Source organism: Salmo salar, chromosome 15 (assembly GCF_965601325.2).
Source record: "Salmo salar chromosome 15, fSalSal1, whole genome shotgun sequence".
In the NCBI taxonomy this organism is placed as follows: Eukaryota; Metazoa; Chordata; class Actinopteri; order Salmoniformes; family Salmonidae; genus Salmo; species Salmo salar.
In genome coordinates this window covers 60,641,489-60,713,577 of record NC_138305.1, presented here as the reverse complement: position 1 = coordinate 60,713,577, position 72,089 = coordinate 60,641,489, and the positions used below count along the sequence as shown (strand labels likewise).

At 41.3% G+C, this 72,089-nt stretch overlaps 1 protein-coding gene across 1 annotated transcript; it reads right to left on the bottom strand.

The window, feature by feature from the left end:
• Positions 1–21,573: 21,573 nt before the first annotated feature.
• On the bottom strand, positions 21,574–64,701 carry LOC106571759 (prospero homeobox 1a). Its single transcript, XM_014145186.3, has 5 exons — positions 64,389–64,701; positions 58,986–61,016; positions 48,336–48,443; positions 37,279–37,473; positions 21,574–22,806 (listed from the first exon to the last, which is right to left on the bottom strand). Exons 2-5 carry the CDS (start codon positions 60,948–60,950, stop codon positions 22,621–22,623), a joined length of 2,454 nt encoding a protein of 817 aa, XP_014000661.1. The 5' UTR covers positions 60,951–61,016; positions 64,389–64,701; the 3' UTR covers positions 21,574–22,620.
• Between the last annotated feature and the right edge of the window lie 7,388 nt (positions 64,702–72,089).

The window sequence follows — 72,089 nt, the reverse complement described above, 5'->3', positions numbered from 1 at the left end:
GTAACAGTAAAATCTTTGAAATTGTTACATGTCGTGTTTTTATTTTTGTTCAGTACATATGAAACATATCAAATCAAATCAAATTGTATTCGTCATTTGTTTATTTTGTCACGAAATGCATGCCTTATATCATACAATAGGCTAAATATCGGTACCAACTATCATTGAGAAATTATGACATAAAACAAAATGTGCTCTCCGGCACCTACAAAAAGAACACTACACCGATGGTGCTTACGCAGCCACTGACCTCACCACACGTCACTGACATGTTGCCAGTCCAGCAGTGTATTTAGTTAAAATGATGTCCTGACTCGCTGAATGCACCACAAATTCTCACCACTAGATGTCCCCATATCTAAAGGCCTTCCCTTAACGAGACATGTATCTGTCTTTTCTGCAATCTATTTATCCCACAGCTATCTGTCTATAGACTTGACCAATCTATCTATCTATCTATCTATCTATCTATCTATCTATCTATCTATCTATCTATCTATCTATCTATCTATCTATCTATCTATCTATCTATCTATCTATCTATCTATCTATCTATCTATCTATCTATCTATCTATCTATCTATCTATCTTGACCAATCTATATATATATATATATATATATATATATATATATATATATATATATATTTAAATTAAATTAATACAACATAACATTTTCAGAAGGTTGACATTACAGTATATCATCAAAAGGGACAGTTTGCATTGGTTGAAAAGCAAATGTTATTGAGTGAAAACTCTAATTCAATGTTATTGCATGAACTGTGAACTTGAGTGCAAAACAAGCTAACCTTGAGGAAGAGGGACATGGAGGACCTTGGTGTTTGTGTAAAAGTGTTGTGTGCAGAAGCAGAGGTAGCATTCTGTCAACATTGGGAAACGTTTGCTGCTCTGAGATAGTGGGCCATTGATTTAAGGCTGGGAGTAAGGCTGTAGGTGAAGTCCACTATCTCTTCTGCTGGGAAGAGCAGAGACGGGAGCCAATGTTTGCGTGACACAGAGACACACAGGCCCCAGAACAGACATGGATACCCAACGACAATGACCTCTGAACTCACTGTGGGGACTTATTGAAAATAGAAGCTACTAATGTGACCCAACCAACTTCCTCATCAGGCCAGGGGCAGAGGGAATCTTGATAGTAAGTACACACATACACACATACAAAGATAACCAGAGAGTGAAAGCATATATGTGCGTGTGCATGTGCGCGTGTGTGCTTGTGCATGAGTCTTCAGATGCAGAGACAGATGGTATTTGATTACATAGCAGACGGTTCGTGTTGTACAAATATGCTGCCTCAGTCCTACCTAAGGAGCCGTAGTTAAGACTAGCAAAAAGAGAGAGAGAGGGCTCGATTTTGGTCTGGCTCTAATGAGGTGCAAGTGTCAAACGCACGTTTGTTTGCAATTTCGTCATGTAAAAACTGGTGCACTGGAATTTTTATCCTGATCATTAACCAAGTAGCCTATGAATAAAGCAGTAATAAATTGTCTAATGTGAGTTCTTTGACATATTTTGGAGGTTTCAGCCCTGATGCGTTTTCATTATTCACAGTTCACGTACCTGTTAATTTTTCTTGTTCAAGTAAGCAATCTCTCCCCATCGTCCAATTACCAAAGACACGCAATATCAATGGCAGATTTTGGAGAATTTGCCTTGCAAATAGGCAACGATACAAATAGATGTGCAAATGTTATGCGTGAAGACATTTAGGCCTACGTGTGCACACAGTGCCATGGAACAAGAGAAGCGATTTATGATATCATGTTTCTGACCCCATCCTATTTAGAAATGTTGTTTTTGTTTTAGAAAACAGATTGCTTGATTTCCATTTCATATCAAGCCCTCCACTACCCTTACCCTAGGCCTATGCTACTAAGGCTTGTTCAACTGAGGAACTACCCCCGCTGATTTTGCCTTGTTTTTTGGCTTGCTCCGCAAGAAATACTGGCGGCCATGACAAAGCCAAACGTGAGTTGGCTTGGGGGTGTGGTTCGATTTTTGTGTTTCTTGGATGTGTCCTTGCCATTACCAAGACAAACCCATCCGTCAGAACCTTGCACACATTTGTTGCCCCCACTCAATCGCAACAAACAAACCTCCTGCAGGTTGAGTTCAATAACAACAGGCAGATGTATGGTGAGATGCTGAAGGAGGCTTTGAATAGGTCAGTAGTCTACAGAGTAATATGAGAAGACTGCAATTGCTAAATTGATATAGATTTTCTACACTAAGTATTTTGATAACTTTCAAATGTAGTTACAGGTCCCTGTAGAAAAAACAACCCTTTACATAATACCATATATGCAGTGTCCTGCTAATATAACAATGTGCACCTTCCATCTTTTATTCTCATTCCCATCCAATACAGATACAGTGCCGACGAACATTTTGTCTAGTGGTAATGGCAAAGATATCAGAGTGGGCATGCCTTCCTGTGTGGTGTCCCATATATAATAGGAGTTCCTTGATCCTGGTGCAGAATACACAGTTCTACATCGCCATAGTGAATGATACCATTCAGTTCAGTAATAAAAAAGATGATACAAGTAAAAGTTGTGTCTAGTAAAATGTTTATGATTGCCAGGTCTCTTTTCATTCAGAGACATCAGTATCAAGCCCCTCTGTCAGTCTGGACTTCATCACATCATCTTGCAAGTCTCCATGTGCTGTGTCTCCATACATGTTTCTGTGAACTCATACAGTGCATTCGGAAAGTATTCAGACCCCTTGACTTTTTCCACATTTTGTTACATTACAGCCTTATTCTAAATTGATTAAATAAAATGTTTTTATCATCAATCTACACACAATACCCCATAATGACAAAGCAAAAACTGCTTTTTAGAAATTGTTGTAAATGTATTACAAATTAAAAACAGAAATACCTTATTTACATAAGTATTCATAAGTATGAGTCTCGACATTGAGCTCAGGTGCATCCTGTTTCCATTGATCACCCTTGAGATGTTTCAACAACTTGACTGGAGTCCACCTGTGGTAAATTCTATTAACTGGACATGATTTGGAAAGGCACACACCTGTCTATATAAGGTCCCACAGTTGACAGTGCATGTCAGAGCAAAAACCAAGCCATAAGGTTGAAGGAATTGCCAGTAGAGCTCTGAGTGAAATGCTTGTGCTTCTAGCTCCGACAGTTCAGTTATATCTAACAAGTAATACAGTGGCTTCCGAAAGTATTCACCCCCTTGGCATGTTTCCTATTTTGTTGCCTTTACAACCTGGAATTAAAATATTTTTTGGGGGGGGTTGTATCATTTGATTTACACAACATGCCTACCACTTTGAAGATGCAAAATATTTTTTCTTGTGAAACAAACAAGAAATAAGACAACAAAACAGAAAACTTGAGCGTGCATAACTATTCACCCCCCCCAAAAAAGTCAATACTGTCACGTCCTGGCCAGTATATAAGGTTAATTGTTTTGTAGTTTGGTCAGGGCGTGGCAGGGGGTATTTGTTTTATGTGGTTCGGGGTGGTGTGTTTGTGTAAAGGGTGTTTGATTTAGTATTTCCGGGTTTTGGTTTATGTTTAGTTAATTCTAGGGTTAGTCTAGTGTGTGTGTTTCTATGTTTGGTTGATTGGGGTTGGGACTCTCAGTTGAAGGCAGGTGTTGTCTATCTGCCTTTGATTGAGAGTCCCATATATTAGGGTGTGTTTGTATGTGTTATTTGTGGGTGATTATTCTGTGTATAGCCTTGTGCCTTACCAGACTGTTTATTTGTCGAGTGTTCGTTTTTTGTGTTTTGTATGTTCATTGTTGAGATTAATTAAAAATCAAGATGAGCATTCACGTACCTGCTGCGTATTGGTCCTCATTCACCGACAACAGCCGTGACAAATACTTTGTAGAGCCACCTTTTGCAGCAATTACAGCTGCGAGTCTCTTGAGGTATGTCTCTATAAGCTTGGCACATCTAGCCAATGTGATTGTTGCCCATTCTTCAAGGCAAAACTACTCCAGCTCCTTCAAGTTGGATGGGATCCACTGGTGTACAGCAATCTGAAACTTTTTAGGGCTAGGCCCCTTTTTTCTCAATTTCCGCATGAATGATGTGCCGAAAGTAAAATGCCTGTTGCTCAGACCCTGAAGCCAGGATCTGCATATAATTGGTACCATTGGAAAGTAAAAACGTTGAAGTTTGTAGAAATGTTAAAATAATGTAGAAGAATATAACACAATATATATGGTAGGAGAAAATCCAAAGAAAAACCAACCAGTTGTTATTTTTTTGGAGAGACCATCATCTTAGAAAGGCAAGTAAAAGGTCATATTGAAAAGCTCCCTGGATGCAATTCCTATGGCTTACAAAGGGTGTCAGCAGTCTATGTTCAAGGTTTCAGGCTTGTAACTCCAAAAACAAATAAGAAATATCAGTTTTAGTACAGGGACACAGTCTTGGAAATTCATGTTTGCGCGCGCCATGAAAACAGGACGCACCTGCTAAAATTGGTTTCCTATTGAACATACTTCTTTCCGTAAGAAATATTATAGTTTGATTACATTTTAGGGTATCTGAGGAGTAAATAGAAACGTATTTTGATTTGTTGAAACAAAGTTTAGGGCTTGATTTTCGGATTCCTATCTCTGCATGTTGAACAAGTGGATTACTCAAATAGATGGCGCCAACTAAACTGACTTTTTGGGATATAAAACGGATTTTATCTAACAAAACGACACTACATGTTATAGCTGTGACACTTTGGATGACAAATCAGAGGAAGATTTTCAAAAAATAAATGAATATTTAATCGTTATTTGTGAATGTATGAAACCTGTGCGATGGAAAAATATTTTGATGTGGTGCGCTGTCCTCAGACAATCGCATGGCCTGTTTTCGTTGTAATAGGTACTGTAAATCGTACATTGCAGATAGATTAACACAAATTTAAGCTTTCAGAAGATATAAGACACATATGTACCTAAATGTTCAATATCCATCATTTTTATGATTATTTATTTGAATTGCGTGCCCTCCAGTTTCACCAGAAGTTGTCCAGCTAGAGGGATGCCTATCCTAAACAGGTTTTAAGTCATACCACAGATTCTCAATTGGATTGAGGTCTGGGCTTTGACTAGGCCATTCCAAGACATTTAAATGTTTTCCCTTAAACCACTCGAGTATTGCTTATGCTGTATGCTTAGGGTCATTGTCCTCGGGGTGATGAGAGGTGTTGTGTTTGCGCCAGGCGTTTTCCTTGATGGCCAAAAAGTTCAATTTTAGTCTCATCTGACCAGAGTACCATCTTCCATATGTTTAGGGAGTCTCCCACCAAACGTATTTGCTTATTTTTTTTCTTTAAGCAATGGCTTTTTTTATGGCCATTCTTCTGTAAAGTCCAGTTCTGTAGAGTTTATGGCTTAAAGTGGTCCCATGGACAGATACTCCAATCTCCGCTGTGGAGCTTTGCAGCTCCTTCAGGGTTATCTTTGGACTCTTTGTTGCCTCTCTGATTAATGTCCTTCTTGCCTGGTCCGTGAGATTTTGGAGGGCGGCCCTCTCTTGGCAGGTTTGTTGTGGTGCTTTATTCTTTCCATTTAAAAAAAAATGTATTTAATGGTGCTCTGTGGGAAGTTCAAAGTTTCAGATTTTTTTTTTATAACTCAACCCTGATCTGTACTTCACTGACCTGTTTGGAGAGCTCCTTGGTCTTCATGGTGCAGCTTGCTTGGTGGTGCTCCTTGCTTCGTGGTGTTGCAGACTCTGGGACCTTTCAGAACAGGTGTATATGTACTGAGATCATATGACACTTAGATTGCACACAGGTGGACTTTATTTAACCTGTTGGGGATAGGGGGCAGTATTGACACGGCTGGATAAAAAACGTACCCGATTTAATCTGGTTACTACTCCTGCCCAGTAACTAGAATATGCATATCATTATTGGCTTTGGATAGAAAACACCCTAAAGTTTCTAAAACTGTTTGAATGGTGTCTGTGAGTATAACAGAACTCCTATGGCAGGCCAAAATCTGAGAAGATTTCAAGCAGGAAGTGGCCTGTCTGAGAAGTAGTGTTTCATATTGGCTCTTTTTATTGAAGACTCAGGATCTGTGCAATAACGTGACACTTCCTACGTCTTCCATAGGGTCTCAGAGCCCAGGAAAACGTTGAACGATATCGAGGCAGGTTCTGGCTGAAACACTTTATCGCTTTTGGCAAGTGGCCACTCAGAGTACAATGGGCTTAGGCGCGTGCCCGCTTCGACCGAATGCTTTGTTTTCCTTTGTCTGTTTATCTAAACGCAGATTCCCGGTCGGAATATTATCGCTTTTTTATGAGAAAAATGGCATAAAAATTGATTTTAAACAGCGGTTGACATGCTTCGAAGTACGGTAATGTAATATTTAGAATTCTTTTGTCACGAATTGCGCCATGCTCGTCACCCTTATTTAGCCTTTAGGATAGTGTCTAGAACGCACGAACAAAACGCCGCTGTTTGGATATAACGATGGATTATTTTGGTCCAAACCAACATTTGTTATTGAAGTAGAAGTCCTGGGAGTGCATTCTGACGAAGACAACAAGGTAAGAACATTTTTCTTATAGTAAATCTGACTTCGATGAGTGCTAAACCTGCTGGGTGTCTAAATAGCTAGCCCTGTGATGCCGGGCTATCTACTGAGAATATTGCAAAATGTGCTTTCACCGAAAAGCTATTTTAAAATCGGACATATCGAGTGCATAGAGGAGTTCTGTATGCTTTTTGTGAACGTTTATCGTGAGTAATTTAGTAAATTCACCGGCAGTGTTCGGTGGGAATGCTAGTCACATGCTAGTCACATGCTAATGTAAAAAGCTGGTTGTTGATATAAATATGAACTTGATTGAACAAAACATGCATGTATTGTATAACATAATATCCTAGGGTTGTCATCTGATGAAGATCATCAAAGGTTAGTGCTACATTTAGCTGTGGTTTGGGTTTATGTGACATTATATGCTAGCTTGAAAAATGGGTGTCTGATTATTTCTGGCTCGGTACTCTGCTGACATAATCTAATGTTTTGCTTTCGTTGTAAAGCCTTTTTGAAATCGGACAGTGTGGTTAGATTAACGAGAGTCTTATCTTTAAAATGGTGTAAAATAGTCACACCTAGCCCATAGAGGTTAACAAATTCTGTGTCTTCTGAAGGTAAGTGGTTGCACCAGATCTTGTTTAGGGGCTTCGTAGCAAAGGGGGTGAATACATATGCACATGCCACTTTACAGTTTTTAATATTTTAGAATTTTTTTAAACTAGTTATTTTCTTCATTTCAATTCACCAATTTGGAATATTTTGTGTATTTCCATTACATGAAATCCAAATAAAAATACATTTAAATTACAGGTTGTAATGCAACAAAATAGGAAAAACACCAAGGTAGATGAATACTTTTGCAAGGCACTGTATATTACAAATTACACAACATATATCCAATAAACACAAATCTAAGTAGGAATGAAATAAGACTATATGCAGTTGAAGTCAGAAGTTTACATACACTTAGGTTGGAGTCATTAAAACTCTTTTTTCAACCACTTCACAAATTTCTTGTTAACAAACTATAGTTTTGGAAAGTCAGTTAGGACATCTACTTTGTGCATGTCACAAGTACTTTTTCCAACAATTGTTTACAGACAGATTATTTCATCACAATTCCAGTGGGTCAGAAGTTTACATACACTAAGTTGACTGTGCCTTTAAACAGCTTGGAAAATGCCAGAAAATTATGTCATGGCTTTAGAAGCTTATGATAGGCCAATTGACATCATTTGAGTAAATTGGAGGTGTACCTGTGGATGTATTTCAAGGCTTCAAACTCAGTGCCTCTTTTTTTGACATCATGGAAAAATCAAAAGAAATCAGCCAAGACCTCCGAAAATAAATTGTAGACCTGCACAAGTCTGGTTCATCCTTGGGAGCAATTTCTAAACCCCTGAAGGTACCACGTTAATCTGTACAAACAATAGTACACAAGTATAAACACCATTGGACCACGCAGCTGTCATACCGCTCCGGAAGGAGACGCATTCTGTCTCTTAGAGATTAACGTACAATGGTGTGAAAAGTGCAAATCAATCCCAGAACAACAGCAAAGGACCTTGTGAAGATGCTGGAGGAAACAGGTACAAAGGTATCTATATCCACAGTAAGACGAGTCCTATATCGCCATAACCTGAAAGTCCGCTCAGCAAGGAAGAAGCCACTGCTCCAAAACCACCATTAAAAAAAGCCAGACCACAGTTTGCAACTGCACATGGGGAAAAATATCGTACTTTTTGGAGAAATGTCCTCTGGTCTGATGAAACAAACATTGAACTGTTATGTTTGGAGGAAAAAGGGGGAGGCTTGCACGCCGAAGAACACTATCCCAACAGTGAAGCACGGGGTGGCAGCATCATGTCTGCTTTGCTGCAGGAGGGACTGGTGCACTTCACAAAATAGATGGCATCATGAGGAAATGGGTCTTCCAAATGGACAATGACCCCAAGCATACTTCCAAAGTTATGGCAAAATGGCTTAAGGACAACAAAGTCAAGGTATTGGAGTGGCCATCACAAAGCCCTGACCTCAGTCACATAGAAAATGTGTGGGCAGAACTGAAAAAGCGTGTGCAAGCTAGGAAGCCTACAAACCTGTCTCATTTACACCAGCTCTGTCAGGAGGAATGGGCCAAAATTCACCCAATTTATTGTGGGAATCTTGTGGAAGGCTACCCGAAATGTTTGACCCATGTAAAACCATTTAAAGGCAATGCTACCAAATACTAATTGAGTGTATGTAAACTTCTGACCCACTGGGAATGTGATGAAATAAATCATTCTCTCTACTATTATTCTGACATTTCACATTCTTAAAATAAAGTGGTGATCCTAACTGACCTAAGACAGGAAATTTTCACTAGGATTAAATGTCAGGAATTGTGAAAAACGGAGTTTAAATGTATTTGGCTAAGGTGTATGTAAACTTCCGAGAGCGGAACTGACTAACATGCAGTAGAATAGTATAGAATACAGTATATACATATGAGATGAGTAATGCAAGATATGTAAACATTATTAAGTGAGCGAGATACCGTAGAAAAGTATAGAAAACAGTATATTCAGTAACTCTTTTTCCACAATATAGCAGGGGGTGTAAAGCCAAAACACACATGTTTTTCCAGCAGCAGACTGTGATCTATAATGTCAAAATAATTAAAGTAGTTTGCAATATCAGTTGGTTTTGTGATGAATGAGCCATCTGATTAAATAAATGGTCGAGCTGAGTTTGCCTTTTTTCCCCAAATTACATTTAAGGTTCTCCAAAGTTTTTTACTATCAATCTTTATGCCATTTATCTTTGTTTCATAGTCTAGTTTCTTCTTCTTTTTATTCAGTTTAGTCACATGATTTCTCAATTTGCAATACGTTTGCCAATCGGTTGTGCAGCCAGACTTATTTGCAACTATTTTTGCCTCATACCTCTCAACCATATAATTTTTTTCAATTCCTCATCAATCCACAGAGATTTAACAATTTGTACAGTAATTTTCTTAATGGCTACATGCTTATTAGTAACTGAAATAAGCAATTTCATAAATGTGTCAGGTGCAGCGTCTGCTTGCTCTTTATTACACACCATGGACCAACAAATATTCTTTACATCAACAACATAGGAATCATTACAAAACTTATTGTATGACCTCTTATACAGTATATTAGGCCCAGCCTTTGGAACTTTGGCCTTCCTAGATATGGCTACTATATTGTGATCACTAGATCTGATGGATTTGGATTCTGCAGCATTAGTAAAGATGTGATCAATACATGTTGATGATTTCATTACTGTGCTGTTTGTAACTACCCTGGTAGGTTGACTGATAACCTGAACCAGGTTGCAGGCACTAGTTACAGTTACTTTTTCTTGAGTGTGTAGCTTGATGAATACCAGTCAATATTTAAATCACCCAGAAAATACACCTCTCTGTTATATCACATACATTATCAAGCATTTCACACGTTATCCAGATACTGACTTAGCACTTGGTTGTCTATAGCAGCTTCCCACCAGAATGGGCTTTAGGTGAGGCAAATGAACCTGTAGCCATATTACTTTAACAGTATTTAACATGAGATCCTCTAATCTTTACAGGAAGGTGGTTCTGAATTTAAACACCAACACCTCCACCATTGGCATTTCTATATGTTCTATAAATGTTATAACATTGTATTGCTACCAATGTATCATCAAAGGTATTATCTAAGTGAGTTTCAGAGATTGTCAGAATATGAACGCCATCTGTTACTAGCATATTATTGATTTCATGAACCTTGTTTCTTAAGCTACATATCTTAACGTGGGCTATTTCTGTTGATTGATACGCAGCCCATGCAGGTATCTCTAGCCAGATGGCTTTTTGATGGGGATTATTATCTTTATTATGCTAATTAGATTTTCGCCCGGTTTTTTGGTTCTCAAAAAAGTATCATAGCGAGCACACACAGTCAAGCATGCATACAGTTACAAACGCACAAATAAACACACTACTTATTTTTTCTATCTCTTTCTCCATCCTCTCTCTATGCCAGAATAACCAGGGTGTGCATCAGAGTTGCAGATGTGTCAAAGACCCCCCCCCCCTCTACGCACACACACACACACACACACACACACACACACACACACACACACACACACACACACACACACACACACACACACACACTACACACAAACACAAAGGTAGGTTGAATTTAAAAATGAGTTTGGAGAGTCAGACATTCTGTAATCTCTTACATTTTTATTTTGTATCATTCTGCACACGCTTGCTCAAGCTTGCACTTATACTGCACATACATTCAGTTCATAGAGGATGAAGGCACGATAGGCAATTCAACTACTCTGTCTGTGGGGAGGGCCAAAGCAATAGAGTGGGAAAAGTCTGGAAAAAATACAAAAATGCTTCAAACTTTTCTTTTAGCACTGTCCCCTAACAAAACATAACCTTTTCTACATTTTTACAATTCCATTTAGCTGTCAAAATCCTCATGTAACAATTTCAGAGAATTGATTGAGTGCTCTCAAGTATCTTATAATTTTTAAAGTACACTACATGACCAAAAGTATGTGGACACTTGCTCATCGAACATCTCATTCCAAAATTGTGGGCATTAATATGGATTTGGTCCCCCCTTTGCAGCTATAACAGCCTCCACTCTTCTGAGAAGGCTTTCCACTACATGTTGGAACATTGTTGCGGGGACTTGCTTCCATTCAGCCACAAGAGCATTAGTGATGGTCAATACCATCGAACACCTTTGGGATGAATTGGAAGGCTGCCCTGACCTCAAGGTTCTCATGGCATGTGCCAAACTGTCTATCTGACTGCCAGATAGTGAAACAATTCATCCCTCCAGAGAAGACGTTTCCACTGCTCCAGAGTCCAATGGCTGTGAGGTTTACACCACTCCAGCCGACACTTGGCATTGCGCATGGGAGCTTGTGTGCGGCTGCTCGGCCATGGAAACCCATTTCATGAAGCTCCCAATGAACAGTTATTGTGCAGACGTTGCTTCCAGAGGCAGTTTGGAACTTGGGAACAGAAAATGTTTATGTGCTTCAGCACTCGGCGGTCCCATTCTGTGAGCTTGTGTGGCCTATCACTTCACAGTTGTTGCTCCTAGAGATTTCCACTTTACAATAACAACACCTACAGTTGACCGGGGCAGCTCGAGCAGGGCAGAAATTTGACGAACTGACTTGTTGGAAAGGTAGCATCCTATGACGGTGCCACGTTGAAAGTCACTGAGCTTGTCAGTAAGGCCAATCTACTGCCAATGTTGATCTATGGAGATTGCATGGCTGTGTGCTCAATTTTATACACCTGTCAGCAACGGGTGTGGCTGAAATAGCCGAATCCACTAATTTGAAGGGGTGTTCACATACTTTTTGATATATAGTGTATGTTCAATTGGATTGGTTCTACTTCATGAAATACAATACAGCCTTCACATGGTAAAAAAAAAAGAAAACACAACATTGAATAAATTGGGATAAATTAAACCAATAAATTACATAAAATCTGCAAGACAAATAGAAATATATATATTTTTTTCTATAACTTATTAAACTCTGTATGTAATAAATGAGACTGTATATATGAGCAATGACAATTTTAGTTGGAATTACTGCACTAGATTTAAATAATAATATAATACAAAAAGCATAAACAAAAGTTATATACAACGGCAGTATTTATCACTTTAGATTCCACGTACTTGATATTTACAAAAGAAGAGCCTCAAAAAACTACTAGTTAAACCATTGACAAATAGACCCCTTTTAAGTCATAATTCGACACGCAGAAACTTCACAAATACACACACACACACACTGGTGCACGTATGCATTCACACACACACACACACACACACACACACACACACACACACACACACACACACACACACACACACACACACACACACACGGGACAACCAAACACCCCCCTCAGTGTGATGAATGGTGTGTGTGTGCATCAAAACTCTTCTTAACTCTGTACCTCCAGTTTTTAGACCAGTTATATTCTACTCCAATGACAGAATCCAGTGAATGTTGGGTAACTGACTGTCATACAGTATGTTTACAAAAGAGTTTTCCCTTCCATTCTTTCACCAGTAGTCTATGGGGACAATAAATTCTAGTTTTCCTCTCACTAAGGCCTCTCTTGGGTCGTAAAGAGAGACACCAACGACCTTGTGTGGACCAGTCTGAATCCACTGCCAACAGGGCACTATGACATCATAATAAAAGGACAACTACGCCATGTTCCGTCAACAGAAAAGGGATGCTGGTGCAGTTTTCAAGGGCATCGCCCACAGAGGGGAACAGACAATACTTTTAGGGTGTGGCATGGCATAAAAACGTCTCCTCTGTGTCTTTGGGGAAAAGAGATTGGAGAGCAGGTAGAGCGAGTATGTCATATCTCACTTTTTCTTTTAATCCCTACTCCCTCTATCCCCTTCCGAGTCATGTTAGACTCGGGAGCACCCTGATAAAGATCTAAGCGATCGTTCCCTTTTTCAATATGCACAGTTTCAGCATCACATTTTATGCTCCCCAAAAAGGAATCAAAAACAGAAGACTGTTTTTATCTCCAAAACACACCCGTTCAATACAAAATGCAGAGAAATCAAATGAAATGTCTTCACAATCACAAAACCTGCAAAAACTACTGCTATTGCTTCTATTCTACTTTTAAGATATCAACAAATCACTTTTTTCTGCAATAGATCGAAACTAAGAAATCACAAAAAACACCATCGAAACGTTATGCTTCATGACACAATTCCTGCCAGAGATCCTTCCCAAAGGTTTACTCTATTATTATCTTTTTTTAAATAGATTTACATTTTATAATTCTTAAAAAATACCATATTTATATCCATTTCGATAGCAATATTCTAGAAACCAAACAAACCAAAAATAAAACGCAAACAAAAAATGTTTGTGTGGTGGTATTAAGGTCCTCATAATCCATTTAAATAAGAGTCCTTATTGAGCAGGAATAATCTGTTAATTGTAGCTGCACAAAGCACAGGAACAACTTTTTAGGGTGGGGTTGTAGGAGGGGAGGGAGGGGGGATATTAATCCATGTATCAGATACAAGTGTCCTTCCTCTCCTTTGTCTTGTGTTACAGGCTCTTTTAAGCCGTTGGCTGGTGCCTTGAGACTCTAAGACAAACCCATCCCCTCAATGAGAAATCCCTCTCCTGGCCTCTCTCAGGGATTGGATCTTAAGAAGAACAGTGTCTGTGGGTGAACATAATGAAGGGAGTAGCTCTCTGTCTTTCTCTCCTCCTTTTTTCAAACGCTATGTGTCGCCTTTACAAGTCAGCAGGTTAAGCAAGCTGCTTCTTTGGATATTTTGTGACATACAGCGAACCAAAGCCGATGTGCCGGGGGCAATGACAAGTAAGCACACACACACATTACACACACGCGCACACACATACATATACACATACATACAGTGTGTGATCTTTCAGTGCTTAGAATGTACTTATCGAAGGTCAAGGAACTACTACTAACTATATTGTATCAGTAACAAAGCCAGAGCAGGCAGCTTCAAACAAAACAGGATAACGGGATTCAACTAGATAAAAAAAAATGATCAAAACAAAAAGCTAAATATTGAATGTTAATGTATTTCACTGGAAATTAATCAAGGAATGTTGTATATATATATTAATGTATCTATTACTGAATAAACTAGGCATAAGAACTAATAAAATTATTCTGTATCATGGGCAGAGTCTTTGTCTCAGGTCTTTGAGAGGTTATACATTTCCCCCTAGGCTGAGTGGTGAACTTCCTGAACCTTGTATTGTTCAGGAAGAAAGGGAGCAGCTAGTGCTGAGCCAGATTAATGATACAGAGAAGAAGAGAAGAGAGGAGGATATTGGAGGAGAAACGTGTCTGTGTCCATACAATTTCTAAACATCTCTGTGTCTATTTTTCTCTCCGTTTTTTCCTTACATTGTGACTTGACAAGGCAAGATTCGAGGCCCCAGTTTTAGGCTATAGCCATACTATGAGTTTTTTTCTGGTTAGTTGACATGGTCAGGAAAATAGCCCTCTCCTCCTCCCTCCCAGTATGGCGCTGACAGAGAGGGCTGCCTCGCTTCTAGTCCTTAGGAAACTTTGCAACAAGCATATCACTACACTCACAATAACATCTACTAACCATATGTATTTGACCAATAAAATGTGATTTGATTTGATATCTCCTCTCTCAAATATTCAGCAAGCCATCTATTTATTTACCTAGCCATCTATTTATTTACCTAGCTATATATCTGCAAAAAAATAATTCCATCACAGAGTAATACAGTGCTGTTGTAGTGAAATATTATATAAACTTTTAATTTGCTTGGATAGTAGCTTCATGTTGTATCCTCTTAGTTTGTAACTAGCTTCCTCACAGAATTAACAAGTGTTTATGCTGTTGAGATAAACTCCACTGCAAAAAGCAATCATTACAGACATAACTGGGGCCTTATTTTACAGTCCTTTTAAGGTCCAACATTTACAGTACTTGGTATTAAAGTAAACGGTACTGTTAATGTTAAAAACCTAATTATTACCTAATAATTATAGTTTAGTTTCTCTGGGATTTAAGCACCATTGCATAACATTTCATCCCTGATTATAACCACAAGTAGCTTTAAGTAGCTCCTGTTACCTCATAGGACTGTTAAAGAAAACATTTATACCTTAACTTTTATCCACACACTATCGCAAACGATACCAGTCAAAAGTTCGGACACACCTACTCATTTCAGGGTTTTTCTTTATTTGTACTATTTTATACATTGTAGAAGAATAGTGAAGACATCGAAACTATGAAATAACACATATGGAATAATGTAGTAACCAAAAATGTTTTAAACAAATCAAAAATTAATTTGATATTTAAGATTCTTCAAAGTAGCCACCCTTTGTATAGATGACAGCTTTGCTCACTCTTGGCATTCTCTCAACCTGGAATGAGGTAGTCACCTGGAATGCATTTCAATTAACCTGTTTAGGATAGGGGGCAGTATTGACACGGCTGGATAAAAAACATACCCGATTTAATCTGGTTACCACTCCTACCCAGTAACTAGAATATGCATATACTTATTACATATGGATAGAAAACACCCTAAATTTTCTAAAACTGTTTGAATGGTGTCTGTGAGTATAACAGAACTCAAATGGCAGGTCAAAACCTGAGAGATTCCTTTACAGGAAGTGGCCTGTCTGACCATTTCTTGAACTTCTTTTCCATCTCTATCATTTACTAAGGATCTCTGCTCTAACGTGACACTTCCCACGTCGTCCATAGGCGCTCAGAGCCCGGGAAAAAACAGAATGTCGTCATTCCAGCCCCAGGCTGAAACACATTATCGCCTTTCTCAAGTGGCCGATCAAGGGACACTGGCTTATGCGCGTGACCCCGACCGCCCCCGCCTTTGGGATTTTTTCCTCTGTTTGCCGAAAAGGAGATTCCCTGTCGGAATATTATCGCTTTTCTACGAGAAAAATGTCGTAAAAATTGATTTTAAACAGCGGTTGACATGCTTCGAAGTACGGTAATGGAATACTTAGAATTTTATTGTCACGAATTGCACCATGCGCGCGACACTTCTTTACTATTTCGCATAGTGTCTGGAACGCACGAACAAAACGCCGCTATTCGTATATAACGATGGATTATTTTGGACCAAACCAACATTTGTTATTGAAGTAGCAGTCCTGGGTGTGTATTCTGACGAAGACAACAAAAGGTAATCAAACTTTTATAATAGTAAATATGATTATGGTGAGTGCTAAACTTGCCGGGTGTCTAAATAGCGAGCCCGTGATGCCTGGGCTATGTACTTAGAATATTGCAAAATGTGCTTTCACCAAAAAGCTATTTTAAAATCGGACATATCGAGTGCATAGAGGAGGTCTGTATCTATAATTCTTAAAATAATTGTTATGCTTTTTGTGAACGTTTATCGTGAGTAATTTAGTAAAATGTTAGCAAATTCCCCGGAAGTTTGCGGGGGGTATGCTAGTTCTGAACGTCACATGCTAATGTAAAAAGCTGGTTTTTGATATAAATATTAACTTGATTGAACAAAACATGCATGTATTGTATAACATAATGTCCTAGGGTTGTCATCTGATGAAGATCATCAAAGGTGAGTGCTGCATTTAGCTGTCTTCTGGGTTTTGGTGACATTATATGCTGGCTTGAAAAATGGGTGTCTGATTATTTCTGGCTTGGTACTCTGCTGACATAATCTAATGTTTTGCTTTCGTTGTAAAGCCTTTTTGAAATCGGACAGTGTGGTTAGATTAACGAGAGTCTTGTCTTTAAATGGCTGTAAAATAGTCATATGTTTGAGAAATTGAAGTAATAGGATTTTTAAGGTTTTGAAAATCGCGCCACAGGATAGCAGTGGCTGTTACGTAGGTGGGACGAATTCGTCCCGCCTAGCCTAGAGAGGTTAACAGGTGTGCCTTGTTAAAAGTTAATTTGTGGAATTTCTTTCCGTCTTAATGCATTTGAGCCAATCAGTTGTGTTGTGACAAGGTGGCGGTGGTATACAGAAGATAGCCCTATTTGGTAAAAGACCAAGTCCATATTATGGCAAGAACAGCTCAAATAAGCAAAGAGAAATTACAGTCCATCATTACTTTAAGACATGAAGGTCAGTCAATCTGGAAAATTTCAATAACTTTGAACATTTCTTCAAGTTCAGTCGCAAACCCATCAAGCGCTCTTATGAAACTGGCTCTCGTGAGGACCGCCACAGGAAAGGAAGACCCAGAGTTACCTCTGCTGCTGAGGATAAGTTCATTAGAGTTACCAGCCTCAGAAATTGCAGCCCAAATAAATGCTTCACAGAGTTCAAATAACGGACACATCTGAACATCAACTGTTCAGAGGAGACTGCGGGAATCAGGCCTTCATGGTCGAACTTCTGGAAAGAAACTACTACTAAAGGACACCAATAATAAGAAGGGACTTGCTTGGGCCAAGAAACATGAGAAATTGACATTAGACTGGTGGAAATCTGTCCTTTGGTCTGATGAGTCCAAATTTTAGATTTTTGGATCCAACCGCCGTGTCTTTGTGAGACACAGAGTAGGTGAACGGATGATCTCCGCATTTGTGGTTCCCACCATGAAGCTTGGAGGAGGAGGTGTGATGGTGTGGGGGTGCTTTGCTGGTGATGCTGTCTGCGAATTATTTTGAATTCAAGGACATCTTAACCAGCATGGCTACCACAGCATTATGCAGTGATACGCCATCCCACCTGGTTTGAGCTTAGTGGGACTATAATTTGTTTAACCTGTTTAGGATAGGGGGCAGTATTGACACGGCTGGATAAAAAACATACCCGATTTAATCTGGTTACCACTCCTACCCAGTAACTAGAATATGCATATACTTATTACATATGGATAGAAAACACCCTAAATTTTCTAAAACTGTTTGAATGGTGTCTGTGAGTATAACAGAACTCAAATGGCAGGTCAAAACCTGAGAGATTCCTTTACAGGAAGTGGCCTGTCTGACCATTTCTTGAACTTCTTTTCCATCTCTATCATTTACTAAGGATCTCTGCTCTAACGTGACACTTCCCACGTCGTCCATAGGCGCTCAGAGCCCGGGAAAAAACAGAATGTCGTCATTCCAGCCCCAGGCTGAAACACATTATCGCCTTTCTCAAGTGGCCGATCAAGGGACACTGGGCTTATGCTCGTGACCCCGACCGCCCCCGCCTTTGGGATTTTTTCCTCTGTTTGCCGAAAAGGAGATTCCCTGTCGGAATATTATCGCTTTTCTACGAGAAAAATGTCGTAAAAATTGATTTTAAACAGCGGTTGACATGCTTCGAAGTACGGTAATGGAATACTTAGAATTTTATTGTCACGAATTGCGCCATGCGCGTGACACTTCTTTACTATTTCGGATAGTGTCTGGAACGCACGAACAAAACGCCGCTATTCGGATATAACGATGGATTATTTTCGACCAAACCAACATTTGTTATTGAAGTAGCAGTTCTGGGTGTGCATTCTGACGAAGACAACAAAAGGTAATCAAACTTTTATAATAGTAAATATGATTATGGTGAGTGCTAAACTTGCCGGGTGTCTAAATAGCGAGCCCGTGATGCCTGGGCTATGTACTTAGAATATTGCAAAATGTGCTTTCACCAAAAAGCTATTTTAAAATCGGAAATATCAATTTGCCCCCCCCCCACATTGCCCCCCCACACACACACACACACACACACACACACACTTTTACGCTGCTGCTATTCTCTGTTTATTATCTATGCATAGTCACTTGAACTCTACCTACATGTACATTTTACCTCAATTACCTCGACTAACCTGTGCCCCTACACATTGACTCTGTACTGGTACCCCCTGTATATAGTAGCCTCGCTACTGTTATTTTAGTGCTGCTCTTTAATAATATTTTACTTATTTATATTTTACTTAACACTTATTTTTCTTAAAACTGCATTGTTGGTTAACCTGTTGGGTCTAGGGGGCAGCATTTGCACGTCTGGATAAAAAAAATGTACCCGATTTAATCTGGTTACTAATCCTACCCAGTAACTAGAATATGCATATACTTATTATATATGGATAGAAAACACTCTAAAGTTTCCAAAACTGTTTGAATGGTGTCTGTGAGTATAACAGAACTCATTTGGCAGGCAAAACCCTGAGACATTTTCTGACAGGAAGTGGATACCTGATGTGTTGTATTGACTTTAAAGCTATCCCATTGAAAGACACAGGGGTTTAGGAATATTTTGGCACTTCCTATTGCTTCCACTAGATGTCACCAGCCTTTACAAAGTGTTTTGAGTCTTCTGGAGGGAGATCTGACCGAACAAGAGCCATGGAACGGTGATGTCCCATTAGACACCTGGCGCGCTACTTCATGTTGGGTACCCTCGTTCCAATACGTTATAAAAGGCTATGCATTCGTCCACCTTGAATATTATTCATGTTCTGGTTAAAAAAGGCCCTAATGATTTATGCTATACAACGTTTGACATGTTTGAACGAACGGAAATATATTTTTTCCCCTCGTTCATGACGAGAAGTCCGGCTGGCTTACATCATGTGCTAACGAGACGGAGATTTTTGGACATAAATGATGAGCTTTTTTGAACAAAACTACATTCGTTATGGACCTGTGATACCTGGAAGTGACATCTGATGAAGAGAATCAAAGGTAATGGATTATTTACATAGTATTTTCGATTTTAGATCTCCCCAACATGACGTCTAGTCTGTATCGCAACGCGTATTTTTCTGGGCACAGTGCTCAGATTATTGCAAAGTGTGATTTCCCAGTAAGGTTATTTTTAAATCTGGCAAGTTGATTGCGTTCAAAAGATGTAAATCTATAATTCTTTAAATGACAATATAATATTTTAACAATGTTTTCTAATTTTAATTATTTAATTTCTGACGCTGACTTGACTGCCGGTTATTGGAGGGAAACGATTTCCTCAACATCAATGCCATAGTAAAACGCTGTTTTTGTATATAAATATGAACTTGATAGAACTAAAAATGCATGCATTGTCTAACATAATGTCCTAGGAGTGTCATCTGATGGAGATTGTAAAAGGTTAGTGTATCATTTTAGCTGGTTTTATGGTTTTGGTGACCCTGTCTTTGACTTGACAAAACATTACACACAACTCTTGTAAATGTACTGTCCTAACATACTCTAAATTTATGCTTTCGCCGTAAAACCTTTTTGAAATCGTAAAACGTGGTTAGATTAAGGAGATGTTTATCTTTCAAATGGTGTAACATAGTTGTATTTTTGAAAAATTTGAATTTTGACATTTATTTGGATTCAAATTTGCCGCTCTTGAAATGCACCTGCTGTTGATGGAGTGCACCACAGGTGGCACGCTAGCGTCCCACCTAGCCCCAAGAGGTTAAGGGCTTGTAAGTAAGTATTTCACTGTAAGGTTGACACCTGTTGTATTCGGCGCATGTGACAAATTACATTTGATTTGCGATGCAGTGTCTTAGACAGCTGCTCCAGTCGGGAGCCAAATCACCCGACCTCAAACAAATTGAGATGGTTTGGGATGAGTTGGACCGCAGAGTGAAGGAAAACCAGCCAATAAGTGCTCAGCATATGTGGGAACTCCTTCAAGACTGTTGGAAAAGCATTCAAGGTGATGCTGGTTGAGGGAATGCCAAGAGTGTGCAAAGCTGTCATCAAGGCAAAGGGTGGCTACTTTGAAGAATCTCAAATATAAAATATATTTTGATATCTTTAACACTTTTTTGGTTACTACATGATTCCATATGTGTTATTTCATAGCTGTGATGTCTTCACTATTATTCTACAATGTAGAAAAAAGTTAAAATAAAGAAAAACTCTTGAATGAGTAGGTGTGTCCAAACTTTTGACTGGTAATGTATGTAGGAACGAATGAATGAATGATGTAATCCTTAGTGAATGGCCCATAAATGTATTAAGATAACATGAACTCCTTTGATGTTTCAATACTGGAGTAAACATGGAAATTCAGCCTTGAAACAATAAGTCATAAACTCAAGCATTAACTGGTCTGTCTTAATACCAAAAGGTCACAAGCTGCATGTTTCTATGTGTGTTTGTGTATACTTGTAGGTATGTATGTGTGTGTGTCTGTCACTGCCCCACACACCTCTGTATTTGTGCACTGCCACTGGTTGCACCATGTGCTCTTCCAAACCAACACCTTTTACAGCAATGTTTTCTATTTGTGCAGAGCTTAGGGTTAAGACTCCCCCTTGTGTATTTACTTGAGCCCCCGGACTGAAGCCTACTCTCTCTCCAGTGTCTTCCCTATCAGCAGAGAAGTTCAAACAAAATGTGGACCTACACAAACAGAAAGAGGAGGGGATGAGGGATATGAAAATGAGCAAGAGGTTTTTGCCCAAATTACTGAGAGCAAAGTAATTATATGTAGAGAATTTAAACTCTTTTGGAATAATAATAATAATTTATTTTCTGTAACGTTGTCAAGGGACAAATCTGGAAGTGCCAATCTGTATCAAGCAATAATGACAAATAATAATGATAATCAAAACAACAATGACAACAGGAATAATAATATTAATAATATACACCCAATAAACACAATGTCCTAATCACAGAAAGCACACTTCAAAGTATCATGGTCGAGCTCAGTAGATGACTGATAGCAGTCCAGTTCCAGTATACCAATACAGACCAGTACTAGTATTCCAGTATAGTTCAGTAGTTAATAAAGCGTAGTGTAGTGTTGTCCTCCGTGGGACATCCATTGTATTGGGCACCTATTGGGGAGTCACCTCGCATAGTGGGGAGAGCCTATTGAGGACCCCTCTCCCCTTTCGTAGTGTAGTGGCCAAAATCTATTGGTGACCGCACTAGCATTGTAGGGTCATCCTAAGAGTAGGTAGGGTACAGGGTAGTGGGAAGCCCTTGCCTGGGCATAGTGAGAACCCCTATTTAGTGTTTCTAGTACATCAGGGCAGATAGATCAGGTTTCACACAGTCCAACCACCAAATAGCACGTGTCGAACTCAATCCATGGAGGGCCGAGTATCTGCGGATCTTCGCTCCTCCCTTGTACTTGATTGATGAATTAAGGTCACTAATTAGTAAGGAACTCCCCACAACTGGTTGTCTAGGGCTTAAATGAAAGAAAAAAACAAAAACCCGCAGACACTAGGCCTTCCATCAAATGAGTTTGACACCCCTGCTCAATAGGATCAAAGTATTTTCAGATCAGCTGAATAATAATAAAAAAAACTAATAATAATCATAGTCATGATGAAATGAATAATAATAATAACAACAACACAATAGCTAGATAACTTGGACAGCCCAGTAGGCTTCAGATTGGGAGGAATGCAACTTCATACTTCATACATTCCAAAAAAGCAAGAAAATCTGATAAAAAATAAATAAATAAATAAAAACATGAAAATCAAAAAAAGCACAAAGCGTCGGGGCGGGGGGTGAAGGCAGGTCATGATAGGTTACTCGTGTAAGAGCTCCTGGAGACAGTTGGGTGACTTAAAGACCTCGGGCACTTCGCTGTCCAGCTTGCAGATCACCTTGTAGATGGCCTTCTTCCAGGATGGGTCCACGTCTTTGCCCGCCACAATGGCATTGAAAAACTCACGCAGCGTGATCGTAGCCACCTCCAGGAACAGCTCTGGAACCTGCACCAAACAGACAGAAGACAGGGGACGTTAGTTCAGGTTCTCCTGATGGTTTGTTTCATTGGAGCATGGTGATAGCAACACCATAGTTGTGGGTCTGATGACTGCCACATACATTGAATATATGTATGAACTGTAACATTATGAAAGCCGTAGTATATGAGACCATATACCACCGGTATGGCAAAATATTTATTATTATTATGTTAGTAGCCAGTTTATAATAGCAATAAGGCACCTCTGGGTTTTGTGGTATATGGCCATTATACCACGACCAAGGGCTGTACCCAGGCACTGCGCGTTGCGTCGAGCATAAGAACAGTCCTTAGCCGTGGAATATTGTCCATATACCACACCCCCTCAAGCCTTATTGCATAAGTATATAATACCTAATAATATATTATAATATTATCAGATCTTCCATTAATAATACTATTATTAAAACGTATCAAAATGTATTTTATATCACAACTTAGGTGAGAGTAGTACCGTTGTTTCCGGACTATAAGCCGCAACTTTTTTCCCACGCTTTGAACCTCGCGGCTTAAACAATGACGCGGCTAATATATGTATTTTTCCCGCTTTAAATTTTTTTTTTCTACAAAAAAACACATTCTGTGACGTGCTCAGTTTTTTGGCGGCATGAAGCTTTCATTAGACCAATGAAATTGCCGAACGGGTTAAGGTCAAACAACTTTTTTGTGTACTGTTTTGATTAAATCGAGCGCTCTCAAACTTCCCATCATTCTGATTACGGTAGTCATTTTGTCACCCTCATCATGGCAAAGACACGGAGAAATGCATATGATGCAGCTTTCAAGTTGAAGGCGATTGATCTGGCTGTTGGAAAAGGAAATAGAGCTGCTGCACGGGAGCTTGGTCTTAATGAATCGATGATAAGACGTTGGAAACAGCAGCGTTAGGAATTAAATAAATGCAAAAAGACAACTAAAGCTTACTGCTAATTTTTATTTTTTTGTTACAAGCCGTGTTTTGTTAAAGCCTATTTATTTTTGTTACAAGCCGTGTTTCGTTAAAGCCTCTGTAAAGTTAATTTGTTTCAATGTACCGGTAGGCACCTGCGGCTTATTTATGTTCAAAATAATATATATTTTTTAAATTCAGTGGGTGCGGCTTATATTCAGGTGCGCTCAATAGTCCGGAAATTACAGTAGTGTGGTAGAAAATAATTGTATCAGTTACAGTAACACACCGTTATCACAACAATAAAGGGTTGAGTTTGTGGCTGTATTGAGAAGCCCTGTGGTGTTCTGTAACATTGTGTATCACCTGTCTCTTCAGTTGCTACTTCCTAAAAAAATCCATTGAAATATAGTGTTGTGACTTATAATGGCTTATTTCTTGCAAATTCTCAGGTTTATATCCCACCCTCCTCCTCCCCCCTCCGCTCCCAAGCTTCAGAAAGACATCTTTATGAGTGTACTGTAAATATGACCCCACACAACAGCCTGAAAAGAGGAAGTTTTGCTTTGGGAACACACAGACACACAGGTTCTTTAGTGTCCATAACGGCAAAGCTCATTGACACCATAGAGATTATTTGTCTGGAAAAGATCTGTGACACCTTACCCCAAGCCAGCACACATACACATGTGTAGGAGCACACACACATGCACGTCCACACACATACACACACACCTGATTGAACCAAGAAGATGACACATCTCAAACTGTGAGAGAGAGACACACATGCACACACACGAGCGTGTACACATGCACACACACAAGCATGTACGCACACACACACAGACACACATGCACACACACACAGCCCTGGTGTATTTGGCTGAACCTCTCTCCTTCACTCAAAGCCCCAGAGCAATGCAGGATTCAGGGGTCACCTGCTTGGTTAATGCTGACTGTCTCCCTGCCTGCCTCCCTCTGCAGCCACACACACACACACACACACACACACACACACACACACACACACACACAGGCAGACATGCGGGCAGACACACACACACCTGGCAGCTTACCCAAACCCCTGACAGTGCGCACTCCGCTCCTCTCCTACTGTGTCCTGCAGGTACTCATCAGGAGCGTCAGGACACAGCAAGGTTAGTGGCCACCGGAACACACACACAGACACACACACCCACACACACACACACACACACACACACACACACACACACACACACACACACACACACACACACACACACACACACACACACACACACACACACAATGTATTTGTGCAGATTCAGTAAATGTGTGACATCTAGGGCTAACAGCAGTCAATACAACCTACTGTACAAAACACCATATCTTACTAATGGATAACACTTTTACGACACAATAAAATAAAAATAAATCAGTGTTTGGCCTGGTGTCACCTATGAAACACAGTGACACAATAAACTGGATGGCAGGAGACTGTGACTGTGTCCCCTATAGACACCAGACTGGTCAGCAGGCAAACAGGCAAGCAGCAGTCCAGTGCAGTACGAGACACAGGGAGTGCCGTATTACTAAGAATATTCCTACATGGAATTTGTCCTGATGTTTTGACTATAAAAGGACAGCAAAATGCTGACTGCAAGGAGAAGGCAATGTCAAGCAGAAAAGGGTATTGGTATTTCAGATCCTCTTGACTGAGAGAGTGGAGACGGAGCGAGAGAGAGAGAGAGAGAGAGAGAGAGAGAGAGAGAGAGAGAGAAGCAGGAGCAAGAGAGCGAGAGAGAGAGTTATTCTTGTCCCTGAGCCCTTTGTCTGTCATCGTGTGTGTGTGTGTGCTTACGAGCTGCCTGCTTGTCGTGGCCAGCAGAGCGCTCTAACTGTTGTGTCCCCCTCTCCGTCCCCCCTCCTTCCTTGGGTCAGCTGTTGGACCTTTGTTCCAGAGGCGTTGGTGATAGCAGAATAAAGGTAGAGAGGGGGGGCAGTGAGAGAGTGAGAAAAGGCAAGCAGGGTGACTGACTGAAAGAAAGAGGAACATCGTATCTGATGGGGGGACTGAGAAAGGCAAGCAGGGTAACTGACTGAATGAAAGAGGAACATCGCATCTGATGCTGACCTCTCTGAGTCCCACACGCACACACACACACAAAATATGGTACATCAGACATCAGACTAATATAAATGGAATAAATATTTTGGTACTGCCTCACACTGTCCACGGAGAGAAGGGGGGGGGGCAGTGAGAGAGTGTCCAAAACAAGAGCATTCATGTAAAGCGATATTATGCTGCTCTTGCCCAGTATAACACAATATGAAAGGAGGAGAGTAGGAGAAGAGGAGAGAGGGGGAGCCAGAGAAAGGAAGGACAAAAAAGCGCCAGAGTGTTGTTTGGCGACAATGAAAGCTGTAATATTTTACCCAGCATTCATTCATCCTGCTGTGTACCCTCTCACACACGCATGTCGCTCACCCTCCACCTCTCCCCCTCCATGGCCCAACCCAAGTCCTGCTGTTAGGGTAGTAAATATTGATGAAGGAGAAGTGGACCTATCACCCCCCCCCTACTGAGGATGGAGGGGGTGAGACGAGAAAACGAGAAAACGAGGGGGTTCCATGGACAAGCGGCACAGATGAGGCATTTAATCACTCTCATTCATCCTCTGTCTCCCCTACTCACCCCTTCCTCTCTCATTCTCTCTCTCTCTGTCTCTCTTTCCCCTTCTCTCTCTCTCATGACAGCTTGCTTTGAGACAGCGGGATAAGCTCTCTTGCAGAAAGGGGGAATCGGATTTCCTGTTTTTTTTGATGAGGTAATAAAATATGGCAGAGGACAATGGCACCTCCTAGACTGCTTGCTGGGGGATATTCACACAACATCATCCAGGCTGTCTTAAGACTGCTTAAACCAACAGCAGAAAGGTAGCCAGCCAGGGGGCCTAAATCCACCACTGTTCAAGGGGTGGGAATCTGTGTTCTGCAAAGCCTGAGAAAGCTCCTCTAGGTGACTCAGGGTATAGTGTTTGTTTGGCCAGCGTGTTTTATGCCTGCCTTTGGGAACTGTCAGGAGATGTATTGCACCTTCTATTTGCTCAGCGCTGGACAAACAAAAAGAGAACCTAGAAGATAAGCACTGTGTGTGCTGGGCTAGCCTTGAAAGAAGCACACATGCTCTGAGTTCCCCTGGGTTACAGTGCCTTGCAAAAGTATTCATCCCCCTTGGTGTTTTTCCTATTTTGTTGCGTTACAACTTGTAATTAAAATGGATTTTTATTTGGATTTCATGTAATGGACATACACAACATATTTTCAATTGGTGAAATGAAAAGAATTACATGTTTCAAAAAATTACAAAAAATGTAAAACTGAATAGTGGTGTGTGCATATGTATTCACCCCCTTTGCTATGAAGCCCCTAAATAAGATCTGGTGCAACCAATTACCTTCAGAAGTCACATAATTAGTGAAATAAAGTCCACCTGTGTGCAATCTAAGTGTCACATGATCTCAGTACATATACACCTGTTCTGAAAGGCCCCAGAGTCTGCACGAAGCAAGGGGAACCAACCAGCAAGCGGCACCATGAAGACCAAGGAGCTCGCCAAACAAGTCAGGGACAAAGTTGTGGAGAAGAACAGATCAGGGTTGAGTTCTAAACAAATATCCGAAACTTTGAACATCCCACGGAGCACCATTTAATCATTATAAAAAAATTGAAAGAATATGGCACCACAACAAACCTGCCAAGAGAGGACCGCCCACCAAAACTCACAGACCAGGCAAGGAGGACATTAATCAGAGAGGCAACGAAGAGACCAAAGATAACCCTTAAGGAGCTACAAAGCTCCACAGGGGAGATTGGAGTATCTGTCCATGGGACCACTTTAAGCCGTACACTCCACAGAAATGGGCTTTACTGAAGAGTGGCCATAACAAAGTCATTGATTAAATAAAAAATAAATTAAAATTAAAATTAAAAAAGCAAACATGTTTGGTGTTCGCCAGAAGGCATGTGGGACACTCCCCAAACACATGGAAGAAGGTGCTCTGGTCATATGAGACTAAAATTGAGATTTTTGGCCATCAAGGAAAACACTATGTCTGGTGCAAACCCAACACCTCACATCACCCCCCGAGAACACCATCCCCACAGTGAAGCATGGTGGTGGCAGCATCATGCTGTGGGGATGTTTTTCATTGGCAGAGACTGGGAAACTGGTCAGAATTGAAGGAATGATGGATGGCGCTAAATACAGTGGACATTCTTGAGGTAAACCTGTTTCAGACTTCCAGAGAATTGAGACTGGGACGGAGGTTCACCTTCCAGCCTGACAATTACCCTAAGCATACTGCTAAAGCAACACTTGAGTGGTTTAAGGGGAAACATTTAAATGTCTTGGAATGGCCTAGTCAAAGCCCAGACCTCAATCCAATTGAGAATCTGTGGTATGATTTAAAGATTGCTGTACACCAGCGGAACCCATCCAACTTGAAAGAGCTGGAGCAGTTTTGCCTTGAAGAATGGGCAGAAATCCCAGTGGAAAGATGTGCCAAGCTTATAGAGACATACCCCAAGAGACTTGCAGCTATAATTGCTGCAAAAGGTGGCTCTACAAAGTATTGACTTTGGGGGAGTGAATAGTTATGCACGCTCAAGTTTTCTGTTTTGTTGTCTTATTTCTTGTTTGATTCACAATAAAACATATTTTGCATCTTCAAAGTGCTAGGCATGTTGTGTAAATCAAATGATACAAACCCCCCAAAAATCTATTTTAATTCCAGGTTGTAAGGCAACAAAATAGGAAAAATGCCAAGAGGGGTGAATACTTTCGCAAGCCACTGTAATTCCTAACCTGCATCCGGCCTGGGAATAGGAACGCTTCCCATGTCTTTCGCTCTGGCTGAGGGCCAATCTGGGATTTTACTATACACGGAATTCTGTGGAGGTTGAGCTCTGACAATGGAACACAATTTCTTTCAACATTTTACCAGCTTCAAATTCTGAATGGTTGATGTTGGAAACTGTTCAGCAGGGAAACATAATCTTAACTTAAGAAAATATAAGATCTTTGTTGAGTAAAACTTCAATCAATTATCTGCAACGGTTTTGATAACCTCTTGGACTGCACTGTCAATTTGGGCAAACAGAACCGATGCCCATTCCTCCCCCTTCCTCCCTGTCTTTCTCCCGCCACCCCACTTCAGCTGATAAGACAATGCCATGGCATTGGAAGAGTCCAAGAGGAGAGGAGAGAAGAGAAGGACATAAAATGAAAGGAAAAGAAAGAAAAGGAAAGAGAGGAGAAGGGGAAACCAACCTGAAAGCTGTGTAAATACTCTCCTTATAGTACTGATAGTGGTAGGGTGGAGGTGGCCTTGGGGCCTTAGCTGCAGCCTTGAGGGGCTGCTGCCTTCCTGCATTTGGCTGCTGCATCGTGTGTTTTTCCTTGTAGGAGCAAACACTTGGCTAGCGTCATCTGTGTGTTTCTCAAGGTGTACCACAGGCAGGGAGTGAAGGACGGGACAGTGTCGAAGACGCTGCTGACAAACTCCCATCACTGCTTTCCCTCATCCCCCCAATCATATCAGGGCCTTATCTGACATCTCTCTTATCCCCTCCCCTCCTCATTAACTCTCTCCAGATGGGTAGTAGGCTAGTCAGAGAGACCTGTCCATCATGAAAAACCTCTTCATGTATGTTGTCATCTACAAAACACAACTGCAAAATTCAAGTAACACTAATACTGCAATACAGGAGTGAAATGCAACTCTAGCTTTTGTGCTCTCTCATTAATGTCTATTAAGATGAGCAAAAGGCACAATCCTCTCTGACTGAAACACACAGCACACATTTCATTATCTATTTGATATGCTTCCCACCCCAGCAGAGACCCAGCCGGTGATCTAAATGGGGGTTAGGGAGTGGTGTGTTGGGGCCTCTTATATCAGTAAGCCAGGCAAGCTCCCAGAGAGAGACCAGGAGGCGGAAATAAAGAGGGAATCTGGAAGATAGGACAGGGACATCTGGTGAGGAAGAGAATGGAGGGAGGGGAGGAGGAGAGATTGGAAGAATAGAAGAGCCAGGGCGAAGGAGCGTGTGGGTGGGCGGGTTGACAAAGATGGGGGCAGTAAGGAGCAGAGAGGAGGAGGGGAATTAGGGAGAAAGGAAGGAAGGGTGGATGAGAGAGAAAGGGAATAATGTTGCAGATTGGAGGGGGTATTGAGTTGGCAATCATTTGTGTGTGTGTGTGTGTGTGTGTGTAAGGGGGGGTCTTTGACACATCTGCAGCTCTGATGCACACCCTGGTTATTCTGGCATTGGTCCCTTTGCCATGCTTCATTAGTCACACACACACACTGAAAATGTCCAGGAATAATGACATAATCAGCAGCTGTGCCACAAGGCAGGCTGCCCCTCACAAGGTGACCAGGGACAGAAGGTTGGGGGAAAAAGGGGACAGAAGAAGGGGAGAGGGGAGGGGAGGAAGATAATAAAGGATCAAATGGAGTGGAGTATGCAGTTCTTCTAATTTAGTATATGGCTATGGAGTATGAAGTGTGTGTGTGTGTGTGTGTGTGTGTGTGTGTGTGTGTGTGTGTGTGTGTGTGTGTGTGTGTGTGTGTGTGTGTGTGTGTGTGTGTGTGTGTGTGTGTGTGTGTGTGTGTGTGTGTGTGTGTGTGTGTGTGTGTGTGTGTGTGTGGGAGACAAGAGAAGTCAGACCACAATGGGGTCCCATTAAGTAAGTCTACCCCATCCCTGGTGCTCCAGGCTTCAAGCACAGTTCTGCTCATTTAATAAGCACTCAGAAAATTAAGTGGCTTCCTTTGACACACACACAAACATACACACACGGTCACATGCACACTAAAGACGGGACCTGCCATATTTTTCAAACAGAGGCATTAAAGCTGCAGGGCACTCGGTGAAGAGTGACCTGCAGCTCTCTTCTCTCCTTCATTCTTTACCCTCTTTCTTTCCCCTTTCTACTAGAGGCTATTAACACAGAGATTGCTAATACTGTTTTGGTGCCTTAAACTAAAGTCTGCAAGGTTAACAGCTAAAACCATTTTTGTCACACACTCTCACAGCAACCTACAGTGCCAGTTACAGTAACACATTGTGAAACCAGGATAATGAAGATGTAAATAAGTGTGAGCCTTACAGGCTGATTAGAGTGTTGCTCCTCTTTGCTCTCCTCAGGTCATCATTACTGTTCTCTATTAGACACTACAGTATGCCTGCCAAAAACATGTCAAATTTCTCTCTCTCTTTGTATCTGTCTATTTCTTTTTCACACACACACACACACACACACACACACACACACACACACACACACACACACACACACACACACACACACACACACACACACACACACACACACACACACACACACACACACACACACACACACACACACAAAGGCTTTTATTGAAGACACTACACCTGTGTGTGTCTGCTCTGTGTCCACTGGACATGACCTTTCAACCCCACAGCCCCCAGGGTTAAATGCAGGTCAGGGAGATGACCCACACACACAAACACACCACACCACACACACACACCACACCAAACACACCCGCTGTGTATCAGAGAGGAATGAGACCGACAGAAGGGAAGAGGACAGGCATTACCCTCCTGGAAGAGAGCAAATGTGGACCCAAGAGGGAGGAGGAGAGGAGAGTGAGGGAGCAAAGGGGAAGGAGATGTGAAGCTTAAGCAGTGCTATGGGGCACGGCAGTTGGAGCGACCCTGACCTTGGGACTATAAGTCTGACATGTTTGTCAAAAATGTGTTATTCACATAGAGTGCTATTTAGGTGGTCCTTTACATGTGAGAGTTTTGAGTAAATGAAAGATGAAAAAAAAAAATGAAATCGGTGCAAACACCTTTTAACTTGGAGCTAAAAGATTCCATCTGCAATCCAATCGCACAATGCTGGGTTGTCAATCCAACATAATTGTATGTAAAGTGATATACTTATTGAGTCATGAAAGAGGAAGGCATCACAAAACATTTCTGACATCTGGGACTTGAAAAATACTCATAATCTCAAAACTACATTTTGCAGATAGAACCTTACAGTCCCAAGTCTTTGATTATTCATATCATAGGTTCTGGTCCTCTTTTAAAATACTTAGATTTTTTTTAACCACTTTTTGAGAAGAATGCTTTTTATGCTCTTTATGGTAGAAACAAATAAATACAGGTGTCTTAGGAGAGGCATTTTGTCTAGTTTTATGTCAATATGAAAACCCCCATCGAAGGGGTATTCACAAAAATTATAAACTTACCACATTGTATTGACAACTAGCAAGTAATTGATTGACTTTGGGTGTCAGAGACCAGACCAATATATCAGTTTACTCATCCAGAGCTAAGCTTTAGCAAGGATATAGTGTATTTGTCATGTTAGGGAACTATTGCTTAAAAAAATGTGAGATGAAAATGTATTAATATAGTTGATGATGAGACTAGAAAGAAGGAAGGGGGGGGGGGGCTCCCGAGTGGTGCAGTGGTCTAAGGCACTGCATCGCAGTGCTAGCTCTGCCACTAGAGATCCTGGTTCGAGTCCAGGCTCTGTCACAGCCGGCCGCTGCGACAGATGACCCTAATGGGCTATGAAAGAAGAATTCACTACAAAACCTTTCTGAGATCTGGAATTTGAAAACTGTAATGCTCAATATCTCAGAACTATGCTTTGTGCAGATAAAACCTTATAGTCCCAAGGTCTCAAGACAGCATCTGGTCTTAGCCTCTCTTAAGGCACCATTAATGGACAGGGACTGGAGAGGAGAGATGGAGAAGAGATAGGGATGGATACAAGGGAGAAGAGAAGGAAGGAGCGATTTAGAGGAAAGAGGTAAAGCCAAGTTTCACTTGAACGGACAATAAAGTTTTCTATAACTTGGGGATTTTGTCGTTGATGAACAGAAAACCCCTTGGCTATGAGAGAGTACAAACCGTGGGAGGGCCGTATCAATTCAAACAGAGGGATGACAGACGGATGGATAGACAAAAGAGGAAAAGAGACAAAAGTAGTGAGAGACGTCTTTCCAATACGAGGGAGTAGCTGGTAAGGGTGGACACATGATACCTTGAGGATGAGTGTGTGTGTGTGTGTGCTGTCATTGGTACTTCACTCTCTAAAGACAGAGATCATAGGGACTTCCTCCTTTAAATGCTCTGTAGGGTGTGTCCCCGTGCGTGTGTGTGTGATGTGGGAGGGAGGCCACTGACAATGGAAATTTGGCCTAGTCCCTCTTATGGAAATATGAGATGTTCCCTGAGCCATCATAAAAATGTATCTTCATCACCCCCCACCCCTACTCTCTCTGTCTCTATTTTCTGACACTTTTTCTCCCACCATTCCATTTATCACCCCCCACCATTCAGCCTTATGAAAGGGGGATAGGAAATTGAGAGATATAGAAGAGAGGGCGGCAGAGAGAAAGAAAGAGAGGAAGAGAAAGCGTTTTGATGTTTTGGGGTGTCAGGGAAGCACAGAAAGGAAAGTTGCCTTATGAATGGGGGAGTTTGACTTTTACGGTTAGAACAAATCTGGGAGGAGGACGGGGGTTAGACGGGGTATCTTGATGATGGGGCGAAAGAGAAGAGATATGGAAGAGAGAAGAGGGGAAGAAAGAAAGAGAGAGGGCTGAGAAAAAATGGATAGCGAGAGAGAGAGCTGGGGCAGGTAATTAACACAGGTTCTTTAATTACAGCTGGTATTCACTGTGCCAGAAGGAATGTGGCAATTATGCAATAAAAACTTCCTAATGGGGGGAAAACAGAAGGAGAGAGGCAACAGAAGGAAGAGAGAAAGAAAGAGGGGAGAGAAATGAAAGAGAAGAGGAAACAATAACTACAAAAGAAGAGCTCAGAGGGAGACGGGCGTGTATTAGTGGAGCACAGTGACAGAGCAGAATATCATCAAACAAGAAAAAACACAGACCTGTGTGTGTGTGTGTGTGTGTGTGTGTGTGTCTTGTGAGTCAGAGATGTAAGGTGTAGATGGAAATATACTGGATGTGTATCTAGATGCACCCAAGGCCCTTTTCTATAGATCACTTCCCTTCCTTCTCCTCCTTGGGGGCATCTAGATACAAATCCAGTATATTTCTATCTACACTTCACATCTCTGACTCACAAGGCACGCACACACACACACACACACACACACACACACACACACACACACACACACACACACACACACACCCAGACAGACAAAACACGCATGCACTGGCAGACTTCACACTGGCCAAGGCAGTTCGTTTGTGTCGGGGTGGTGTATTTGCATCGCTGGGCAAATTTTTCTTGTGCTCCTCTGTAATCAGCTCTTATATCTCCCAGACACCTGCCGCGAAAAACCTTAATATGCAAAACGTCTACACCCTCCTCCCCCACACCCCCGTACCAGCTCCTCAGTCAATAGAAGACTTATTCACCTGCACCTGCACCATCTCTTTCTCTCCCTCTCTCTCCCTCTCCCTCTCTCTGTCTGCTTGCAAATTTCTACATTCATGTATGTAAATTGAGAGTTTCCTAAGCCAGGCCAAGGCTAGTTTCCTGGTACAGGAGAAGAATGCCTGGTCTGTCTTGTCTGATTTGAGTTGGGGAACTTGGGTTGCTGTTATGCTGTACATTTTGGCCTTATGACTTCATATGGAAGTGCTTCTGTTCCTCCTAGAGTAGTTCAAATCCCAAAGAGGGCCAAGAGTGTATGGGGGAGGTGTGTGTGTGTTTATGTGTGTGTGTGTGGGTGTGGGTGTGAGGAGAGAAGAAGAGCCCCAACAGACACATAACGGACATAGGAGAGGGAGAGAGAGGCACTTTAAATGTGAGCGCTGCAGAATTCCCCTACCACAAGGGCACTCTCCACAAAGCGTTGTCTTTCTCTCCTCTTATCCTTCATTCTCCCTCTCTCTGCCCTTTTTCTCCCCCTTTCCATCTTCTCTCTATTCCCCCGCTCTCCCCCTACATCACTCCCCTATCTATCCATCTTCCTCTCTGCCTGTCTTTTTTCTCTCTCTCCCTCTTCCTTTTGCAAAAACAGTGGGACGCTTAACCTTGACAACAGTGAGATTTTCCCTCCTGAAAGTGACACACAAACACACACCCATGCGCACACACACACACACTGGAGAAGTGCTTTGCCAGCACGGCGGCCGGTCCAAGGGACGGCTGTACCCTTCGAGGTGAGCAGGACACTGGGAAATGCGGCAACAACAAAACACACACACCCACTACTTCAGGCCATTCTTAGCTGCAGACTTTTAAAGGACTGTTGTCAGCTGACATTGAAGGCATATTGTGCTGGACTTGACGTTCTGCCATGTTTCATAAGCCTTTAGAACACCCTTACTGTAGTTCTCTCTCAGGGAACACAAGAGGGTGTTTTTTAATTAGCGTTTTTTGTTTTTGATAAGCCACGGAGTTGCAGGACTGATTGCAGGTTGACTTGTCTGGTTCGGCTAGCTAGCTATTTATTGCATTTAAAATATGCATCTCAGCACTGGGTGCTTCTTGATCAATGAAACCTGACTGCATTACTGAAATGGCAGAGAGCTCATAGGGAGGATGACGACTGCTCTGGACTGATGTGTGCTGGGCTGTTAGCGCTGTAGCAGCAGCAGAGGAATCACCCAAGTAGGTGTTACACGTTAGTTGTGGAGGACTATCAAGTCCAGGCTACAGAGAGGCTGAGTGGAGGGCGACATCAGGGTCAGCAAGCCAACTCCATCACCATCATCTGGCATCAACTCCATCACCATCATCTAACTCAATTTAGGAGCCTGAGATCGCTGATCTACTGAGGGAGGCCTGCTCTAGACTATGACAATGTAGTCCTGTCCTTTGTTTTGTTATGTGTTATATGTGTAACCCAAGTATGCCTAGTAGGCTAGGTCTACTGTGTAGCCTAGGCATACTAGGTCATACTTGCAAACATTAGAAAAAGTTTAAGTTTAACCTGGATCTCCGTCTCAAAATACGGATCAGCCAATTCAAATCTTTGACGTAGTTGCACGTGGTCAAAAGCTATGTTAGCTGTTCGACTGATTGGTCATACACCTCAGTGTAGAGCCCCTACCCTCTGGGCAAAAATGTGTTGAATCAACATTGTTTCCACGTTATTTCAACCCCCCAAAAATTATGTGATGACGTTGAATCAACGTGAAAAACTGAATTTGCAAAAAGTCATCACCGTAAGGGCATTTCATATTATTTTCACCCAACTTTTAACCTAAATCCAATAACAATTTGAACTTTTTTGTTGATTCACATTGAATTCACATTAGTTCAGAACTCAACCACATGTAAATCAAAACTAGACGTTGAACTGATGTCTGTGCCCAGTGGTTAGCTCCTCGTATTTGTCGCAGATTGTGGCAAGGGTGCGAATCCCACATGATCCCCCCTTTGAAATGTATAATTACGTTCATAAGTTCATAGTTTTTGAGTGTGTTGAGAAGAAAAGTGTAGCGAAAACCTTTTAAATTAAGATTACGAATACATTTAATGAGGAGCTTCTTGTTGGAGTCCCTCTTGCAGACCAACACATACAGTAGGTACTGGCACTGCTACATAAATAATCGTTGCTACTATAGGCTATATTACATAAATGTTTTATATGCATAATAATAATCATCCACTTTGTCACATATGGGTTATTTTAATCAAGGATCAAGGACCAACAGTGTTTTCCTTAACAAAAATGCTTGACGCGAGGGGGGCTCAAACCCACAGTTAATGTGCCCTGTCAATGAAGCAATGATGAAGACAGTATATGACAACTTAAATGTTGTATAGACCTACTTTATCTTTCTGCCTTAAAAGCACATGTACAGTATATCTGAAACGGATGTGCAAAAACATGGGATTTTGTCATATATGTGAAAACTTCTAACGTTAGTAGCTCGTAGCCTAGTCAAGGATGCATCATCTTGAAATATTGGCACTCTACACTTGAGACAGACCAAGTAGAATAAAAGTATAATTGTCAGCTAGTGAGGTTACCATGGGCCTAACGTGTGCCAGGTTATCTGGTGGGACCAGCTCCAATGTAACGTTCTATCACGTGCAACGACGTCGACAATTGTAATTGGCTGATGCCAATGAGGTCCAGGCTAAATTGTAAACTTTTTCTAATGTTCTGAAGTATGGACCCAGTATGTTTATGTTTGTTCATTTCTTAACTATTTATTTAAGAGGACCACAATTCATCCTTGTTGATTTTAAATCCATGCACGTGTGGTTGTATTGTGTTTTAAATTGTCAAAGAAATCTAACTAGTCCACTAAGGGAAACTCACCCTTTCTAGGTAGTGTATGTATACTGTATGTTTGGTCTCAGGACACTTTTGTTGTACATAAAAAACAAATACTGAGTGAGCTGATCAGTAGTGAGTAGTACTGAATAAGTGTCGCACTTAATGGTGTCCTACCTCAACAACATTAGCCTTATTAAGCTGTGCATCACATTAGTATTCAGGCGAGGCTATGATCGCACAGCAGTAAATGGGTGTCGCACTAAAAGCGGTTCTACCTCAAAGTCATTGGCCTTGTTGTAGTGCATGTTGAGGGCTCGGTAGAGCTCACAGTCGCGGCTGACACTCATCTCCTCCACTCCGGTGACACCGTCGTTGATAGCCTGCCGGGCAAACTTCTCCATCTGGATGTAGTAGAACTCCCGGAAGTTACTGAACCACTTGATGAGCTGGGACGTGATGCAGCGGTTAAACTATGGGAGAGGAGAGAGGCTTTAATAATAAGGATTATATGATAATACTGTTAGAATGTATTATACACACTATAGTCGTAAACAGGATTGGGATCAATTCAGAATTTTGGAATTAACCTCAATTCAACTCATAAGTTGAAATTTGAATTGAATGGCCACACCTCATAGGATGTAGAATTTGAATTTGAGTTTGTGACAGGAAGTAGAATTTAATTCAGTGCAATTCAACGAAATTCCACTCAGTCATTGAACATGAGTGATTCATTGAATCTAACAGGTCACACTTCCAGACACCAAAGAACATATCACTTTTCTCTAGCACCAAAGAACATATCACTTAGAAACAATGTTCATATAGTCTTTTAACCTTAGTGTGTGGAAAGGCAATTATATTTTCTCGACAAACAATGCAGTTATATTAGACACAACCTTATTGTGTTATGTATTCTAAAGCCACAATCCGTGATTGGTGCAAAGATTTTGTTTGGTGCAATTTACTTTTTGGATATAATGTAAACCCATTGATTCTTGGAGAATATCATTCATACTGTTTATGCCTCATGAGCTTAGAACTACTGATCATTCCCACTATAACCCCCCCCTATAACTCAGCTGGATGCTTAACATGTAGCTAATGACAGCAGTTGGGCCCAATAGTCCTTGCATCCAAAGCCCTGTTAGTGAATGAGGGTGGTAAGTAACATTATTCAGATCACATCTCTAAGCTTTTTGTGGCAAGCAGCCATTTTGTCTTGATTTTCTAATTATGTATTTTAGGTTAAACTAATGCATTCTGGGAAATGTAGTATTTACCCCGTATTACACAAAATGTAGGTGATTAATGAAATATAACAACTTAGGATAATATTTGCATACAGGTTTTGTTTTTCTTGATCATTCATTTGAAGAGTTTGTCCTGAAAATTGTACAAGATGTTTATTTGTATAGACTAGACCTAATATAAAATAGAAGAGGCATTTGAATTTCAATGAGTTTAAGTGAATTCAATTCTATTTCCTTTAATTCAAATTGTGATTCTGTATCCCTTTTACTACATCAAATTCAATTCAAATTCAAGAATTGAATTGGAATTTAGGAGGCATTCTCAATTCAATTCTGAATTGAGCCCAACTCTGGTAGTTAAACTGTGAGAGATAAAGGCTCAGAGAGATTTTGAGTAATAATTATCATAATTCTGAAAATAATTATAGAATAAATTATGGTTATTTATTTAAAATTAATTGACATTATGATAATACCAACACTGATAATATTGGATTTTATTTTATTTGACATTATAAAGTATATAGGGCCACATTCTTGTACAGAACCAATTGTTTTAAGGCTTTCTGGGCTCTGTGATGAAGACATCAATGTTGAGTGTAGTTAAGGGGGCATAGGGGGATTCATATCACATCAGGGAGTCTGGAGGCAGGATGATAACAGAGAGAGAGAGATACAAGACAAGAGAGAGAAAGACCACAGCAGGACTGAGAGAGAGAAGATAATAAAGAGAGACATAAAGTAAGACAGAGGGAGAGAGGAAAAAAAGAGCGAGCGTGTGTCTGCTACTCTTTTCCCTGGGGGACCGGACCTCCCCCCTATCATAACCGGGGCTGGGAGGGGAGCGACCACAAACACATAATTGACCAGGAAAACGATTAAGTCATCATCTAAAGCTCCCTTGCCCGCAGGGGGCTCAAACATGTACTTAACCCCATTCACCATTTACCCTGCACTGCACCCTGCCTCTCCACCCCTCTCAGGCTACAAGAAAAGAAAAGAAAGTGGGAAAAGAAAAAAAAGAGTGAGAGAGAGAGGGATAGAGAGAGAGATGATGAGTGCTGAGAAGGTCTGGCTATCTGATCTGTGTGGCTGGATGGATTCAATAGGACATAAACCTATTAAAGACCTAGTGGCGCTGGAGCTGTCTTCCGTTTTGCCTCGCTACTGAAAACACATTGTCCAAACAGCCAGACGGGGAGATAAGGACCTCAGGGCCCAGCACAGTCCCCAGCCTGGACAGTCACACTCACATACGCACACACATGCACACACACACATGCACGCATCCCTCAAAACCCTTTACCTCAGCCCTCAGCCCCCCAAAATCATTTAACTCATTCCTCAGCCCTTCCCCCTCCCCTAAAAGCCTTACACCCCCCTATCCCCCAATCCCTGCCCTGCCCCGCCCCTACACCAACTCCCCCACGCTCACCCTCCACCCCTCCTTTCTGCTCTTTTTGTGATTCTGTTAGAATAGGAGACAAAACGTTACTAAATGCTGAGCAGACACTCGCTGGGGAGGGAGAGCGGTTTTGACATGGAGATTAGGCTCTGGCTATTGTTCCAGAACACATTCTCATCTGATCCGGGCCGACACACACACACACATGCACACACACTAGCGCAGGCCCACACACGGCCTCATTTGAGCTAGGCATGGGCTGGAACAGAGAGGAAGGAGAGAGCAAAAAAGGGAGCGATAAAGTGAGAGAGGGAGAGGATGAGAGAGAAAGTGACTGGAGGGGGGGAAAGGAGGGGTCATTCTTTTCTGGGATGGTCTGTGGATGACATAATGGGGGGAGGACTGAAAGAGTATGTCCGCCTGACATTGTTTGGCATGGTCGGGTGGCGAAAGGGGGGGGGGGGCGACGAGGCCTAAAGTGCAGGGTTAGCAGAACAGCGGGCGGGTTAGAGTTAGGAGGGGGGAGGGAGAGGGGTGTGTAGAGAACTGCAGGGCTGGACAATAGACCAGGGCAGCATAGGAACGTGAGCTGTCAGCAAGCAAGGCTCATGACATCGAAGTGTCAAACAAACAAACTACTGACTCTTACAATTACACACACACACAGGGGCTATTATTGTACACAGGCAAGAACCAACGTCCACAACACAGACTCTAAGACACACACACTCATGCACATACATTTGCGAGTTCACTATCACAGATACGTCACTACTCAGGCACATCACTCTCTCTTGGATGGGTTGGAGTGAGAGGTACCTGTGTGTGCGTGTGAGTGAGTGTGTGTGGTGTGTGTGTGTGTGTGTGTGTGTGTGTGTGTGTGTGTGTGTGTGTGTGTGTGTGTGTGTGTGTGTGTGTGTGTGTGTGTGTGTGTGTGTGTGTGTGTGTGTGTGTGTGTGTGTGTGTGTGTGTGTGTGTGTGTGTGTGTGATTGAGGGCTGCATACTGAGATTAAAGTCAGTGAAAGAAATGCCATCACTCACACTGGAGACCTTTAGTGTCACTCCAGCCCTCTAACTGATAGATTTGTCACTTTGGACAGGGATTGCTTCATTATACAGGCTAGGCTTTATACCTCAACATCTATCTGACACAATGCATGTTTAAATCTACTGTATGGAATATCTACTGTACGAGGATGATATGTGGTTTAATCACACGTTACATGTATACAGAGAGAGAAAGAGAGAGATTCAATATAAGTGTGTCTACTAAAAGTCCTTGTTGCTACAACAAATCAGGTCCCATTCTTGTTTCATTAAGTTGCTTGTGGGGGGATAAAGATCCCCTGATATCAGCTAAGGACCAGAGTTTTCAGTGGTCTGTCAGTGTTCTGTCGGGGGAACTATTTCAAAGCAACACATCACCGGGACTCTTAAATCTGAGCTGGCAGGGGTCAGCCAAGAGAGACATGAGATGTACATGGCCTGTTGGAGTGTGTGTGTGTGCCTGTATGTGTAGGCGTGATTAGCTAAGAGGGGGACGAGAGAGGAACGGCGAGAGCGTATTTCTCACACTCACACTCGAGAGCCTGCAAAAGGTCAACCTTAAGCGTTAACAACAAAGGAACAAAACACACACACGCTTCCCTACCATGCAACCTACATAAAACTATGCACACAGCGCCAGAGAAGGAAAACACTCAAGTCTCAACGATTACGCTCTTTTCAACACCGAAACAAAATCCTATTCATTTTCTATAAGACAACAGGGACATTCACTATATATATATATTTCTTTCTTTTGGGCCGTGTGTGGCTCCCAAATCAGGCACAGCTGAAGTTCGTTGCTGTTGATTGGGAGTCACACATAAGTGCATGTTTTTCCGTTGGGGTTTTGTGGGTAATTGTTTCTGTTCGTGTTACTGTGTTAACCTGTTGGGGGTAGGGGGCAGTATTGACACGGCCGGATAAAAACGTACCCGATTTAATCTGGTTACTACTCCTGCCCAGTAACTAGAATATGCATATAATTATTGGCTTTGGATAGAAAACACCCTAAAGTTTCTAAAACTGTTTGAATGGTGTCTGTGAGTATAACAGAACTCATATGGCAGGCAAAAACCTGAGAAGATTCCTTTACAGGAAGTGGCCTGTCTGACAAGGTGTCGTTCTTCTTGTCGCTGTTTATTGAAGAGTGAGGATCTTAGCTGTCCCGTGACACTTCCTACGGCTGCCATAGGGTCTCAGAAGGCGGCAAAAAGCGGAATCGTGGCTTTGCAGGCTCTGGCTGAAAAAAAGTAGCGTGTTTGGGTAGTGGCTGGTTACAGTACTGTGAGACTCAGGCTCGTGCCCGCGTCGACCGAAAGGTTTGTTTTCATTCCTCTGTTTAGCTAAATGGACATTCCCGGTCGGAATATTATCGCTTTTTTACGAGAAAAATGGCATAAAAATGGATTTTAAACAGCGGTTGACATGCTTCGTAGTACGGTAATGGAATATTTAGATTTTTTTTGTCACGAATTGCGCAATGCGCGCGACACTTCTTTACCATTCGGATAGTGTCTGGGAAGCACGAACAAAACGCCGCTATTCGGATATAACGATGGATTATTTTGGACCAAACCAACATTTGTTATTGAAGTAGCACTCCTGGGAGTGCATTCTGACGAAGACAACAAAAGGTAATCAAACTTTTATAATAGTAAATCTGATATTGGTGAGTGCTAAACTTGCCGGGTGTCTAAATAGCTAGCCTGTGATGCCTGGGCTATGTACTTAGAATATTGCAAAATGTGCTTTCACCAAAAAGCTATTTTAAAATCGGACATATCGAGTGAATAGAGGAGTTATGTATCTATAATTCTTTAAAAAATTGTTATGCTTTTTGTAAACGTTTATCGTGAGTAATTTAGTAAATTGTTAGCAAATTCCCCGTAAGTTTGCGGGGGGTATGCTAGTTCTGAACGTCACATGCTAATGTAAAAAGCTGTTTTTTGATTTAAATATGAACTTGATTGAACAAAACATGCATGTATTGTAGAACATAATGTCCTAGGTGTGTCATCTGATGAAGATCATCAAAGGTTAGTGCTGCATTTAGATGTCTTCTGGGTTTTTGTGACATTATATGCTAGCTTGAAAAATGGGTGTCTGATTATTTCTGGCTTGGTACTCTGCTGACATAATCTAATGTTTTGCTTTCGCTGTAAAGCCTTTTTGAAATCGGACAGTGTGGTTAGATAAAGGAGAACCTTATCTTTAAAATGCTGTGAAATAGTCATATGTTTGAAAAATTGAAGTTTTTGTATTTTTGAGGAATTTGTAATTCGCGCCACGCCTATCATTGGATATTGGAGCAGGTGTTCCGCTAGCGGAACGTCTAGATGTAAGAGGTTAAAATCGGACATATGGAGTGCATAGAGGAGTTCTGTATCTATAATTCTTAAAATAATTGTTATGCTTTTTGTGAACGTTTATCGTGAGTAATTTAGTACATTTTTTGTAAATTCACCGGAAGTTTGCGGGGGGTATGCTAGTTCTGAACGTCACATGCTAATGTAAAAAGCTGGTTTTTGATATAAATATGAACTTGATTGAACAAAACATGCATGTATTGTATAACATAATGTCCTAGGTGTGTCATCTGATGAAGATCATCAAAGGTTAGTGCTGCATTTAGCTGTCTTCTGGGTTTTTGTGACATTATATGCTAGCTTGAAAAATGGGTGTCTGATTATTTCTGGCTGGGTACTCTGCTGACATAATCTAATGTTTTGCTTTCGTTGTAAAGCCTTTTTGAAATCGGACAGTGTGGTTAGATTAACGAGAGTCTTGTCTTTAAAATGGTGTAAAATAGTCATATGTTTGAGAAATTGAAGTAATAGCATTTCTAAGGTATTTGAATAACGCGCCACAGGATTCCACTGGCTGTTACGTAGGTGGGACGATTTCGTCCCGCCGGCCCTAGAGAAGTTAAACGTGACAGGACTGTTTTGGTTGTCTGTTTATTGTATAGTGTTCTTGCCGTAATTAAATATATGACGAACACTAACTCCGCTGCGTTTTGGTCCGCTCTCTCTAAAGGCAACCGTTACAACAGCATACAATAACATTGTAGACCATTCTGTGCTTCCAACATTGTGGCAACAGTTTGGAAAAAGGTTGCTTCCTGTTTCAGCATGACAATGCCCCCATGCACAATGCGAGGTCCATACATAAACAGTTTATTAGAACTTGACTGGCCTGCACAGAGCCCTGACCTCAACCCCATCGAACACCTTTGGGATGAATTGGAACATCAACTGCGAGCCAGGCCTAATCACCCAACATCAGTGCCCAACCTCACTAATGCTGTTGTGGCTGAATGAAAGCAAGTCCCTGCAGCAGTGTTCCAACATCTCGTGAAAAGCCTTCCTAGAAGAGTGGAGGCTGTTGGGACAGCAAAAGGGGGACCAACTCCATATTAATACCCATGATTTTGGAATGAGATTTTCGACAAGCAGATGTCCACATATTGTTGGTCATGTATTGTACATGTCATAATCTTATCCAGTAATATTTTAGAAAGCTGCTGAGTAAACTTAGGTCATGTTAAATCATGTTAAATCCCCATTCTGTATTATCAGTGATCGTTGTAGTATGACATCACAAATACAGCAGACTGCAAGACCTTAAAGGAGAGAGACACACCAACACGGTGTCTCCTGCACATTGTGATGACATTGACAGTAAAGTCAAAGTCACCCAGCATCTCTGCTCTGGACAGACAAACAGGTACACTCTGCTCTGCGTCCATCTAGCTCCCTGCCTGCCAAACAATGCAGAGGAGGAAGAATCCATACACATGACCTCAGACCAACAAGCTATTTGAAAAACAACAAGAGGAGCAGAAAGAGAAGCGGCCCGTCCCTCTCTGACTAAAGCCCATCCACAGTCATCAGGGCTTTCTACCGCTTCCTGTTTTTGCAGGGGTGAATTGTGGGAGATAATCTCTCGTTGTCTATTGGCTGACTCTACACAAACCAGCCCTGAAATCCAGCGCCTGGCTTTTCGTAGCGCGGGGGGAGCATGCCACACCATCAGCAAAAAAAGAAAAGACAAGGAATGACATGTAAAAGGAAAAACCTCCTGACCTCATCCACTCCACAGCACGACTTGCACAAATACTGAGGCCAGTGTGCCGAATACACACAAAGGCCTGACAGAAGGAGAGATAAAGAGATGAAGTGAAAGAGAAAGAGCGAGAGAGAGAGAAAGCGAGAGAGGGAAAGAGGGTTGTGGGGGCAGTGAGAGTGTCCAAAACAAGAGCTTTCATGAAAAGAGAGAGAAAGAGAGAGAAAGAGAGAAAGATTTTCACAACAGCATCAGTTTGGGACATCCTTGTTTGTGGATTTAGAGTTAATTTATGACCCCAACATTTTAAAACAACATTGACATTTACTGTCTCTGACATCACATCAACTTCATATTTTGAAATATGGAAACCAGACATAACGCTAAGATTGTGTTTAGCTTATTGTTCATCCATCACACCATAACAATAACTTATGTACGACCTGTCTGGGCATTTGTCAAAACAGAGAAGCTGGTAATTGGCGATCAATACTGATGGCTAACTGAACCATGTCAAAACACACAAGTTAATCAATCATGGGTAGTAGTGTAAGGATAGCGTAATGCTAAACTGTTGCAGCGAAAACAACAATCATTTTATGTTTCAACTGTCACAACATTTACCTATCAGGTCAGTAGTCAGAACGTTCTTCCACCATCCCTAGTAAACAAGTGCCAAGACGGCGCAGCGTCATGCCATTGTCGGGCCAACCCACTTCCCACGTTCATTCGATTTAGTATTTGTATTCACTATGGATCTCCATTAGCTGCTGCCAATACCTCTGGTGGTATGTCTTGTGGGGTATGCATGAGTGTCTGAGCTGTGTGTTAGTCGTTTAACAAACAGCTCGGTGCTTTCAACATGTCAATACCTCTCACAAATACAAGTAGTGATGCATATTATTAATGTTTTCTCTCTGTGTACATCCAAGGGCCACCTGTGTTGCCCTGTTCTGAGCCAATTGCAATTTTCCTAAGTCCCTCTTTGTGGCACCTGAACACACGACTGAACAGTAGTCCAGGTGCGACTAAACTAGAGCCTGTAGGACATGCCTTGTTGATAGTGCTGTTAAGAAGGTAGAGCAGCGCTTTATCATGGACAGACTTCTCCCCATCTTAGCTACTGTTGCATCAATATGTTTTGACCATGACAGTTTACAACCCAGGGTTGCTCCAAGCAGTTTAGTCACCTCAACTTGGTTAATTTCCACATTAATTATTACAAGATTTAGTTGAGGTTTAGGGTTTAGTGAATGATTTGTCCCAAATACAATGCTTTTAGTTTTTTCAATATTTAGGACAAACTTATTCCTTGCCACCCATTCTGAAACTAACTGCAGCTCTTTGTTAAGTGTTACTGTCATTTCAGTTGCTGTAGTAGCTGACGTGTATAGTGTTGAGTCATCTGCATACATAGACACACAGGCTTTACTCAAAGCCAGTGGCATGTCGTTAGTAGATTTAAAAAAGTAAGGGGCCTAGACAGCTGCCCTGGGGAATTCCTGATTCTACCTGGATTATTTTGGAGAGTCTCCATTAAAGAACACCCTCTGTGTTCTGTTAGACAGGTAACACTTTATCCTCAATATAGCAGGAGGTGTAAAGCCATAACATATGTTTTTTCAAGAAGCAGACTACGATCGATAATGTCAAAAGCCACACTGAAGTCTAGCAAAACAGCCCCCACAATCTTTTTATCGTCCATTTGTCTCAGCCAATCATCAGTAATTTGTGTAAATGCTGTGCTTGTTGAATGTCCTTCCCTATAGGCGTGCTGAAAGTCTGATGTCAATTTCTTTACTGTAAAATAGCATTGTATCTGGTCAAACACCATATTTTACTTAACTTTCCTAAGGGTTGGTAACACTTCACAGGATCGTGCAGGCCTCGATCTAGAGCAGGGATGGAAGGTTGCCGACGTCGACTTTGAAATCGTAGGGGAAGGAGTATGAGTAGGCACGACGGCTGCACACACAGGTACTCCCAGCGATGAAGGTGCAGGCTCCAGCATGGTGAAACTATTCGTTGTTTATATCGGCTCCAGGCCACTCGTTGGGAGTGTAGGCTGCTTTGTGGCAGGCCACTGTCTTCAGCTTCCACAGCTCGTGAAATGTGGCCATCGTTAATTGCAATGCTCCTCTTGCAGTGCTCCTTCCTCTCCGCTATAAGATGGGAGAGGAGAGGCAGAAGATGGCTCCCCTGGCAACACCGGCCTCCAGGCAACACCGGCCAGTCGGATAATGACAAACGACAAGACGGAGATGCATCCAACATGCGTGAATGCAGTCCAGCCACAGGCGTAGAAAAGATAAACGTTCCACCCCAGTTTTCTTCGTAGGCTGGCTACCTGTGTGATCAAGGAAGCCACCTCAAGCCTATAATCCTCAGCAAGCAAACAATTGCCGCATTGGAACTCTGGGTGATCCAGTTTGTCCCAAAACAAAGCATACTAGATACAGCTCCAACAGCTCTGCAACTCTTCATTTACCCCTCCAGTCAAAGAGGGCTCCATTGGAAAACTCAACTGGGACTAACTTCTTTAGCTTGCTGGCTAACGTTAGCAGTTTAGCTAGGTTAGCGGGCTCTTTCAAGCAGACTTTAACCTGTCAGTTAAGCAGGGTTCTGCAATAAAAAAAATGCCTATTCCGTAGGCTAAGGTCATCAAGGTAAAATGTAAAGAAAAGTCTAAGAATAATGCCGCGTTCAAAACAACTGGGAACTTGTACCTTATTAGTCAAGATATTATTAGCTTATGTCTATCCCTCCCTCGTCCCTACCACTCATATAACCCATTTTCTGCACGCTATCCCATCATCTACCCCATGTCTACCCCTCCTTCATCGCTCCCTCTCCATTCCTTTGCCATGCTGTAACGTCCACGCTCCCCCCGTCCCTCTCCCTTCTAAATATTACCTATTGCACCTTCCTCATCCTCTCTCTTTTGCATAAAGCCATGACTTAGTAGGGAAAAGATCCTCATACAGAAGCAATGCAGCAAGAGACACAACAGGCACTTCACATTAGTAAAGCACTATGCCGGAAGAACAACTCGGGAGAAGTGAGAAGAGTAATTGCTTCACTCAACTTTTAACTGCAGTCTGAGGTGAGAGCACAAGCATAGAAAAACACAGAGCAAAAAAAAGGAAGAAAGGTCCAGGCATGGTGATCTGTCCTTACACTTGTAACCGGGGGCAAGGACAGTCACTTCCACTGGGAAGACAAAGGACAGACACACAGACAGTGTTGAACACACCTGCACAGGTAGATAACTATGGAGAGGAGTGCCAGCCCAAAGTATGTTTTCATGAGCTTCATGTAGCACTTTTCCTTAGGAACAGATCTAGGATCAGCTTACACTCACCAAATCCTTACCATAAGCACTGGGTAAATAATTCCATTTAGGATTTTGGGAGGGTAATCTAATTTTAGATCAGTGCCCAAGGGCAACTTCTACTTCAAAGAGCTAAATTCGTCTAGGGCCTACTTCATCCTACTCCTTTTCATGATGATAGAGGTGGAAATGTGAGAGGTAAAAGGTTGGGGTCCCGGGATGTGGCTCACCTTGACGTCGGAGAAGAAAATCTTGAGCATGTTGGAACTGGGGTAACGGGCATAGAAGAACATGAGCTTGGCCTTCTTTAGGTGGTTGGGGGAAAGACCCTCCTGAATCTGAACATGTCTGCCGTCAAGGAAATATACATTTTTATGGGATGGAAAATTATAATTAAAATAGCTGACCTTGCAATGCTTCTCAATGTGTAGTCATATAGTTATGGTAGGGTAACTTGACCTACAACCACTGCTATTTCAGTTGATGTGTTTTTAATACAAATAACATGTAATTAACATGTACTTAAAAACCTGTTAGGGCTAGGGGGCAGTATTTGCACGGCTGGATAAAAAAAATGTACCCGATTTAATCTGGTTACTAATCCTACCCAGTAACTAGAATATGCATATACTTATTATATATGGATAGAAAACACTCTCAAGTTTCTAAAACTGTTTGAATGGTGTCTGTGAGTATAACAGAACTCATTTGGCAGGCAAAACCCTGAGACATTTTCTGACAGGAAGTGGATACCTGATGTGTTGTATTACCTTTAAACCTATGCCATTGAAAAACACAGGGGCTGAGGAATATTTTGGCACTTCCTATTGCTTCCACTAGATGTCACCAGCCTTTACAAAGTGTTTTGAGTCTTCTGGAGGGAGATCTGACCGAACAAGAGCCATGGAACGATGATGGCCCATTAGACACCTGGCGCGCGAGTTCATGTTGGGTACCCTCGTTCCAATACGTTATAAAAGAGTATGCATTCGTCCACCTTGAATATTATTCATGTTCTGGTTAAAAAAGGCCCTAATGATTTATGCTATACAACGTTTGACATGTTTGAACGAACGTAAATATATTTTTTCCCCTCGTTCATGAAGTGAAGTCCGGCGGGCTTAGATCATGTGCTAACAAGACGGAGATTTTTGGACATAAATGATGAGCTTTTTTGAACAAAATTACATTCGTTATGGACCTGTGATACCTGGAAGTGACATCTGATGAAGAGAATCAAAGGTAATGGATTATTTACATAGTATTTTCGATTTTAGATCTCCCCAACATGACGACTAGTCTGTATCGCAACGCGTATTTTTCTGGGCGCAGTGCTCAGATTATTGCAAAGTGTGATTTCCCAGTAAGGTTATTTTTAAATCTGGCAAGTTGATTGCGTTCAAGAGATGTAAATCTATAATTCTTTAAATGACAATATAATATTTTACCAATGTTTTCTAATTTTAATTATTTAATTTGTGATGCTGACTTGACTGCCGGTTATTGGAGGGAAACGATTTCCTCAACATCAATGCCATAGTAAAACGCTGTTTTTGGATATAAATATGAACTTGATAGAACTAAAAATGCATGCATTGTCTAACATAATGTCCTAGGAGTGTCATCTGATGGAGATTGTAAAAGGTTAGTGCATCATTTTAGCTGGTTTTATGGTTTTGGTGACCCTGTCTTTGAATTGACAAAACATTACACACAACTCTTGTAAATGTACTGTCCTAACATACTCTAAATTTATGCTTTCGCCGTAAAACCTTTTTGAAATCGTAAAACGTGGTTAGATTAAGGAGATGTTTATCTTTCAAAGGGTGTAAAATAGTTGTATGTTTGAAAAATTTGAATTTTGACATTTATTTGGATTCAAATTTGCCGCTCTTGAAATGCACCTGCTGTTGATGGAGTGCACCACGGGGGGGACGCTAGCGTCCCACCTAGCCCATAGAGGTTAATGTACAATAATTAGTTAGCTAATTGTTTTCCTTGAAGACTATAATAGATATAGGTCAAACCAATATTATGCATTTCACATTCATTATTTTAGGATAGCAATAGCACTGGAGAAAGGTAGGGCTGATCTTGAATCAGTTGTTAGTTGTTAGAGAGTAGTGAGTGAACCAGGGCCAAACCATTTGCTTGCGATTAGCATCCACTCTTAATCAGGTGTGAGCGTGTCACGGTAAATAAAACGTTGGCCAGCGCCACAGCTGGTGCCTTTACATAAGGAGCTCATTTCACAGTCAAAGTAAGCAAATGCCTTTCCCTCTTCCCCCCATCATACCCCCCCTCCATCCTCCACCCCAAAAAAGGAAGGGGAAAAATGACATTTGCATATCACAGACAAAGAAAGCAGTTAACACTGGTTATGAGAGGAGCCTAATGGCTTTGCGACAAGACATGACAACCAAAGACAGGATCTACTAACGTGACGTTGGGTTCATATTAATGTGAAAACAAGGTTTTAAAGGGACAACCCTGACGAAGTCTTTAAGTGCCTTGTCTCTCTATAACATAGCTGTAGACCTTATTCATTTAAAATACACACGTCATAGATTTTAGAGACTAAGGTTTTCCAAGGGAAGTCTCAGGAGGAAGGAGGGGGTGGATGGGGGGGCACATTGAACGATAGAGTTGTTTCAACCTCATTTACACCCCCTGCTCGTCCCCCAGCCTCCAGCCTTCCTAGTGCTGCCAAACCTTGGGAGGAGGAAGAGGGGCTCCAAGGCAATGAATCCATCCAGCAATGGGCGCTGCATCCCTGGAACACATCTGTGCTGCGGACGGGCCCAAACCATTTCCATGGTGAATTAATGGCTGTATAATTCAGCTAATATCAATCTGGGGCTAAGACATTGAAAAGAGATGAGGGTAAACCCGCTCTCTCCTTGAGCAGAAAGCAATCTCTAGTAACTATTATAACTTGAACCGACAAATAAAGGGCTACTCTGTAAGTCTGTAAGTAGGACAATGTCATAATATCTTTCCTTCTGGATTGCATGTTTATATAGCTACGGTTGCAACTTTTAATGGTATACTGTCTCTACACTTAATAATGGGGTGTCATGACAGTCAGTCAAGGAAGGCATCAGCTGTTTTGATGCGCAGGTCAGCTGTTTGTTCACCCGCACCCATCCGCAATTGGTCAAAACCCATCCGTAACCGCCCTACTCACTCACCAGGCCAGTTTTTTTAGGTACATCTACATCACCTGGAACATGAGAGGGAGTTCAGTTTACTTGAGTGCCTACACAGTCACCAGACCTCAACCCAATAGAGCATCTTTGGGATGAGATAGAACGGGCTGTTCACAGCATGAGTGTACCGCCAACCAATCTACAGCAACTGCGTGATGACATCGCTTCAGCATGGACCAATATTCCTGTGGAACGTTTCCGACTCCTCGTAGAATGCCCAAAGAATTGAGGCTGTTCTGGAGGCAAAAGGGGGTCCGACACGGTACTAGATGGGTGTACCTAATAAACTGTATGTGATAAAGTGAAAATCTGAGCAAATAGGCTGATAGAAAATGCGCTGTACAGTCAGAGGCGGTGGAACGATTTTATGACAGGAGGTGCAGGATTTATTTTTTAAGCCTAATTTATATGTGTTTCTGCTTATAATTTCTGACATTTTTGGTTGGGTATTTGTAAGTCAACTTGTTATACTACATACAGCTTCTCTTCTGTCATAACTGCCCTAGAAGACTAATTAAACCCTTGCTCGATGAAATCGATGAATGCTTCATTCTAGTTGACATTGGTAAAGATTTCTCTTTCATCTCTGCTTCTCTCACGCAGCAGATGTTTAGGGGCCGGTGAGAAAATACAAAACATGTTTTTAATATATTTTTCGTGCAGCATTTCAGTTTGACCGCTTTTAACTAAATTTAAAGCAGTGAAAACAACCCAACATGTTTCTAATAAGATTTAAGTTTGGCTTGGATGCATACCTTATGTGGTTGAAAAAATACCAGCTTTCCCTGTGGCTCAGTTGGTAGAGCATGGTGTTTGCAGCACCAGCATGGTGTGTGCAACACCAGGGTTGTGGGTTCGATTCCCATGGGGGGCCAGTACAAAAAAGTTTATGAAATGTATGCATTCACTACAATAAAAATGACTAAAATGTAAAAATTTTCTATGATGCTGATAAATATAGCACCTTTACAGATGGTCTCTAACTGCACATTCTTTCTCTCAAGATGCTGAAAGAAAGAAATCATATTCATCCACTCCAGTTCTCAAGTCAACATTTAGTGTATAATTTTACTGCAAGAAATGCTTAAAACTTGCAAGGGTTAATATTATACAGTAAGTGTCCAGATTTCAGTTAGGCTATTAAATGTAACCCATCTGTACAATAAGCCTAGTAAGCCTACAGTTCCCTTGACGTGTAAAATTTGAAGTCCCTGTCTTGTGACTCTCGAATAGCACCTCACACATAGCCGGCCGGCACTGCTATCATCCTCTTTTACCACTTCACAAAATCTTCCCCAAACATTACTGTTCTGGCCCTCCCTTCTCTTTATTTTCAACTCTCCATTTCACAGCTTTACTCTTCTTGGATTCAACTTTGACATCGTCCCTTTTACTGCCCAAGTTCCCAAAAGCATTTGGTGATTGGTGTGTATTTGGCACGCATACAGTTAGGCCCTAAAGCAGGGATCATCAACTAGATTCAGCCGCGGGCTGAATTTTTCTTAAGCGGATTGGACAGGGGGCCAGAACATAATTAGAAATTCTTTGTAGACTGAAAATTGACAGCAAGTAGCCCAAACAGATATAATATTTGTCTAAAACATAATCATTTCAAATCACAGATTTCCAAAATAAAATCACTTTGAGCTTATTTGTTGGTGTTTTTACAGTCTTTTATGTCCAAAAATAGCGAGGGAGGGAGGGCATATGGGTCGAACCCTGGCAGGCTAACCATATTCCAACAGGCCTGGCCAAAAGAGCAGCACTCCACTCTCCACACCACACCATCTGCTCCAAGAGCGAGGGATACCATGGCCTCTCAGAGCGAGCAAGAGATTTGAAATGTCTTTATTCTTTTGGAACTTTTGTGAGTGTAATGTTTACTGTAAATGTTTTATTGTTTATTTCACTTATGTTTATTATCTATTTCACTTGCTTTGGCAATGTAAACATATGTTTCCAATGCCAATAAGGCCCTTAAATTGAAAATTGAATTGAGAGAGAGGGAAGCAAGATAGAAGAGAAAGAGGCATGGGCAGAGTGGGAGAGGGTTGTTTTCTTCAAGTCTGGCAAGATGACTTGCTGCTGTAAAGACACAATCATGTTAGTCCCATAAGACTGGGCTTTCCTAATGAGACTACTACGCTCTCGCTTCTAAATCAAAATTAATTCAAAACTAATGACAATCACATCATTACATAGATTACATTTATATAAAAATAAATGAAGTATTTTTATGTTGCAAAAATCTACAAACACAGGATCTTCTCCCTATGCTTCACTATCAAGCAACAGTGAATCTTGATTCATTAATATCTTTCACAGCTTGCAAATGTAATAGTGATTGGACTTGGGGTGACACACGGCTATTATTTAGCCATGTTGGTGCCCTTGTACCAGCAAGGTTAGAGTTATCTGAGCACATCTGACAAGACATCATCATTCTCCACAGCACTTCCCCAAAACCTCAAAGTCAAGAGAGAAAATAGCTGCTCCACTTCCTCATTTCAGGTGTAAGGCCAATATACAATGAGAAAAATGATGGAAGCCATCTGCTGCGCGACGCTCCGGAACGCCGATGAACTTCAACACAAAATGTCTGTTGCGACCTTTAGTTATTGTAGACGTGAAATTAACTTGTAGCGGAAATTTTTAAAACCTGTAACACATGGCCGCGTTGTTCTAACTATTCTTCCCATTAAAGGGAGTACATCCGTTAATGCCCCAAAATTATATGCGACATTAGAGAAAAAAGCATCTCACATATGTACAGTTGAAGTCAGAAGTTTACATACACCTTAGCCAAATACATTTAAACTCAGTTTTTCACAATTCCTGGCATTTAATCCTAGTAAAAATTCCCTGTTTTAGGTCAGTTAGGATCACCTCGTAATTTTAAGAATGTGAAATGTCAGAATAATAGTAGAGAGAATTATTTATTTCAGCTTTTAATTATTTCATCACATTCCCAGTGGGTCAGAAGTTTACATGCACTCAATTAGTATTTGGTAACATTGCCTTTATGAAATTGTTTAAAACCTGTTAGGGCTAGGGGGCAGTATTGACACGGCTGGATAAAAAACATACCCGATTTAATCTGGTTACCACTCCTACCCAGTAACTAGAATATGCATATACTTATTACATATGGATAGAAAACACCCTAAATTTTCTAAAACTGTTTGAATGGTGTCTGTGAGTATAACAGAACTCAAATGGCAGGTCAAAACCTGAGAGATTCCTTTACAGGAAGTGGCCTGTCTGACCATTTCTTGAACTTCTTTTCCATCTCTATCATTTACTAAGGATCTCTGCTCTAACGTGACACTTCCCACGTCGTCCATAGGCGCTCAGAGCCCGGGAAAAAACAGAATGTCGTCATTCCAGCCCCAGGCTGAAACACATTATCGCCTTTCTCAAGTGGCCGATCAAGGGACACTGGGCTTATGCGCGTGACCCCGACCGCCCCCGCCTTTGGGATGTTTTCCTCTGTTTGCCGAAAAGGAGATTCCCTGTCGGAATATTATCGCTTTTCTACGAGAAAAATGTCGTAAAAATTGATTTTAAACAGCGGTTGACATGCTTCGAAGTACGGTAATGGAATATTTAGAATTTTATTGTCACGAATTGCGCCATGCGCGCGACACTTCTTTACTATTTCGGATAGTGTCTGGAACGCACGAACAAAACGCCGCTATTCGGATATAACGATGGATTATTTTGGACCAAACCAACATTTGTTATTGAAGTAGCAGTCCTGGGTGTGCATTCTGACGAAGACAACAAAAGGTAATCAAACTTTTATAATAGTAAATATGATTATGGTGAGTGCTAAACTTGCCGGGTGTCTAAATAGCGAGCCCGTGATGCCTGGGCTATGTACTTAGAATATTGCAAAATGTGCTTTCACCAAAAAGCTATTTTAAAATCGGACATATCGAGTGCATAGAGGAGGTCTGTATCTATAATTCTTAAAATAATTGTTATGCTTTTTGTGAACGTTTATCGTGAGTAATTTAGTAAAATGTTAGCGAATTCCCCGGAAGTTTGCGGGGGGTATGCTAGTTCTGAACGTCACATGCTAATGTAAAAAGCTGGTTTTTGATATAAATATGAACTTGATTGAACAAAACATGCATGTATTGTATAACATAATGTCCTAGGGTTGTCATCTGATGAAGATCATCAAAGGTGAGTGCTGCATTTAGCTGTCTTCTGTGTTTTGGTGACATTATATGCTGGCTTGAAAAATGGGTGTCTGATTATTTCTGGCTTGGTACTCTGCTGACATAATCTAATGTTTTGCTTTCGTTGTAAAGCCTTTTTGAAATCGGACAGTGTGGTTAGATTAACGAGAGTCTTGTCTTTAAATGGCTGTAAAATAGTCATATGTTTGAGAAATTGAAGTAATAGGATTTTTAAGGTTTTGAAAATCGCGCCACAGGCTGGCAGTGGCTGTTACGTAGGTGGGACGCAAGCGTCCCACCTAGCCCATAGAGGTTAACTTGGGTCAAACGTTTCGGGTAGCCTTCCACAAGCTTCGCCCAATAAGTTTGGTGAATTTTGGCCCATTCCTCCTGACAGTCCTGGTGTAACTGAGTCAGGTTTCTAGGCCTCCTTGCTCGCACACGCTTTTTAAGTTCTGCCAACACATTTTCTACAGGATTGAGGTCAGGGCTTTGTGATGGCCACTCAAATACCTTGACTTTGTTGTCCTTAAGCCATTTTGCCACAACTTTAGAAGTATGTTTGGGGTTGTTGTCCATTTGGAAGACCCATTTGCCACCAAGCCTTAACTTCCTGACTGATGTCTTGAGATGTTGCTTCAATATTTCCACATCATTTTCCTCCCTCATGATGCCATCTATTTTGTGAAGTGCACCAGCCCCTACTGCAGCAAAGCACCATCACAACATGATGGTTCCTCCCCCGTGCTTCACGGTTGGGATGGTGTTCTTCGGCTTGCAAGCGTCCCCCTTTCTCCTCCAAACATAACAATGGTCATTATGGCCAAACAGTTCTATTTTTGTTTCATCAGACCAGAGGACATTTATCCAAAAAGTACAATCTTTGTCCCCATGTGCAGTTGTAAACCGTAGTCTGGATTTTTTATGGCGGTTTTGGAGCAGTGGCTTCTTCCTTGCTGAGCGGCCTTTCAGGTTATGGTGATATAGTACTCGTTTTACGGTGGATATAGATACTTTTGTACCTGTTTCCTCCAGCATCTTCACAAGGTCCTTTGCTGTTGTTCTGGGATTGATTTGCACCATTTTCGCACCATTGTACGTTAATCTCTAAGAGACAGAATGCGTCTCCTTCCTGAGTGGTATGACAGCTGCGTGGTCCCATGGTGTTTATACTTGCATACTATTGTCTGTACAGATGAACATGGTACCTTCAGATGTTTGGAAATTGCTCCCAAGGATGAACCAGACTTGTGGAGGTCTACAATCTTTTTCTGAGGTCTTGGCTGATTTCTTTTGATTTCCCCATGATGTCAAGCAAAGAGGCACTGACTTTGAAGGTATGTCTTGAAATACATCCACAGGTACACCTCCAATCGACTCAAATTATGTCAATTAGCCTATCAGAAGCTTCTAAAGCCATGACATCATTTTATGGAATTTTCAAAGCTGTTTAAAGGCACAGTCAACTTAGTGTATGTAAACTTCTGACCCACTGGAATTGTGATACACTGAATTATAAGTGAAATAATCTGTCAACAATTGTTGGAAAAATGACTTGTGTCATGCACAAAGTAGATGTCCTAACCGACTTGCCAAAACTATAGTTTGTTAACAAGAAATTTGGGGAGTGGTTGAAAAACGAGTTTTAATGACTCCAACCTAAGTGACTTCAACTTTAGTTATTGTTTTAATTGTTTTACTCTCTCTCTCTCTCTCTCTCTCTCTCTCTCTCTCTCTCTCTCTCTCTCTCTCTCTCTCTCTCTCTCTCTCTCTCTCTCTCTCTCTCTCCCCCTCAACCGTTCTCTCTCTCTCTTTTCATCCTCCCATCGGGAGGAACAGTGTGGCAGTGGATTATGGATCTCTGGGAAGTGCTCCTCCCCTTTTGGTCAGAAGACAAATTAAGTCACTGTTATGAAAGAAAAACAGCTCATGCAGCTGTTAACGTCCATTTCAAAGAAAAGAAAGGGAGGAGCGGGAGAGAAAGATTTTTTTTTTAAGTATTTGGGTGCCAAGCAACAGCTGAAGGCTCCCCGGGCTGTTGACAGATATTTATGAAACGAGAAAAAAATTGAAAAGAAACGACAACGATTGTTTGTTTTTACAATGGGGGATGATAAGACAGGGGGAAACACAGGTGGTCATAAATAAACATCTTTACTGAGTCCTCAGGCGAACTTTATCTCCCATACACACACACACACACACGCATGAACACACACACACACACACACACACACACACACACACACACACACACACACACACACACACACACACACACACACACACACACACACACACACACACCCACACACACACACACACACACACTGAGCCCTGAGGTGATCACAACACAGACATAGATCAGCACTAACATACAGTAGCCATACAGTAGCATCCGTGTTAGATGCTTTCATCAATGTCTAACTTTTAGACACAGACAACAACAACAAAAACATGCGCTCTGTCAATTCTCAGCCAAAACATGTCCAAGCCTGTTAGACCATAGATACACTGAGTGTACAAAGCATTACGGGCACGTGCTCTTTCCATGACATAGACTGACCAGGTGAATCCAGGTGAAAGCGATGATAACTTATTGATGTCACTTGGTAAATCCACTTCAATCAGTGTAGATTAAGGGGAGGAAACTGTATTTTAAGCCTTGAGACAATGGAGACATGGATTGCGTATGTGTGCCATCAGAAGCATTGGAGTCAACATGGGCCAGCATCCCTGTGGAACACTTTCAACAACTTGTAGAGTCCATGCCTGACAAATTGAGGCGGTTCTGAGAGCAAAAGGGGGGCTTGCAACTCAATATTAGGAAGGTATTCTTAATGTTTTGTACATTCAGTGTACACTGTACATGTGTGTCATGTGTGTGTCATTGATATAACATTTTCAGTGACAGTGATCACGCAAAATAACTGCTACGGAGGCTTCATAAGTGAAAGGTCTTTGCAAAGACAGGTCTGAATGGGAGAGGGATAGGGAGGTAGCCTATATAGGAGAACGGGGCAAACTGAACGGATCAGTTGAGGCTATTAGACCCAGTCCCAGTTGGTTGACTGTGATCCTCCCATAGGTACCTTACCTCTTTATCTGCAGCCCATGATTGGGGTACACAGGGGTTAAACTATCACTATAGAGAGCCATTGTGCTCAACTTCAGCTTTCTATAGCTTTTGTCTCTTTCAGTCATGTTTCAAATGGGAATCAGGGCTATAAATGTCGTGGAGACATTATCTGACCAATGGCAGATTGACTAGAGTGCTTTCAACCATTTAGTAGAGCGAAAGGTATATGATCAAAAAGAAAAGAGGGATGTAACTGATATAACTGTGCTGATTTAGCAATAATATGCAATATTCATCATAACAATATCTTAAACTATCTAAGATGAACAACCAGCCCTTCTATAGCATCTCTAACTCTCTCTCCCTCCCTCCCCACCTCCCTCCCCCTCTCGGTGTGAAGGATACGGTGCTGCCTGAGTATGGTGAGATGTCGTTCATGTCGCTCATGTCTCCACACTCTGACTTGATGAGGGACAGGGAGAGCCCCTCTGCAGTGCTCCCAGGGTTGGTCGGAGAGAAAGACCGGTGGTGGTGCCCCACGTGATGCCCTGATGACATTTTGGTCCGCAGGCTGGTGGTCTCCCTGGACAGGTCCATGGAGTCTGGGGAGGAACGGTCCTTCCCTGGGTAACCCCCGGAGGGTGGGCCCAGAGGGCTCTGGAAGGGGTAACCCATGAGAGGAAGGGGAAAGGGGTGGCGGAAAGAAGGGGGGCTGAAGCCCATGGAGGTAGAGAGGGAGGAGGGGTGAAGGGAGGGGTGGTGATGACCCCCGTGGGCGCCCACGGCTGAGGATTGGTGATGGTGCTCCGTCTGGGTCTTCCTCACCACCAGGGGCAGCGCCTCCGTCTGGTCGTTGGTGCCGGGCACAGGTATGCTGCCGAACGAGTCCAGGGGATTGGGAATGACGATGTCGCCAAAGCACTGCAGGCGCTGGTTGGCTGTGTGGAAGTTGGGGCCCTTGACATTGACACCAAACCTCTCTGTGGGCATGGGGAGGGGAGGAAAGACTTGGGGTGGTGCGGGGTGAGGTGGCTTGGCAAACACCTTAACCACTGTGTCCACCACCTGGTTCATTGCCGAGTTGAGCTCCTGTTTCAACGTCTCAGCCAGCAGCTTGCCCTCTGCATGGTGCATGGAGGAGGGGCCCTGACCAGGACCTTTCCCCCAGACCAGCCCCTCTCTTCTGAGCTTGTCCCCCTCAGACAGCAGGGCCTGCTCCTGGAGCAACGCCCTTGCTCGGTCCAGGAAGTGTCCCGGATCCAGGTCTGACATCTCATTGTCGGAACGGTCTGTCCGGTCATCTCCCCCAGCATCAGACCTCCCAGCGCTGTCCTCAGACATGTTGCCTAGGTCATGGGCCAGGTCATGCTCTGAGTCGTCGGTGGAGTCGTAGATCTGGAAGAACTTCTCCTGCAGCTGGCGCAGCTGCTTCTGCATGTCCTCCAGCTGCAGCTTCAGTTGCCTGCGCTCCTCATGCTTCTGCTCTTTACGCTGGCACACCAGCTGGGTGAAGCTCTGCTGCTGCTGCTGGGGCAGGCGCTGCTTCCTTTTGTTCTCCCGGCTGCACACCTCTCCCCTGGGGCTGGGCGGTTGTGGGGGGCAGTCCATCTCCATTTCTCTGTCCCTGTCACCGTCCATCTCTCGCTCTCTCTCCCGTCCACATTGTTCCAGTTCGTGGTCCCGCTCTCCGAGGTGGCGTGTGGGCACCACCACGCCGGGTGAGTGGCTCATGCCCCGGATGATGTTCTCCACGCGGGCACGCTTGGCCCGGAGGTGCTCGTCGTTGAGGCGCTCTAGGTCGAAGGTGCCCAGAGCCGGGGGATGGCAAAAGGGGGACAGGCACTCCTGGGGGCTGTCCTGGGACGAATTACTGCAGGCGTCCTCCTGGGGGGCTTCGGAACCCCCACTAGAGAGGCCTGACCTGGGGAACCCCCCATCCTCTCTATCTCCTCTCTCCCCCCTATCCCCTCTCTCTCCTCTTTCGTTCTTGGCCATGTTGCTCTTGAGGAGCTGGGAGATGATATTGGCGCCGGGGAAGGGAATCATGGCGTCTTCATACGAGTTGGCTCTCTTCAGGAGCTTCCGGAGCATGTTGGACTTGGACTCGCTGTTGGTTGCTGTGACGACCCCGGCGTGGCCGTGCGGCTCCACCATGGAGCAGTCCATGGAGTCTGCATCGGCGCCATGGTGGTGGGAGTTGAGAGAGTTCATAGCACCGAAGATTGCTGCTTTGGCATGGGCGATGTCGGCGCTGGTTGTGGCTGCTGCTGCGTTGGCGGCGTTGCTGCCCACAGTCCTCTTCACCCCGATGTCCACTCGTCTTCTCTTGGTCTGTCTGCTCAGGAAGGAGTCACTGTCATGGTCCGGCATCACGGTCTGCTGCTATTGGGCCATATCCCACAAAGCCACTCCTCTAGGACCACTACTGAATGACACCTGTAGAATGAAAACATAAAGGAAACATGGTCATAACACTGTCATGACCAATATATTTACACCTATTGTGACATATATTGTGTTATTTTATGGCTGGTTATGACAACAACATAAGAGTGTCAAAACCCAGATTTATTCTAATGTGATTTCCCATGTCAAGAAGTTTCCCTTCGTTGGAAAATGTATTTCTTAAGTCCTTTGTTGTTGTTGTAATGAATTCTTTACAGTCATGTTTTTTTTTCATTATATTTAAAATAAAATAAAATACACTTCATGACACTGCATGAAGCATTATGCCCTTCCTGTGTCACTTTACTTGGACTAAGAAAATACACTTTGTGACACTGTCAAGAAGCATTATGACCATCATAATCATATAAACCAGATAGGCCTATCGTGTACATGCCCTTGTGTCAAGTCATCAGACAAAAATAGGGTGTCTTGTCCTGCTCCTGAAACCGTGGTATAGGGTGCAATTTCAGACGCACCCTACATTTTCCTCTGTCTGTCCCCTGTTCCACACTGCCTGCCTGTGCAACACTGAACCAGTTCCCACGCAACACAAAGCTGCATAAAATTATGATAATTACTTAAGCACATTTCCTCATTTCCATTTTTGTGCGCTTCAAGCCAGCACAGAAAACCATTAGCTCAAAAGACTAAAGAGAAAGGCTGAGGTTGGATTAAGAATACCACAAAGACACAGTAAACACAGTGGAACTATTTCTGATTTAATTATAATCTCTTCTCCAAAAGTAATCTGTAGGTCATTTACATTTTAGGTAACATTTAGATTAGAAGTTGCCCATACCCAAAGCAATTAATTAAGTGCATATAGGGTCGTTCCATTTGATTTCAATCACGTTTTGACCACACCCCTTTTGATTTAAACAAAACTTTCTATACATATCTGCCCATGGTAGAAAGTTACTTTGGACATGAATGTCAAAAATATTTGGAGATAGAGATGCTCAAAGTTTAACCATATTGCAATATTTTAACCATATTAAACCATATTGAAATGACGAGACATCCATTTCTTCATCACTTGAAAAATATAAACAGTTGAATTGTATATCTTTTTTTATAAATGTTACAAACATGGTTGTTTTGTTTTGTAATTTCTTGAGAAAAAAAATGTTTTAATACAAACTATGTAATTTTTTTACGTTTAACGTCAATTATCTAAAAATGCATGGAGTCAGATTCTTTTCCATTTTCCCATGTTGTAGATTAGACCTGATTTTACATAATCTTAGGTGTTTGTGTTGTGCCTGCAATTGTTTGAGACACAGAATACTCTTGCGTTCAGGGTGGGTGTAATTTCAGTAATAGAAATAGAATTCATAGAATGGATATATATCCCTTCGGATCACTGGAATTTAGCTGGTACATCATTGACATTTAAATTGAATTGAAATTTGAACTTCCAGTTACAACCACAAAGATGTTGAATGTCAACTTAAATGGGGATGTCTATTTTATTATCTATATTTATATGATTTCAATAGCTTTCCTATGGAACATTGACAGTGTAATTTAAAATAACGGATATTCCCATTAAAGTCAACATTCTCTGATGTGTGGACCAACCATCTTTGTGCTACCAAATTTTGAAAGTTTAAGACATGCTGTCTCTCAACCTATGGTGGGCACAACACAAACACCTCAGATGATGTTTAATATATACATTTTTTTGATAATTGGTGTTTAAGGTTAAAAAATAAGAAATTATAAAATAGTTTGACAACCCTGTTTGTAAGCTTTTAAATTATATAAAACTCAACTGTTTATATTTTACAGTGATGAAGACATGGATGTCTCATGGTAGGGTTGGGCACCGCTATCTCCTAAATGTTTTGGCATTCAGGTCCAAAAAGTTACTTTCTGACCACTTCTACCATGGGCAAATATGTATAGAAAGTTTTGTTCAAATCAAAAGGGAGCAGTCAAAAAGTGACTGAAATCAAATTGAACGACCCTATAGTACAGTAAGTGTATTCATCCAAACCACATATCACACCCATTTAAAGTGTTATAATAACAAGTGCCACAAACAATAAAGCCTATTTGCAGATTGCTTCTTATATTTTACTGACTGAATGCGCACTGATCGAAGGAGCAACTTAGAGCACTATGACAAAAATGTTATGCCTTTATGAATGGAAACATTTTGTCACCATCCAGACGGCATCAGTACCCCTTTGTAAGTAACGGCTGACGACTACACATGTCGTCATCAGTGGTGTAGGACTTTTATTCAGTATATTTACAGAATTAATTAACATTTGCTGGCAATAGAGAAAAAATTCAAACTTTTATGTAAAATGTAAGAATTATTTTGTTACATTACTTCATATTCCTCATTCCTCAGTATAAGTGCTGGTTTTAGCCAGCTGGCAAATTTTCAACCACAGTCCCTGGGCAGGTTATTAAAAACAATTACAATAATAATACAGACAATCAATGAGCAGTGAGCACACACAGAGCAACATTGGACAAGCAAGACGTAGCATGCAGACAGACCAACATAGCACAAAAAGCAACAAGACAAAATCCATAAAAGCAACAGTGTTTCCACACCTCACAAGCTACAGACAACAGACAACATGGAAAGCTGCAATAGATAACTAGGGATTATGTTCAAAAGTCTGATTGGCCTTTAGCCATGTCTTCATGTTTTTTTGTGAAAATGTGATAGGTGGTGCAGTTGTGTGTTCCCAGGATCTTTACAGCTCTGAGAGAGAGAACGGGGCACCATCAAGGTAAAAAAAAAAGTTCATAACCCTTTGGACAGTTACGCCACTACTAGACTGAAACATTCAAAGAGTAGATCACATTTATCTGATATGATATATATCAGATATTAATAGTGATAAAACCAAGCTTGTTAAAATCGAAACGACTCACAAGCTTATTACACTGAACGAATAAGAACACACACAACAAAGACCATATAGGAGACTTGAAGGTGTAGCCCACACAGATTCAAAGATAACGGACTTCAGCCTTTGATCAAATCAAACCAAGTCAGACAGCCTTGAAAGTCTTTAGCCTATGTGCTAAAAAAAACATTTATTCACAAATAACACATTTAAAAAGACAGTAACTTACTTTTAAAAGTTAGAAATAATCTGTCTGTGATTTACAAGGAGAAAAGTGTTCTGCACATCATAACAATGAAGCAACTTAGTCACACTTTAGGTGAAAGAAAACAATTCAGCCTAATAATATCGTAAAAGATAGCTAATGTTGTCTTTCATCAGAATAAATTCTGCTGTTCATCTTTTTATTTTTTTTTATTTTTTTGCCCACCAAACGCACGCAACGCAAAAGAACAAGAGGGAAGTAACTGAGGACACGGTTACTTACCCGCAGATGAAGGGAAAGGCCTTTTTTTTTTACTGCTGAAAAAGAATACGGACTATGGAAGCTTCGCCGCGAAACGTTGAATGTTATAATTTCTCAGGGAAGGAAGAGTAGGAGTAAAGTGAGTGATGAGCGCGACCGTAGAATATAAAAAGAGATATAAAAGAGCTATTTTGCTCCGCTCTCTATCATCTTCTCTCGAGGGGTGAAAGACTGGTGATGATGTCGTAGCAGCTTGACCGAGGCGCACGCGATGCAGAGCTTCGATGCTCGAGCTCTCCTCCACCAACAAGATTCACTTTAAGACACAGCTGAAGGAAACAGGAAGACGGCGCGTCATAAGCTTGGTGATGTAACGGATCGCACCTACCAATAAGAACTGTCCATCGTATCCGGAGGAGTACAATGCACTGAACTTGACCGAGGAATGGGACTTCAACGGACTAAAAAAATATATAATTTTGTTTACAAGTAAATTATTTAATATGTAAGAAAACCTCATTTAGAAGTAGCTTATGGCATTGTAATACTGTCAATAGGCCTAATGTTTGCATAAACATTCATTTTATAGACATGTTATTGTGGATATACGATAATAGCAATTTTTTAAGACACAACATTTATATTTTAAATGTCATGAATACGTGTTTATGTAATTTTAACTAATGTTTAACGGTATCCATTAAAGACACACATTCCTCACAAATTTTACGCAACATTGTTTCATTTCGTTTTTTATTTCCAAGTTTGCCATTCGATAAGAGATTAATTGTCGTGTCTCAATTAGGCTTATTGATTTGTGTTTAGTGCAACATTATCCTTGTAACAACGATAAGATTAACTTTGTGAGTCTCCTGAGTCCAGGGGTTGAACGTGACTGCGCGCAGTGGCTCAGAAAGGCATGGTGTCGATATATCACTACCCTGGTTTGATTTACCGACCACAGACGAACACGCTAAGGTTTGAATACACTATATCATGGAAATGTTATTATGTTATTGCCTGATAACACTGGCCAGAGTCATTTCAAATACGAGTTTATGTTACATTTTTATTTCATTCACAGGTATTTCTGTCACGGAGTGAGACAAAATTCCATCCCTCTGTTTCACTGCATATTAGGCTAATACTATATTTATAACTGAGCAAACATCAATGTGTGTCTTTTAGTATAGCCTATGCATTTAAGTGGTGAATTTAGATGATCAATTATAGGCTACTTAATCCTCACATTTTATGTTTTATATTTGGCATTTGACATTTAGGCAATTAGTTACGAGGTTTGCTGCAGAAAGTTTTCATTTTGTCCTTTGGAATTCTTGGCCTTACTTTTTACCCTCTGTATATTTTAATTTAAGACACCTGTAACAACTAACCAGCACCTAATCAACTGAATAGGGATATTATCCACTTCAACATATTTGTGATTTATAGACTAGTGAATTTCAGTGTACAATTTCCACGCATGTTTGTAGTAGATTGCTACAATGTAAAGGTAATATCTGTACCGGTCTTCTGTAAAATAATCTAATGTCATTAGCCCTAGTTCCATATGTGTTCATAGTAAGTATAACTAGAGGCTAAATGTCCTCAATAAATTAAAATATAGGTTATATATTTTAAACCAAATGTGTGAATAGCATTATTTGTTATTTTGATATATGATTTGTAATGGTTTATTACGTCGTGTGTTAAACATTTTTTCAACAGGCTCCTCTTTATGCCGAACATTTTTCAGAGCCTCCATGACCTTCATTCTGCAACATTAATTTCTAATGGACGCTATACCACGTTATACACTCACTGTAAAGGGGTTACTGTGAATTTGACAGTAGCTTACAGGCAGCTTGATGGAAAGTAAAATTCAGTATTTCATATTACAGTACACCTACTGCAATATAAAGACCGTATCAAAGAAAGTACTGTCTAATGACACACATTACAATGCCTAAAATTGACGGTATTATACAGTAAAAAAGTAAATGCTACCGCAATTGGAATGAATTAATTCATGACATTCATTGAAGGGAGGGGTTTGTATTCACAGTATTTTACTGTAATTACAAGGGATTGGTGCAAGCAGGTTGGCTGCTAGGTAAAGTGTTTACACATTACGGTATATCACTTGCACTTCTAGAGGCCTTAATACAGGCTTCCAAACTGGCAGTGGCTACAGGGCGAAACAGACCAAAAGGACATGGCAAAATGCATGGCAAAACCATTAAAGGTTAAAGACTTGCTGCTACTCCAATCTGTCCCCTATTCAAATTGATGGGGCACAATAAATCCACATAGGAGTTAAATCGGCCAGATTCTCACGTGCATCTTACAAGGCACGCCTCAAAATATGTTAATGAGCCATACACAACAATACCATGCACCAACTAGTGGTCAAAAGGTTTTCGTTGCTCCAAAGATATGATATGTCAGTGTACCATATTCTGTTGGATGGAATTAAAGTACCATTCGAAATACAGCAGCAATTATTTCCCCTCCCACAATGCACCATAATTTACAGTATGTTCCAGTAAACGTTTCAGAGTATTTTAATCTTGATAATACCTCATATGTACCTACAATTTGCAGTTTTCCATTACAGTGTAGGCTACTTCTTATTGTGGCTGATGCTACTTTCACATGCACTGATATCACCGTTAATACAATTTCATAGGAATCAGGAATGTGGTTATCCATCAATGTGAAGATATATGTCCCCTGAATTTATTTTTCTAGAGGAGCTTTAAACATAAGTGTAAATTGCTTTATTATTATTATTATTATTATTATTGTTATCATCACCATGTAGCCTATGTCTAATGCTTATGAAAATAAACAAGCATTTATCAGCTGAGACTGGGCTATCTTGAATCAAAAAACGCTTAGAGTTAGATTATTTTTTATTTTTTTAACCCTTAGCTGAAAAGTTTCAGTCCACTTTTTTCAGTCCATTATGCCTGCTATAATAAAACTATCCGCTACATAAACAGGATTCTGATGTGCTTAATGAGAAGTCTTGTGATTTTCCTATGTCTTTCAGGCAAATGCCAAAAAGGAAAGGCGCGTCTCTTTTCCATGTCGCAAGCAAGTGTTTTTGAGGACGAATAAATTGCAACGAAGTCAGCAAATTTAGTGTCTGGAGTCTCTTTTTCAAAGCAGGTGTCCCGCTCCCCGCTCCCCAACTCGGCCAGTTCATTTGGCTTCATCTCCCCATGGTGCCCTCGGTGCATACACTCCATGGAAAAACAGTCCGGGACATTAAAGAGACTGTGTTTGGAAAAGGAAGACTCGGATGAGGTGTAGCGGAAACGTGTTCGTTAACACTGGCACCTATTATCTCGGTCCATTCCAGATGGATCAACCAACCCTATTTATTTCAGACTCATTTTCGCTTTCTGTAGAGTGCACCGCATCACCACTTTGATGCTGTAAGGCTTATAAATTGCGCATTACGCGCTGATGTGTGCTTTATTGACATATTTATTATGGTTTAAGTTGGTGTATCGACACGGGAGGAGCATTAAGGGAGAGAGTGACAACATGATTTTCTCTCAGAAGTTTTATTAACGTAACCATAATCTGCTGGTCAGTCATGGTAATAGACGCGCACACAAACCGGGCAGGCAGGCTTTCCACAGTGCTGAGCTGGGTCACTGGCCTATTTCCCTCCTCACTAATTTGGCCCAACAATGGGCCTAAAGAGGGAAACATTTTGGATGGTGATTAATTACAATAAGCATAATTCATTTATAACATTATTATAATATTTATAATAACAATAATATTAATTATTATGCTATTACAGACACAATTTCACCGAACATTACTTCATGTAATTATGTATTTTTATTTCACTCTATGGATATTGTTATTATTGTATTATGTAATGATGATTCAAATGTAATCCATTCCACTATTAATAAAATCAAATCATAGATTATTGGTGCATACACAAATGTGCAGATGTTATCACAGGTGCAGCGAAATGCTTGTGTTTCTAGCTCCAACAGTGCAATAATACCTAGCAATACAAAACAATACACACTTAATGCAAAAAGTAAAAAGAAAGAAATGAAAAAATATCATAAGGAACAATGTCAGAGTCTGGAATCATAAGAAACGTGTAGCCTTTTCATACACATTCCCCAGTATCTCAGTGCATGAATGTCAACCGGCTTATAACACAAAAACAAACTAAGGCAGCGCAATATGATTTCCCAAGTAACTACCTATCATGCCATTATTCTTAGAATCAGGCTATCAACATAAACAGACAAAAGTACGTGTGGAAGTAGCCTGTTAAGCACGTATGCTTACAAAAGCCCCTCAATCAGATAATGACATGATTGTCTGACCACAACGCTCCACGCTTTTCACAAGACACAGTTGTCAGAAAAATTGTCAGAGAGAGATGCAGGAGAGAGAGAGAGTGAGTGAGAGAGAGAGGGGGAAAGAGAGGTGCTATTTGTGAAAATACAGGCAGAGAGCGGTAAGACTAAAAGCTGTTTTGTTCCAGAGAGGTTTTGCGTCCTTGGAAAAAAACGAATTGTTTCAAGAGAGAGAGGAGAGGAGACGGTAGCGAGGAATGAGTGGGAGACATTACTTCTAAGAGGAAAATGTAGGATTATTCGGTTGCTATCTGTGTCTATAGGCTGTGTTTACAAAGGCAGCCCAATTCAGATTTTATGCCAATAATTTGTCTTTTGCCCAATCATATCTTTTGCCAAAAATTAGGCAGATGATCAGAATTGGGCTGCCTGTATAAACACAGCCTGTACCTCTGGATATACTGGAGAGATATCTACCTCCTCAAAATGACTAGTCAAATGAATTGTCCACATTACGATTAAATGGCACAATGACAGTGAGACTGTGGTTCGTGGTGCCCCTCTCATTTTCCATTTGACGACTGACTGGCAGACTTATACCAGAGCTGGTACTGTGCTTTTCTACCAGGCCAGCCATGCCCCAAATCACACAGTGCCCCTCCTCACCCCTAGGCATTGGTGGTGAATACAGGAGGGTAGGCGTAGCACTGTGTGGGGTTTGGGAGGGTTTGGTTGTGTTTTGGGGTCCTCAATTGCTGGATACTGTAACCAAGGCCTATTTCATGATTAATAACACAATCTGAGGTCTCTCCAAATCTTCTCTAAAGGAGTGGGACACATTTTGTATTTTAAAAACACACGCACCACACATTTACATTTTAGTCATTTAGCAGACGCTCTTATCCAGAGCAACTTACAGTAGCAATTAGGGTTAAGTGCCTTGCTCAAGGGCACATCGACAGATTTTTCGGAAATTCTAAATAGCGACCTTTCGGTTACTGGCCCAACCAACCACTAGGCTCCCTGCCACCCACAGGTAGCATGTTAAATTGCCAACACAATTTGACATGTTACTTGTTGATAAGAGTTAAAACTTCTTCGGGATCGGTGTCCCGTCCACGGGACGGTTGAGCTAACGTAGGCTAATGCGATTAGCATGAGGTTGTAAGTGACAAGAAAATTTCCCAGGACATAGACATATCTGATATTTGCAGAAAGCTTAAATTCTTGTTAGTCTAACTGCACTGTCCAATTTACAGTAACTATTACACTGAAATAATACCATGCAATTTTTTTGTGGAGAGTGCACAATTTTGAACTTGAAAAGTTATTAATAAACAAATTAGGCATATTTGGGCAGTCTTGATACATTTTTAACAGAAATACAATGGTTCATTGTATCAGTGGCCAAAATCCACCTAGTGGCCAAAATCTAAATTGCACCTGGCCTGGAATTATACATTATGGCCTTTCTCTTGCAATTCAAAGATGATGGTACCAAAAAAATTTACGTTTTTTCTTTGTATTATCTTTTATCAGATCTATTGTGTTATATTCTCCTACATTCCTTTCACATTTCAACAAACTTCAAAGTGTTTCCTTTCAAATGGTACCAAGAATATGCATATCCTTGCTTTAGGGCCTGAGCTACAGGCAGTTAGATTTGAGTATGTCATTTTAGGCGAAAATTGAAAAAAAGGGGCAGATCCTTAAGAGGTTTTAAGTAATAATGGGGAATAACGTGCTATAGCCTAAGAAAAAATAAACACAATCTTCTATCTGGAGAAGTGTCATGTTATTTGGATGCCATGACTTCCAGTTCAGAAAACATGTCTTGGAAATAATGGGCAATTAACCTGTTAAGGCTAGGGGGCAGTATTGACACGGCCGGATAAAAAAACGTACCCGATTTAATCTGGTTACTACTCCTGCCCAGTAACTAGAATATGCATATAATTACTGGCTTTGGATAGAAAACACCCTAAAGTTTCTAAAACTGTTTGAATGGTGTCTGTGAGTATAACAGAACTCATATGGCAGGCCAAAACCTGAGAAGATTCCATGCAGGAAGTGGCCTGTCTGACAAATTGTGTTTCATCTTGGCTCTTTTTATTGAAGACTGAGGATCTTTGCAATAACGTGACACTTCCTACGGCTCCCATAGGCTCTCAGAGCCCGGGAAAAAGCTGAACGATATCGAGGCAGCCTCTGGCTGAAACACATTATCGCTTTTGGCAAGTGGCCGATCAGAGTACTATGGGCTTAGGCGCGTGCCCGAGTCGACCGAATGCTTTATTTTCTTTCGTCTGTTTACCTAAACGCAGATTCCCGGTCGGAATATTATCGCTTTTTTATGAGAAAAATGGCATAAAAATTGATTTTAAACAGCGGTTGACATGCTTCGAAGTACGGTAATGGAATATTTAGAATTTTTTTGTCACGAATTGCGCCATGCTCGTGACCCTTATTTACCCTTTCGGATAGTGTCTTGAACGCACGAACCAAACGCCGCTGTTTGGATATAACAATGGATTATTTTGAACCAAACCAACATTTGTTTTTGAAGTAGAAGTCCTGGGAGTGCATTCTGACGAAGACAGCAAAGGTAATAACATTTTTCTTATAGTAAATCTGACTTTGATGAGTGCTAAACTTGCTGGGTGTCTAAATAGCTAGCCCTGTGATGCCGGGCTATCTACTGAGAATATTGCAAAATGTGCTTTCACCGAAAAGCTATTTTAAAATCGGACATATCGAGTGCATAGAGGAGTTCTGTATCTATAATTCTTAAAAGAATTGTTATGCTTTTTGTGAACGTTTATCGTGAGTAATTTAGTACATTTTTAGTAAATTCACCGGAAGTTTGCGGGGGGTATGCTAGTTCTGAACGTCACATGCTAATGTAAAAAGCTGGTTTTTGATATAAATGTGAACTTGATTGAACAAAACATGCATGTATTGTATAACATAATGTCCTAGGTGTGTCATCTGATGAAGATCATCAAAGGTTAGTGCTGCATTTAGCTGTCTTCTGGGTTTTTGTGACATTATATGCTAGCTTGAAAAATGGGTGTCTGATTATTTCTGGCTGGGTACTCTGCTGACATAATCTAATGTTTTGCTTTCATTGTAAAGCCTTTTTGAAATCGGACAGTGTGGTTAGATTAACGAGAGTTTTATCTTTAAAATGGTGTAAAATAGTCATATGTTTGAAAAATTGAAGTTTTTGCATTTTTGAGGAATTTGAATAACGCGCCACGGGATTACACTGGCTGTTGAGTAGGTGGGACGCAAGCGTCCCACCTAGCCCATAGAGGTTAAAACAATGCTCACTGAAGCTGTAACAAACATGGCTTCAATCAAACATTCATTAAAATTG

Excerpts from the sequence above, each read along its gene's own strand:
- LOC106571759 (XM_014145186.3), bottom strand. The coding sequence starts at position 60,950 with ATGCCGGACCATGACAGTGACTCCTTCCTGAGCAGACAGACCAAGAGA. Across the intron at positions 48,444-58,985 it reads CACCATACTCAGGCAGCACC|ATTCAGGAGGGTCTTTCCCC; the intron begins GTATCCTTCACA and ends AGACATGTTCAG. Across the intron at positions 22,807-37,278 it reads ACAAGGCCAATGACTTTGAG|GTTCCAGAGCTGTTCCTGGA; the intron begins GTAGAACCGCTT and ends TGTTTGGTGCAG.